The 72089-nt window shown below is 39.9% G+C and overlaps 1 protein-coding gene and 1 long non-coding RNA gene across 6 annotated transcripts; one reads left to right on the top strand and one right to left on the bottom strand.

The window, feature by feature from the left end:
• Positions 1 to 25627: 25627 nt before the first annotated feature.
• PIK3CG (phosphatidylinositol-4,5-bisphosphate 3-kinase catalytic subunit gamma) lies at positions 25628 to 61797 on the bottom strand. 5 transcript variants are annotated; one of them, XM_012746385.3, is made up of 11 exons: positions 61728 to 61797; positions 57518 to 59524; positions 54508 to 54573; positions 54173 to 54398; positions 52056 to 52159; positions 48400 to 48546; positions 46722 to 46812; positions 45760 to 45890; positions 44640 to 44751; positions 43242 to 43399; positions 25628 to 29736 (listed from the first exon to the last, which is right to left on the bottom strand). In XM_012746385.3, the coding sequence occupies exons 2-11, from the start codon at positions 59510 to 59512 to the stop codon at positions 29458 to 29460; spliced, it is 3309 nt and encodes a 1102-aa protein (XP_012601839.2). In that variant the 5' UTR covers positions 59513 to 59524; positions 61728 to 61797; the 3' UTR covers positions 25628 to 29457. The 5 variants fall into 5 exon arrangements, 4 of the variants coding, with proteins under 4 accessions (XP_012601839.2, XP_012601829.2, XP_012601820.2 ...); XM_012746375.3 differs by having other exon boundaries at positions 61281 to 61776; XM_012746366.3 differs by having other exon boundaries at positions 61652 to 61776.
• Positions 42232 to 46584, top strand: LOC142872925 (uncharacterized). Its single transcript, XR_012921018.1, has 2 exons — positions 42232 to 42388; positions 44938 to 46584. It is a non-coding gene; the product is annotated as an uncharacterized LOC142872925 (long non-coding RNA).
• Positions 61798 to 72089: the final 10292 nt, after the last annotated feature.

The raw sequence follows: 72089 nt of genomic DNA, 5'->3' as shown, positions 1-72089 counted from the left end.
CATAGGGCATTGTAAATTGTGAAATGCAATAAAAACATCCGTTCTATTATTATGGAGTGGTCTCCAGTCTCCATTTTCTTTTGATTGTTCTTAGACCTCTTCCCTGTGGATTGGAACCCATCTCTGTCCCTGGGATTTAGGGACTCAACAACAGAGTCCCCAGATCCCTGGAGCAGAGAGTCAGGAGCAAACCTGCAGGTGAGTAAACCTTGGAATACAATGCTGCCAAACTGGATGGTGAGCACAGAGTAAAAGGTTTTTTCCAAGAGAGGGGAAAAAAAAGAAAGAAAACAAAGTGAGCCCTGCATGACTGAATCCATTGGATCCTGGGCTCCTATTTGGGCTTGCAAAGGTGGTACACAGGAGGCTAGGAACAGCTGAAGCCAGTGAGGGGACAGGTCAGTGCACCGGAGCCCCTGGGAGGCCAGGGTCCAGGGAGAGCCTTCCCAGGGTGGGGCCCTGTGAACGGTGGATGCCCAGGGGCTGCAACTTGAGTGGGTGGAGAGGAAATGCATGGTAGGACCAGACCTCCTCTGAGATACCGCTCAACAACCCAGCTGCCTTTGTGCCTCTACGGGAGCTCCCAGAGGGTCCCCAAAAGTTCCCTAAGGGTCTGATGTGCTTGTCTAGACCATCACAGAAAATCCTCACCCCACCCACCGTCCCCACCATCCGTGCTAAGGCCGGCAGGTTTCCCCCCTGCAGGAGGAGGGCGCATCTCTCATCGCGCTCACAGGTACAGGCAGGTGAAGTGTGCAGCAGACCCTGCAGCACGCCCGGGTTTCACGAGTAATGCCATTTATGGGGAAGCAGGGAATGAGGAATCTGAGCAGGAGGAAGTGGGTGGGGAGCGCAGGCGTCTAGAGGATTTGTATTTTGCTGTTGCTGGGCAGGGCTCTGAGAAAAGAGGAAGGAGAGAAACATGCAGCCCTCTGGCGTCATTCCTGCCATCACTGCGGCCACAGCTGGGCCATGGCCCAAGCTCACCAGGAAGAAAGTGGTGTGTGTGCTCCTTTTGCGACCAGAGCCGAGGTCTCGGAGGAGCTCTGATCTAACTCTACAGCGCAGGCATCACTAGAAAGGGGGGGTGGGCTTTGCGGAAATACCTATATTGAATACTAAACATCTGTATGTCCTTTACCTATGTATGCAATACTTTATCTTATAACTCTTTGGATTCTTACAAGCCTGGAAGGCAATTAAGTCAAGCTGCTATTAGCAAGCCCATTTTATAGAGAGGATAACTGGGATTCGCAAAGGTAAAATGAATTATCTAAGAGTCTCGACTTGTAAGGGTAGAGCTGGGAGGTGAACACGTGCGCTGACTTTGGGTTCTTTGGTACTTGCTCGCTTATCACTTTTGCTTCTCTCTCCAGGGCTTCAGGCTTGGCAGTCCCAGTTCTGCAGGGGCAGAGCAGGTTGCCAGGCCTCCAGGCCGGCGCCCCTTCCTCCAGCGCCCCGGCCAGGCTACACGACGCACTTTTGTGTCGCGGCTCCACTGGTGAGAGGCTGCGCTTTTGGCTCATGTGTGAACCTGAGCTCCTGCTTTTGCTCTGTGCATTGTGTATATTTAATCATGTTTGATGGAATTTACTTTAGTCCAAGTTCAGACTGTTAGCCTTTTTCCTCTCATTGTTTCTTTCATTTTTACCCGTACTCGATGCAAGTAATTTGTCTTCCCTTGGACTTCAAATACACAGTCCCCTCTCCTTCCCACCTCCACAGCCACAAAAGATGCTATTCTTTGAAAAATTCTCCCTCTTCCCCTTGGAAAGGACATTTAGTTTCGGGATGGACTTTTGCCTTTGGAAAAGAAGCCAATGTTCTCTTAACTTTTTGGCTCTTTTTCTTCTTTAAGCTGCACATTTGTTTCACTCTTCCTTTCCCTGTCTCAGCTTTTCCAAGTTTCTCTCCTGGACTGACTTAAGACTTTCCCTGCATAGGCTGCCTGAAATTTTCCTGCTGCTCTGAACCTTTCTCCATTTAATTCTTCCAACCAGAAATTATAACCACCTTTTTTTCTTGCTAAAATACTAGGGGCCAGCATTCATGATGCACAGCTCTCTTCTGGGTTAAAGAGGTAGGCAGGGCCTGATTCTGTGATGCTTGCATTTCATGGCAATTCTAGGTTTGCAGAGTGTTCTCATACAGTTGATTGTCACAGCGATAACAATGATGTGGGGCTGGCAGGGTGGGAATTATCGTGCCCATTTTACAGAGGAGGAAATGCAGGATCATAGAGTTTGGCCCATCAAGGGTCACCTGACTTCAAGTTTTGGCCTTCAACTGTGACTGAATTTTTCATAAGAAAACCTCCTGTTTTAGAGTAGAGCATCAAAGTTCAAATATAGGGTCTATATTCATATTGGATATGAGCCTAGGAGAAATCAGCCTGGCTTCTCACACATCTTACATCTTAGCGAATTCACATTGGTTCAAGCGCTGGCCGGTCCTCAGACCCATGGTCAGATATTGGTTGCTGACACACCTTAGCCATGCCCCAAAGTTGCACAGTTCTTGAGATAAATTAATCACATTGCAGTCAAATTTTGCAGTTCTAAGAGCTAGCAGCCTTCTCACATCTCCAATCTCATTTATTATGTGTTGATTTATGTTTCTTCTCAGAGAGCCAACTTACTTCTGTATCTTATGGGACAGCTCACTGTCACTCCATACATCACTCATATGGCCAAAAGAGGTCTGTTCACTCTCAGTTAAGCTTGACTTTTCCTGTCTTTGCTCCAATCATCTTACTATTTTGGTAATTTCGTTGATACTTGTGGACTCTTCATTTCTTGCATCAGAGAAGACAGATGCTATCCCTCACCTTCTGCACCATGTTAATGCACGGTTCTTACTCATTGTTTCCATGAGAAGTCAGACTCAGGAAACTGTTATTTCCATTTTAATTTAATAACGCTTTCTTTTGGGAGCCCTAATCCTGGAGCCAGAAGGAGTCTAACACAGTGGTAGCTTTGCTATCTCAATAAACATCTTCCTAAATCTTGCCTGAAATGCTCACTTCACTGTTTTTATATTGCCTGTAAACTCATCGGTTTCAGATTTCACTTTGGAAAAAGTGAAATAGTTGGATCGATTATTTGTGCATTAATTCGGCGAATGTTTGTTGAGCATTCTCTGTGTTCCAGACACTGTGCTATGTAGCTTTGGGTGCACTGAGGCAAGGAGAGTCTTTGTCCTCTGGGAGCTTGTAGGCTTCTGTGGAGCCAGACAAGTGAACAGCCCACTGCAACAGTGTGAAAGATGCTATGATGGGGCATCGTGCAAAGAGGCACAGGAATTCTTGAGGATTTATGTGACTGTTCTAATCCTCTGGCAGTAGCTGCATCTCCCAAAAACTACACTTCCAAGTGGTTGAAACTCCCACTTCCCCCACGGCTCCAGCTTTCCCTTGGCTCTGACATCATTATTTCCTCCCCTTATATCTTCAGTCCTGGGGTGGTAATGGCTTCCCACCATAGCACCAATCTATGGGTGCTCCATCTTCCTTTGTTGATTCATTTAACCCTCTTCCCACATCTCTGGAAGAGATTCTTTCAATCAAGTCTCTTGATCGGAACCATCTCGGGTGAGTTTTATTTCTGCCAGGAATGCTATTATGAATACAGACACCAGAATATGACTGTGTTTTGCACATGCAGGGAACTAAATATAGTTAAGGTGGAACCAGGTACAGGGTGCAAGTGGAGGGAGGGCAGATGAATGGTCCAGGATGGGGCCTATAGCAGCCAGTTCATGAGTGCTGGAGATGTAGGGTTTTTATTCTGAAAGCTCTGATTAGCTATGGAAGGATTTTAAGCAGGAGAGAGACAGGGTTGGATTTCTATTTTAGAAGGAAAGTTTATTGGCCGCCATGTAGACTGGATTGTCAAGGTGTGTGGAAGGGGTTAAGATAGGGAGACAGATTAGCAGATATGTAGCATGCAGATGACTGGAGCTGAATCAGTTAATGTTAAACCTGACATTTCCTGCCTCTGTAAGCTGTTGGCTCTTACCCTTCCAAAAGTCCAGTTAAGTCAGTTTTTTTTCAACTTTAGGAAACTATCCACTATCTTTCTGATACATGTATTCCTTACAACAAATTAGCCAGAGCTAGTTTTTGCTGTTCGCAACCAAAGAATCCTAACGGATATCAGATTCAAGTAAGAATGAATAGGGTCCACATGAGACAGACGTTCTCCATAGAGACAACTGACTGAACCTGGTGATCAAAGAGCGTGTGTGGCCAAGCAAGACAGGAGTCAAGTATGACTCCTGGACAGGCGCGGTGGCTCACGCCTGTAATCCTAACACTGTGGGAGGCTGAGGCGGGCGGATTGCTTGAGGTCAGGAGTTCGAAACCAGCCTGAGCGAGACCCAGTCTCTACTAAAAATAAAAGAAATTAATTGACCAACTAAAATATATATATACACAAAAAATTAGCCGGGCATGGTGGCACATGCCTGTAGTCCCAGCTACTCGGGACGCTGAGGCAGTAGGATTGCTTGAGCCCAGGAGATTGAGGTTGCTGTGAGCTAGGCTGACACCACGGCCCACCACTGAGAGCTAGGCAGCCCACCACTCTAGGCTTGGCAACAAAGTGAGACTCTGTCTCAAAAAAAAAAAATTAAAAAAAAAATGGTTTTTACATTTGCGAGCCTGGGTGGGTGATGCCCCGTTTACTAAGATGAAGGATACTGGAGGAGGATCACATCTCCTACTCCCACTGTGGGGGAAGGATGAGTAACTTGGTTTTGACAAGCTGAGTTTGAAGTGCTTATGGAAGTGTCCAATAGACATTCAGTTAAGTGGTTAAGAGTTTAGGAAAAAGATGTTGCTGGAGATTGAGACTCGGGAGGCATCAGCTTATTAGTGCATTAAAGTTGTGGGAGTAGATGAGGTCACTCAGGAAGAGTGTGTAATGTGAAGACAGAAGAGGGAGGAGCTGGGATAAGGAAAAGCAGTCCACATAGATGAGGAATTGGAGGCGGTAGAGTAGGTGGGAGGCAAGGGATTGATGCGGTTGAGCATGGAGTCCAGGGTAGAAAAAGTAAAGAGAACACAAAATGGGTTTGGGAGGCTGGGGAGAGTGGGAGGGATTCAGAACTGGAGGCACCAGTCTGGTTGAATGGTGGCTATAGGGTGATGACCTGGAAGAATAGGATGTGGGGGGCGGCGGTGGTGGAGGGGAGTATTGCAGTGTCAGGTGTCAGAGATGGAGTAATTCTGGGTGGTAACTAAACTCACGGTGTGCTCATGAGAGGTCAAGGTACTGTGAGGGTCAAGTGGCTTCTGCATGGAGACTCAAGTCTTCCAGAGGGAAACGGTGACCTCAGCTGTGTGTTTGTGTTAAATGTGTAGTGAGGTCAGAGGTGGGTATCTCAAGGCAGTATCTGTGGTTTGAAAGTGGAAACAGGAGAATTCTACAACCTTCCCTGCAATACACACAATCGGAGCGTGAAAACGCAGAACAGCTTTTGTCCCAGAGGACTGCAGAAAAGTGGTGTCTCAGGGACAGCAGAGCTTCCCTCTATGCAAGGAGAATAGAGGGTAGGGAACTTGGAATAGGTTGAGAATAATAAAGAAATTTGTTTACCATCAAATGGTGAATCCCAATGACAATAAGATTTAGGAAGGTGTATAGTGGATTTAAGGAGCAGGATAGGGAAGGAGATTGATGATGATCGTGTCCAAGGATGACAGAGGGATTGCTGGAATTCTGATGCAGGTTGGGCTCCTGCAGGTGCCCAGGTTTGGTTGTTACCCCTGAATGGTGGCCTTTGCTTTTCTTTGTCCTTCCATGGGGCAAAAGTGAAGACAACTAGGCTGCAACAAACTCTAGGATATTTGTTTCCTCCCATTGAGTAATTTTCACTGTAATCTAAAGACGCAACTCCTTTTTTTGATAGGAATATCCTCCAATAGTATAGAATTAATGTTAATCTAAAATTTTAATACCATCAACACTTTAAAAATTAATCACTTCTTCATTTTTTGCCTTTGCCATACTTTATAGCCGAGGTCAGATATCAGTGTACTTCTGTGAAAATGGTTTTCTGAAAAGTTTTTGTCAATTATAATCTATTTGTCCATCTATCTATTTATAAGATGTATTTTTTTTTTCTAAAAAAACCACATATAGTGGTTTCAAAAGAAGAATGAAGAATTATGTCAGTGTGAATATAGACCCTATTTGGTCTAAGTTGGAAAACCAGCAAAGAACATTCTTTCTTGCTAAAGGATTAGGAAAGACTTAAAATAGTTATCAAAATTGTGAAGTCAGGAACATTTTTGTGCAATATACAAAAGATTCATTAGCCTACTCACGATGATTTTGACATCGTCTTCTCTTTTTGTCATTCAGACCTACTCCTATATCATCGGGTGAAGAGAAGTAAAACAGCTCTTTGGAGAAAAACTCAATTCTCTGACAACAGGTAAGAGGCTACCCTCCAGAGAAATAGAGCTGAGAGTTCTTTCCTGAGCTAATGACTAAACCCCAAGGCCACTTCTAGTTTGTTAATTCTGACCCCTGGGGGTTGGTTTCTGTAAATGCATCTACTTAAACACGCTAAGGCAGGACACACATGACTAATAAACTTTGGCCTTTAAAAAGAACCTTCATTGAACTGGAGCAAGAATGTGGAGCCATTTATTCCCAAATTGAAGAGAAAAATTGGCATTAAAAGGCACCTAAATTTAAAGGTGAGCTCATTACAAAAAATAACAAAACAAAGGATTTCATAATTTACTGGCAACTATAATTACTATAATTACCCAGAAAAGAATGCATTATTTACAAAATCTTAAAAATTTCATTATTTGCCAATTTTCTTCATAAAGACAAAAATTGACTGGTAAATCACAGTGACTCCTTCGTTAAAGATTTGTGAAACATCAAATGTGTGCCAGGTACATGCAAATGTATTGTTACATGGCCCGTTTAACAGGTGGGAGAAGGGCAGGGCCATTAACTCTGGAGTAACTGTATAGATAATAGATGGAATTAGTAGAGGCAGAAATCGTAACTTATAATTTATTTTAAAAAGGCGAGGTAAGTGCGGGAATGAAAAAAGATCCAGAATGTGGGACTAAGGCTGCAACGAATTCAGTGTTTTTCTCATTTTTCCTAATACCCGATAGTGGAGAACATGCCCTCAAGAAGCTAAATCTGTAGGTTTGCAAAAGACTGAGAGTTGAATTGCTGCCAATGCCACGTCCCCAGAACAAAATGAAAACCCTGATTAGTTAAAATTACTGAAGCTCTTCAATATCAATGCAAAATGTACAAAATGCAGATCATGTGAAAGAGAGCTTTTGCCCAAGAGCATCTTTTACAACTCTTCAAAGAATACTTTTCTCATGATTGCAAATATTCAGTCATTGGTTGATAGAGCAATTCTGGCTATAGCATAGAACTGTTCCTAAGTTACGGCATTTAATGAATAGGGTCTCATTTGAGTGACTAGAGTAGGCGTAGGGACACTTTCTAGTCTCAATATAGCTCTGGAAAGTAGAAGCCTTTGAGTAGTTCTACTAGGAAATTTTCCATTTTCTGGTTTGACCCCAGGAATTAAATTGTTATAAGAGGTGAGTTGGAGATTCTATTATTTTATTTTTCCAAATAGTTCACAATTATTCTAAAAGTGGTTATTAATAATTTAATAAAATATCTTTCCTTCACTAATCTGAAATGCCATCTTTGTCATGAACTATATTTCCATGTATGCTTGGGTCAATCTCAGGAACAATTTGTGATCTGCTTTTTTCTGCATGAATATCCATATCGTTTTACTTAAAGTGACTTTATTTTTTATTTTCATATCTGGCAGGGTTAGTCATGCCTTATTTCTTTCATATTTCAGCTTATTACACATGTATTCTCATGGAAGGTTTTTGAACAAGAGACAACTCAAAATAACAATAATGACGATGATGCACCATGGCTGATATATTTGGTGCATCTTCCAATTAAATCACATAGACAGTGTTTTCCCTGTTTCCTTTAATGTCTGGTCTTGGAAAAGAATCACATATCTACTTTGGGGTTCTGAATATGAGCAAATATACTTCCACATGACTCCTCGAGGGCAGAATCAACTTGTTTTAGGAGACACAGGTGAATTCATATGAGATCAAATATTTTTGCCATAATCAGTGCAGCTAAAAAATATTTAAAAGGTTCACTAGGTTTGCTGGACAATCTTACCAGCAAGCATTACTTAGTGGGTCTATAAAAAACTAAACTTTCAGGTTTATTAAGGAGTGGTATGATATTAGGGTAAGCCATTCAGGCATTAGAGGAAAATGAGAAAATGTAGCGGATATGACATTGCTGAACACTGATGGCATTCACAGCCAGGGGATTAAGTCTTTACAACCACCTTCTGTAGGAAAATGTTTTCTGTAACTGCCACAGAGAAACCTCATTGTCTACCTTAAGAGAACCCTCTGTTATTTCTGTGGTGTGGAAAGGGAGTTGGAGTTTTGCGTTTATCTGTGAATGTCTCAAATATTTATGTATGTCATTGGTGGATTTCAAGGTATTGGTATTACATGTGTTTTTGAGAGAACTATATAAAGAAAAACTCAACTTCTGAGGGAATCTAAAAACACCTGGATCTCTTAAGATCATAAAGAATGAAATAATTTTCCATCATTACTTTTTCACTCTTCCTCTGCTTTTCTGGCTTTTCACTGTTCTTTCTTTTAAAGGACGCAAATCACCAGTGAAAATAGGTTTACATGCTAGAGCATGAGAAGGCTTGAATGTTGTTTTTACTGGGTCAGCAAACTGGAGGAAATGATATGTAACAATGAATGGAAGACATCGTGTTTGGATGATTGCTTAATATTTGCATTTTATTCAAATTCTTAGGAACTACTGGGAATATTAAACACGGAAACAAAACTTTGGGAAATCATTAACCAAATACCAATGCTGATGGATGGCGCTTGTTATGCTCTTTTATCAAAGTCACTGTGACCTTTATCCCCTCATTAGACTAAGGTCCTTGAGAGTTGTATCTGAGTCATCTTGTTAACCCCCACAGCACTTCATATAATATTAACATCAACAATCATTGTGCCAAAGTGAAGTTTAATTTAAAGATAAAAATTTCACTATCTTAAAAAACCAGGATCCCATCAGCATAGAAATGTGAAAAAAGCACAAATGAAATGAAATCTGGGGAAAAGTATATCTTCATGCGACAAGCTCTTACTGCATTAAAACAATATTTAATTATTCTATTATCCATTACTGAACTTTTCCAGATAGTGGGATGTCTCAGCCAGAACTTTCTAGAAGTGCTGTTGAGACTATCTAAAATAAAGTATAACTTGAGGGCAGGCTACCATCTAAATGTGCTGGTTAGAAGAGAGAAAAACTGATAGAGCTCCAATTAAAAAGTCACATACTAGTTTTTATCCCCCACTCTTCTCTGCCTCCTTTTCATCTTCTTGGAGAGCTGCTCTCTCCCAGGAAAAGTTATGTTTGCAGCCCTCTTCCTCATACCATCCAATCACTGGTTTCAGATTTTTAGAAGGCTGTGGTATTTTAAAGTCTGCTGATACTAAAGTGCAAAAGGCATTAGGCAAATAGAGGCTGACAACCTCAAATGAAATTATTCCAAAGTACCTGTGGAAAGAAGAAAAGGACTGTTAAGTGCTGGCAATATTGTAAAATAGTAATTAAGATCATACCATTTTTGAAAAAGATGCTATTGATATTGAGTAATATTCTCCCTTTTGTATATGAGCTTGTTTACCACACAGTATCCCATGAAATTGATAGGATCAGGTGACTATATTTAAGAAATACCAGTAGAGAGAGATGAAAGCAGGGAGAAATAACCTCATTTGTACAGTATCATTTTTGTCTTAAATTAAGATGTGAGACCTCAATATTTGCAAGAAAGAACCAAGCCTGACATGAGAGTAAGAGAGCAGAGGCATGCTATATTAATACCAGAGTCTTTGTTTTAGAAAAAAAAGAGAAATACTCAGAAAAATAGGAAACAGTAATTACTATAGTAATCTTTTCTCCTCAAGGGTGATTAATCTTGGTCTAAAATCCAACACGGGGTTTTAGGGAAGACTGTGCTGATTCAGGGAGTTGTCAAAATTGGAATGGTTTATTGAAGAGGTGATGGATTGGTTCTCCTTTTCTTAAGGGCCTAAAAACAGAAAAGATTTTCATCTAATGTTATTGCACAGAGGCTGTACCTAAAAGCAAGATAGATAAATAAACTTAAATTCTTGGTGAATCTTCTGATCTTAAGGTTCAATGATAGAAGCATTGATGTTTCCTAGAATTGTCTATGATTTACTTTTTTTTTAATAGAAAATTTGTATTAAGATGTTATTCACACACCATACAATTCACCCATTTAAAGTATACAGTTATAGTATATCCCCAGAGTTGTGTAACCATCACAATCAATTTTAGCACGTATCATCACCTGCCAAGCAAACCCATAACCCTTAACAGGCGTTCTTCATTTCCTCCCAACTGCCCCCAATCTCAGGCCTAGGCAACCACTAATCTACTTTCTGTCTCTCTAGATTAGGGGTGGGAACCTTTTCATGTTGGAGGGCTGCATTAATTTTACTGTAATCAAATAAGGCTGCATTCAGGAAACCTCAATCAGATATACTTAAAAACGTACACTATTTTGTAAAAATCTAACTATTAGGTACTTAATAATTTCAAAAATGAAAACTATTTGTTAATTTTCAAGTTAACTAACCTTTTAAAACTTTGTTGTGTCTGCTTTTTGTTGGAAAGCATTTGAATATTTGGTTGCAGCATGGAGGTCCACAGTTTCAGTTGATCTGCTAGGTGGGTATCAGTCATTTGTAACCTTAAGAGTGTCTTGATTGGGTTAGGTAGGAGAATGTAGATTTGCAGCAATAAGTGGGAAAAGCAAGAAAGCATTTTTGGGGCATATTACGGAAGGCATGGGTATTTTTCCATATTTCAGTTAGATCTTTCTTAGCATCAAACAATGACTTTAAAATATCATCTACTGAGAGCTCAATCGATTCCATCTGTAGTTCTTTAGGTGCCTTGGTGATATCAACTAGGTGGGGCTGAAATGCTAATTTGAGTGTGATGTCATGATTCTCAAAGTCAGCGAACCTTTCATTGTATTCTACAATTAATAGTCTATAACAGTTGCATATTCTTCAAATGATGAATGTATCATGCAATGTATTTACATGTATTATGCAATCAATGACTTTTGCTAACTAGGGAAAATGTTCATCTGAAATTTCTTTTTGAAGAAATGTTTTGAAAAATGATAGCTTTTTTCGAAACGCTTGGATTTTTTTTTGCCACATATCATATATAACCTTAGTTTTACATGATATCACACAGAAATGCTGCATTCCTATAGAAATCTTCTTTCAATAATTCACATTGCTGATTCTGTTCTTCCTAAAATGTAACTGTTCTTGTGGAGATAGAATCTTTTGTGAAATTGATTCCCAAGTATTCTATTCTTTTGGATGTTATTATAAATGGAATTGTTTTATTTATTTATTTTGTTTTCAGATTATTTATTATAAGTATATAAAATGCAATTGATTTTTTGTTATTTGATTTACTTTTGCTCTAAGGTAACACTTAAGCTGGTGACAGAAAACAGCTAGGTACAAGAACTGTTGTTTGTTTTAAATAAATTGTGCTAATGAAGTAGAACATTATATCACAAACAGTGGCTTTGTTTTGTCCTTAGAACTAAAATATCTCATTAAAAAGCAAATGCATAATATAAAGGGATTTAAACATGTCATATCCATCCCATAGATGGCTTTTGATACTTAAGTGCCCCAGAATATGTGAATAGCATCTTTTATTTCTGTATATACTTAATTTTCTCTGGCAACAGTTAATAATTTAACTACTGGCATTCTAATTCTCTTCTTTCATGTCTCAACTCAGATGTTAATTCCCTAGAAGTTCTTTCCTGACAACTATCTGTGTATGGTTGCCCTCTTGTATTTACTTGGTAACACATCACCTGTTTCTTATTGCAACCCATAATTATCTTGTTTATCTCTCTCTCCTACAGAGTATAAATGTATGAGAACAGGGACTTTCCCTATGTTTGTTTCCTACAGAATTCCCAGTGACTGACACATAGTGGTTACTTATAAAAATTTTTGGTGTACAAATGAATAAATGGACTTTCCAACTACAAAAATATAACACAGAAAAATACTAAACATAGCAAAGTAATAAACAAACACTGACATCACACTTGTGTCTGCTTTTGATGTAGAAACATACGTCAAAGTTTACAAGTTTCCCAAAAGATGTTTTGCAATAGTGTCTGGAGAAGCCAATTGTGTTTAAAAAAGAAAGTGAGACTGTCTGGTTATCACAGCCTCAATCCACGTATTACTTGTCTCATTCATTGTGGGTATTTTTGTTTGTTTGTTTTGGGTTTTTTTGAGACAGGGTCTCACTGTGTGGCCCAGGCATCGTCATCATAGCTGACTGCAGCCTCAAACTCCTGGGCTCAACTGGTCCTCCTGCCTCAGCCTCTGAATAGCTGGGACTACAGGCATGTGCCACCATGCTCCGCTAATTTTTTAATTTTATGTAGAGATGGGGTTCTCACTCTTGCTCAGGCTGGTCTTGAACTCCTAAACTCAAGTGAGTTCCTCCTGCCTTGGCCTCCCAGCTGAGGCCTCCTAGCCTCCCAGAGTGCTAGGATTACAGGCCTGATCCACCGCACCCGGCCTCATCCATTGTTACATAATCTGTCAACATTTGAGAAAATTACAGCTAGAGGCCTCCAAAAGAAACCTCAAGTTTCTATAATACAAGGGAGAGATAGATCTTGGCACATTTAGATTTAAATAATAGAATATTGAATGTGGCCATGGATTTGTTTGTTACATGTCTGAGCCAAGGCTAAATTTAATTTAATATCTATATCTAAATTTGGCTGAGAACCATTACTGCCTAAGTTGTTTTTATTTTTACTTCCCTGCCCCATGGCCAGAACTAGTATTTGGGATTCTTTAGGTGGCCATTTTTCATTAAAAAAAAAAAGCTCCAATTAAAAAAATTACTTTATGAGGAGGGATGCACTCCCAAAAGAATTGTAGGGATATGAATATGATAGGTCAGAAAGATTCACTTATTAGCTAAATGCCTCAAATTAGCCTCATATTGGCCTCAAAGCCTGGATTCAAAGTTTGTTTTCTACAAAAAATGATCAGTCACAGTTGCTCTTGAATAGCTGAACTCTTTGGTTATTAGATCTGCAAGTGTCTGCTATCTTTTGTGGCTGTCTCAGGAATGTTAAGGAAAGGATTTTTAAAAATCTGCATCCATTTATACCCTAGTAATTCTAATTGTTCCAATAATATTAATCATTTGATTATTCAGTCCAATTAATTAGGCATTCTGAAATCTTTCATTCTATTTAGTAGTTTCTATATCCAAGTCTGTATAACCTCAAAATATTCTCAAGTCAATTGACATACTTGGTGAAGATACAACATTCCAAGTATTCAAAATATGCCCTACATATTTGCCCTAAGATGAATATAAAATTTTAAGAGAGTTCTGGGAATTTTGAGAAAAAGGGAACACATCTTTTAGTTATGAACCAATACATATTTTATTTGTGATTTGCAGACACAAAAGATTGAATTTAGAGGGGAGGATAACTAACAAAATGATGAGCCTCAGTGAACTTTGCGGAAGAGCCGATGGCAGTTCTTGCTCGCACAAATCGTGTGTTGGTTTGGATAGCTGGATCCATCTTAGTGCTACAAAGAGCAAAGGCCAGGAAGGATAGGAATCATTCATTAGTGATAAACATTTTAAGAACATGCGCTCTTGTGTTTTAGAAAAATTTAGAAAGCCACATTGATTCAGGAAAGTTTTTTTAAATAATATTTTAACCAAATTAATTAGGGAACATGATTAAATTTTTCCTAAAACAGAGTCAGGAAAATATACAGGCAGAAGATCTAAATTTACCCTATCTCTGAAGGGATTATGTGTTATTATGATAATTCTGCATTCCTAAGATTTCACATGATGCCTGCCACATAAATGTTTGATAACCATATTGAAATAAAAGGGACATCACCCTGAAATTAAATTGGGTACTTTCAGCTTTGACTCCAGGGCCTCCCAAGTGTTGAAGATGGTTTCAAGTGGGAGTGGGGATGCTGTTGGAAGCCTTGGTTAGTAAGGGGGTCTGGAGTATGCACTGCTGGGGCTAATGTTTCTTTCCCTTGCTATCCAAGACTTGTCAATGTTACAGTTGCACTGTCTGTCCTGATCTATTGCATAGAGTCATGTGGTCACTTCCATATCTTAGAACAGCTCCTTTTCCTATGTGATTTGCATGATTTTCATCTGCTGTGTTGATGTTGGACATAGGGGAAGAGCTTGATACCTAGATACAGGACTGATGCCTTAAAACTTCAAGAGTTCCCAAGAAAGAATTAACATGAATCTCCCAAGATAAGCATCCTTAAATTAGAGACTAAGGTCACAGGGGCAGGCTGATTTCTTCCTGATAAAAACCTTGCTTATTATGATGGATGGAAAGGAGGAGGCAATAGGAAGAGGATTGTGATAATTTCAGTGCAAAAAGTCCATACTTATTGTTGTGGTCTGATTGTTTATGTCCTCCTAAAATTCATGTGTTGAAACCCTGACCCCCCACGTGATGGTATTTGGAGGTGGGGCATTGGGATGTGATTATGTCCTGAGGATGGAGCCTTCATGAATGGAATTAACACCCTATAAAAGAGGCCCAAGAGAGACTCCTTGTCCCTTCTGCCATGAGAAGACACAGTGCGTCACTTATGAAGGCGTCACTTATGAACCGGGCCCCCACCAGACACTGAATCTGCTGGTACCTTGATCTTGGACTTCCCAGACTCCACAATAGTAGGCAATAATGTTGTTTATAAGCTACCCAGTCTAGGTATTTTGTTATAGCAGCTTGAATGGACCAAGACACATATATAAGCCTGGATGTTCATAATATATCCCTTTAAGCCAGATAAGAATCATTCTCAATCTAGGTCTTCTGACACTTTGGGAATTAAGCAATCAATAATCTCCTAAATTCTGCATACCTGATAGGTCTTTGTCTTCTTTTTCTTTTCTTTCTTTCCTGTTTCTTCCTTCTTTCCTCCCTCCCTCTCTCCCTCCATCCTTCTCTCTTTATTTCTTCCTTTATTTCTTCTTTCTTTTCTTTGCTAAGACTGTAAATTCACAGGTATTGAAAAAGGTCCCTGGAGAGATGCTTGTATTCCTGGCCCTTTTCCAGGTCATTTTAATTCTAATTTGCAATGCTGTCTGAATATGGCTGCATTGAGAATTCAGATTCAAATGATTTTTAATATCAGTGGGCTATCTCCTCTTGTTCCCATCCCCCATCCTGATACACACTATAGGACTTCCTCCACCCCTCTTTGATAACCTAAAACTTGCAAATGCTTTCAAAGATGCCAAAAACTACCTGAGCATATTTTTCTCATTGGACCAGCTGGTAGAGAGAGACTTGACATTAAATAACCCTAAGCAAAATAAGGCCAACCACTGCTCCTGGAGCTGCAGCTGAGGAGCCCTGGCCTTGACCGCTTCGTGGCTGGCCTATGGCAGGGGAGCATCCCGGGTTGCAGCTCCTGCTTCCTGAGAAGGTGCATGTGCAAGCTCTTTAGAAAAGGTTTCCAGGGAAACCATATAACTTCTATTCTCTTTTTCTGAAATTATTAAGCACTGAACGTGCCTGCTAGTGCCTGGGGTTCTCATTTGAAGTCAGAAGCTGCTGAAGAAAAGTGTTTGCATGAAACACACCCACATACCCAGAAGTCATTTTTATGCTTCCTTCACTAAATGTCAGCTGCATACTCAGCTGGGAAGAACTGAATGACCTGGGTTCATTTGTGGGGTGAAAGATAGGGAGGATTAACTCCTGTTGGATGAATTGCTTTTCTTTCTTGCCATTGTGACGGCTACTAATGAATAACAGTGATGCTCAGATTGAGCAGTGGTGTCTTCCCAGTGAGACCCTATGTGCATTAGTCTATGTAGAAAATGCAAACACCACAGAATGTCTTGTTGTACATTTTTTTAATATGCAAAGAAATAGTTGAGCAAGAAAACCACAGAAAACTTGACAGAAATATCTCTACAACTACATATCTGCATTTATGCCCAAAGACTTTGAGACACTCGGCTTGTTTCCCTGCCCCTGCTTCCAATGCAGTAGGAGTAGGTCCCGGCCACCGTGTTTTCACCAGGTGATGCCACGTCCCTGATCATCACTGATTGGCCCTGAGGGGGACTCCTGACCAAAGCCAGAGACAGTGCAGTGTGAATTGGGAAGCAAAGATGCTGGAAGTTTAAAGTAGATCGTCAAACCAGAGGAGAGCTGAGAGGCAGACCTGCTCAGCCACCTGCCCAGGGCAAGGGGGGAAAGCAGGTATGCAGGGACAGAGGGAGATGCAAGCCACACAGAGAAAGATAAGGCGGAGCGAGGGAGGGAGAGAAAAGAGAGACTGGAAGGACTTGTGATGGTTTTCTAGTTCCCGTTTCTTTGGGAGGCCTGGGTAGATTTTCTGGTCCAAGGTTTTGTGAGACAGATTAATATCCTCAAAATAAATTCCACTTTGTTTTTAAGCTAGAGTGGTTTTCTGTTTCTTCCAACCAAAAGGCCCCTCATAAAAATACCCAGCTTTGCTGGAATCAGCTTTTACCTCATTTCTTTCCAAACCCTCCAGGCTTGTGGGTTGCTGGGCTCGCCATCTCTGACCTCAGCCCATGCTGTGGCAGATGTTCCCTCTTAAGGGACTGTGAGGACAATGTCCTTCCGCTCTGGTCATTTGAGGGCTGGGCCTGAGACTTGGGTCGTGATCTTCACACGGGGTGTGGCTGGTGACCTTCACAGGAATGCTGTCCCCAATCATGTGGTGGTTTCTGACGGGAGTCAATGTTGGGGCTTTTTATAGAACTGACATAGTGTGGTGGCCAGACAGGGAAACAGGATTGAGGAGATTCAAGGTTTTCCCTGGGAAGGAGACTCCCAGGTTTGGGGGGACTTTGGGGTTTAGAATCATAAAATGGTAGATGTGAAAGGAATCTTCTACAGAGGCCAGTTCCACCTCTTCTTTGTCCAGGTAAGAAGCAAAAGCCCAGGGAGGCAGGCGTGGCTTGCCCTGTGGTGGAGCCGGGACTCCCTGCCTCCTGGGTTCTTTCCCCAACCCCATTCTGCTTCTAGTACTTTCTCAATAAAAAGAGAGTTAAGATTCCTGGATCCTTCCCTTCTAGGCTATGGTTGCAATCTATGGAATAAAGTTTTTTATATCATATATATGGCTATGGATTATATGGTCCGTGTGATGAAGTTAAAGTCATTTATTTTTAAAGCAAGTGAAGAAAAGTGAGTCCATAGGTAATGTGACTGAATAATTGTTTCCTTTTCCTTTCAGTAGATCTGTATATATGGTGTTTGCCAAACTTCAACCCAAGTTGTCTTAGGCTGTGCTTGTTCTGATATCCAGTAAACCATGATAACACACCAAGGTCACCTGAACTTAGTTAACATGGATCTCTAAGGTAAATCTTAATTTTAACTTTGTACCATATGCCCTTCAATATCATATTCATTACACAGATGATTTCCAAATCTACTTTTTTTTTTTCCGAGACAGAGTCTGGCTTTTTTGCCCAGACTAGAGTGAGTGTGATGGCGTCAGCCTAGCTCACAGCAACCTCAAACTCCTGGGCTCAAGCAATCCTGCTGCCTCAGCCTCCTGAGTAGCTGGGACTACAGGCATGCGCCACCATGCCCGGGATGGGGTCTCGCTTTTGCTCAGGCTGGTTTCGAACTCCTGACCTCAAGCAATCTGCCCGCCTCAGCCTCCCAGAGTGCTAGGATTACAGGCATGAGCCACCACGCCTGGCCCTCCAAATCTACTTTTTAAAGCTTCTCTTGTGTCTTGACCCCTCAAGACTCTGTGTGTGGTCCGCAAGATGGCTTTGTCCATGCCTCACCCCCCACCCCCCACCCCATACTGTCCTGGTTCCTGCTGTTTTGTCTCCTGCCTACTCTATCATAGAGGTTTCCTTGCCTCTGGGAAACACCCCCTTCTCCTCTCTCTTACTCTCTCGTTTTCTCCAACAGATTGCCTCTGGAATTATTTTTTCTATTTTGTAATGGACAGTTTTTTTGCCAACTTTGCACCCATTTCTTTTTCTTTTGAAAGCAGCACTTAGATTTTCCTTTAAATAGCACTCTCCCCCTCGCCCCCAGTGGATGAGTGAATGGGGTTTGGTGTGCTGACCCTACCCTCCATCTGCAGGGATAGGCATTGTATTTCCCCAGCCACAGTGTTTACATCTACATAAAGGGTGACCCAAGTTATCCAATGAGATTCATCCCCAGGCTCTTGATGGAACTATTGTGGAAGAAGCAATCTCTTCTCCCAAGGGAGCCCAAGCTACTAGGACATAGCCTCAAGCTGTTGATTTGTCATCTTTGCCACATCTTTGTAGAGAATCCCCTTGAGGAAGAAATCAAGAAGAGGAAAGTAGAGCTGAGAGATGACATCATTTATTCCTTGGCATCAGCTGAGCCTAAAGCCAGATGTATCTCCGAACTTCCCAGTTAAATGAACCAATATATGCTTTTTTGCTTAAGCCAATTTGAACTATGTTTCAGTCCCTAGCAACCTAAAGCATACTGAATAATGCATGGCTATATCATTATTGTCCTTAAAAGTTTCCTTTGTGTCACATGCAGCATAAACCCAGCCTCCTCTGCTTGGCTTCAAGGCCTCTTCTGATTTTGCTCCCTCTAGCCTTTGCTGTCACTTACTTGCCATTCGGCTGACACTCCTGTCATGGTGCTTTATTGGTATTTCTTGACTCACCTTGCATTTTTGCCCCTTGCTGCCTTTGTCTTGCCACTCCCACCCTCACCCCATCTGGAATGCTCTGACCACCTGTTGAGATTCCTCTTCATACCTCAAGACCTAACTCCAATGTCAACTTCTCTAGGAAGCCTTTCCTGGTCCCTTAGACAGAATGAACTCTTGCCACCTTTGTATTTTTTTCTCTTTATGTATACCTATTATAACACATCACAATCTGTCTTGTGTTCCTAGCCAAGAGGTCTTTGTATCCCTCCCCCATGCCCCATCCTGGAACAGAGCAGGCCTCAGTAGAGGGTGATTTATCTTGGATTTTCTTCCCTTACAGTCAAGTGTGCATGTATCTGCTCCCTCCATCAGACAGTGCCTGACTTATTTTTGTTTCCCCAGGATCATGTAGCATGGCTGAGGGCCACACACATACTAGACACTGCATGAATGTGTGCTGAATTGAGTGGATTAGGTTTCAGAGGCATCCACGATCATTTTCATATAGGTTTCGGTGGTACTGAGTCAGTTTCAACTACAGGTTTCAATGCCCACAGCTGTGACTCTTCACTCCAGCCCTCTGTACCACGTCCTTAGCCATCCTAGCCAGCTCTAGCTGCCTTCAGATGATCCGCCTGTGGTGTTTGCTAAAATCTAAATGAAGGAAAAGGCGAAAACATGGCAAACAATCCTTCAGGCCCTTCCAGGGATTCTGTGAGAGGTGTCTGCATGCTGGTCATAGTTTTTCTCTTTGTAGCTAAAGATGAAGGGCTGTGACAGCTGTTAAGGGAGTGACAGCTCTGAGCCAGGGACTTTACTTCCCTGAAATGTTTCTTGATAGTTTGCATTTGGCTTGATGCGTGCTATTGAACTTGCATCTTTGAATAAACTAGAAAGTAGGAGAGAGGGAATGAGAAGAAAAAGTAGGATCATCACTTTATAAGACATGGCTCTATGGAAGCTCCCCTTCCATCATCATCATCATCACCTGAGTGCCTGCTGGAGCGCTTGATCCAGTCTAAGATCCAGGAAAAACAATCTTACATTTAAAAAGTGGGATTGTCTACATATATGTGTAAAACACACATGAGTAGTTAGTTGTGTCTTTGTATATATTGCACAACTCCGATTCCTGGGTTCTTCCCTTCTAGTCTGAAGGTTTCCTGACAAGGTGAAACTAACAGACTTTATACAAATGGATTATTCTTAGGTTAGTGGCTGCAGCTGCTGTTTACAAGTCCTGGTGATGTTGGTGGCTCTGCTGTTTCTAGATTTGACTGACGTTACCAAGAAACTCCTCTGTGCCAGGCACTGTGCTACATCCTTTCACATGCATTGATTCCTTTGTCTTCTTTAATCTTCTCAAAACCACTCTGAAATGTATTAGTTATCTATTGCCACATAACAAGTCACCCCAAACTTAGTGGCTTAAAACTATGATATTTATTATCTCATAGTTTCCATGGATTGGAAATCCAGGCATGGCTTAGCTGGGTCCTCTGGCTTTGGGTCTCTCACAAGGCTCGGCTTGAAAGGAACATGCCTTGACTCACTGGTGTGGTCACTGGCCGAATTCTAGTCCTCATGAGTTGTTGGCTGGAGACCTCACTGGCTTTCTTACCACCTAGACCTGCCTAGAGCATCTCACAACATGGCAAGTGGCTCTGTCAAGCTGAGCAGGTGAGAAAGAGTGTGCCTTTAGAATGCCTGCAAGATGAAGGTTGCAGGCTTTTATAATCTCATCTTGGAAGTGACATATCACCTTTGCCACATTTCATTTATTAGAAACAAGTTGGCAGGCCCAGTTCCTATGCAAGGGGAGTGGCTCACACAAAGGCATGAACACCAGGAGGCAGAGATTGCTGGGGACCATGTTGGAGGTCTACCTACCACAGAGATGGATACTATCATACCCATTCTACAGATGAGAAAATTGAGGTGCCATTTGAAATAACAGAGATTGATGATGTGTGTATGTATTTCATCATGTATGATGACAATTTGTGTCTCTGAGGAGTATTTGTCAAGCACAGATTGGTACACGTTTTCAGCCCTCTCGTTGATTTGACTTTCCACACTAGCAGGATCTGCCTACAGAGATCTACAGAGCCTTGCCATGTAAAGCATGGCTCGGGGACCAGCAGCCTCACCCGGAAGCTTTTTGGAAATGCAGAGTCTCAGGCTCAACTCCAGCTCTATGGAATCAGAATCTGCATCCCCAGGTGATTCATGTGCACATTCAAGTTTGAGAAATGCTGTTTGAGAAGGTCTCCTCTCTGGGGTTCTCTGCTAACTCCAGTGTTCCTGTGTCTTCTGTCAGCTGGCCCCGGAAGCTGTTTGCCTTTCAGCAGTAGTGGAGAATATTATAATCTATCCCTGCACTATTTCGAAACCAGAGAAAAGAAAGCCTCTGAATGAAGGCTTCTTAGCACCTGCTGTATAAACAGCAACAAGGTAAGCATAATAACAGGATCTCTCACTAATCTAAGATGGAGCAGGAACCATTGGCATGGAGAATCAGAGACAGCAGACAATTAAAAATGAAATTTGGCACTTGGCTCTAAAGTGAACTGCAGCAAATCTGTCCCAAAACTGAGCTTTCCTAAATTATACTTTATTTAGGCAACATAGATGAATCTCAAAAGCATTATGCTATGTGAAAGAAGCCAGGCACGGAAGACTGCATATTGTATGATTTCATGTATGTAAAAATCTAGAAAATGCAAAACTGTAGTGATAGAAAGCAATTCTGTGGTTCTTAAGGATTAGGAGAGGTGGGAGAGAATTAACTGCAGAGGGGCACGAGAGAACTTTCTGGAGTGATGGAATTGTTTTTTATCTTGACCATGGTGGCAGTTACATAGGTTTATATATTTATTAAAACACATCAAATTAGACATTTAAACTTGGTGAACTTGATTCATGTAAATTAATCTTCAATAAAGCTGATTTTAAAAAGTAAATGGGAGTTAGTAGTATTGTCAATTGATTCTAGTTTCTCTGTCTAATTTTCTTTAGGCTCAGAACACAGGAACTAATTTGCATTGATTAGAATAACTTATCAGAGAAGGATGCTATTTAGAAGGTTTCTTGGTATCTGATGTTGACAGGGAATGGAAATTAATTCTCCTTTGAAGTTCTACTGGGAAGACACGATACTTAGAAAATTAAGATTTCCATCATTTAAATCACACCCCAAAGTCACACTCCAAGGATGATGCCATTGAACTTTTGGGTTTGATATTTTGAGATTCTTCAGCCTTCTTTAAAAAGGAACATAGATATAATAGCTATCATTTATTGAGCATTAACTCCTGCCCAGATGGTGTGCTTAATGCTTTACTTTCATTATTTCATTTAATCTGCACAGCAATTCTGTAAGGTAGGGTATGCTGTCCTTCCCAGTTTACAGAGAAGAGAGCTGGAACTTAGAGAGCTTAGACAACTTCCTCAAGTGACAATCAATTAGTACTTGAATTTGGGATGTTCTACTGCCAAAGCCACATAACCCACCCTTTACTGCCTCACCTATTCTAAACTGCTCCTGTAGCATCTTGCTTGGGCTCTAAGTGGATTATCCCCAAGTTGCTGGCTTAAGGTCACCCACGTCCACAGCCACAGATGCTTATTCTGCATTTCCTCCAGGATCTCGTGAGTCTCAGACTTCTTTAAATCTGTACAGGCTAAAGGAGTCAAACCCATCTGCCTGCTGAAAGCCTGAAGAATGTGTCTGTGTCCTGCCACTTTGAGCAATTAGTGCCTGAGCAAGAAGATGCCTCAAAAGTGAGGAATTGTCTTTCCTAGTTTCCAGAACCAAGGATAGGGGAGAGCAGAGCCTGGAAGAGGTCAGCGACTTGGCAGTGGTTTGTGGCCTTGGGATTTCCCCAGGGGATGCCCTCTGTAGTCACAGGGCTGGTTGTTTTGTAGAACAGGTGCTTAGTGGTGAAACAAATGAAAGAGTCGGGGTGGGGTGGCCTGGAGGACCAGTGTAGCTTTGGCCACCATACACATCTGGTGATGGGGGTTCCTGTTCAGCCACAAACTTTGCTCGTGGCTGGAAATGGTGGTGCTAATGGTAGGTGGATCTCTGCTGGACAGCAGGGACCCATTTTAACTCAAGTGTAATCAAAAGATTCTGAGTTCGATTTTCTGAGTATAAAACTTCTCAGATGACCATCAGTCTGCTGTGAGATGCAGAAAAGTGCTGCTAGAGTGCTGTAAATAGACTCTGGGTTCCTTGGTGTGTCCCCATTCCCCATGACATCCTCCAGAGACAGACTGCCAAGTGCAAGTGCATTATGGACCCGGACTCAGAGTGCAGAACCTAGGAGAAAAAATTCTTACCAAAGCAGCAAGCAGTGAGATTTACTCACTCATATGAATGACTGAATGCTTAGAAAATAATCTGACATTCAAGAAAAGTGAAAATGAGGCTGTTTGCACTTCCAAGGGGGACCTAAATGTGAGCTAGAGAGCTCAGCATGGCCAGATAGGCAGCATGAGGTCTACAGAGCTGAGAAGAGCTGTGCTAGGCAAGGCTTCCCTTACTGATTAATAGGCAGCATCCTTAAAGGCCCTCCTTCCCCAAAAGAATTGCCTTTTAGGGGAGAAATCGTGGCCAGCCTTAGCAGTATAATAGATCACAACCCAGTATGGCTAGGTAAAGCAGGAAATTTTTACATGGCCATGTTTATGCCAAGAAGTTCCAACAATAGCTTTGATGCCACTGCTTAATAATTATTGACTTCACATAATTTTTCTTTCCTTCGAGCAACATTTTCTGAACTTTTAATGATGCGTGATGTAAACTTGAAGGATATGATTATCATGCAGACTGCATTTTTTCCAAAATGAAAATACTTAGTATTTTTTGTTATTAAGAAATTCAAATAATAGAAAGTCAAGCTCCCCAAAACTCAAGAGAAAAAATAAATGCAAGATAAAAAAAACATAAAGAACAAAAAACTATTAACAGTGTGGGTGAATACATATCCTTCCATCCTTTTAATGCAAATGCAAACCTACATTTTGACTTGAATATGATCATAAGGTAATACTGTCTTGTAACCACCTTGTTTCACCCCTTAATATCGAACAGATCTACATGGGCATCAATGCATTTTATCTACCTTACCTTTTCAAGGGCTTCATTGTAGTCTATTGTATGGATGTGATTTCATTACCCAATTTCCTTTTGAGGGACTTTTAGGTTGTTTCTAATTCCAGCATTCTTTGGTTATTACAAAGAATACTAGTAACTCTTTTTGACCTGTCTTTGAACACCCGTGCAACAATTTTTAAAGGATAAATTATTGGATGTGGTGGTCTTGCTAGGTCACAGAAGACATACCTTCCTAATTTTTGATAAATTTGTCAAAATTCTATGCATGAATTTACCAACTTGCACTGCTTTCAACAGTGTGACAAAGTGCCCTTTCCCTCGAATCAGTACCAACTCTGGGCATTACAAATCTTTGCTAAACTGATAGAGAAAAGGAATTTAGGTTATTTTAATTTGCATTTGTTCAATCAATAGTCACTTGGAGTCTGGTGTCATATGCTTACTGCCTACATATGTTTCTTTTGTGAATTAAATATTTTCTGATGAGATATTTACCTCTCACTTATTGAATTATTAGAGTTTTTATATATTAAGAATATTAGCACTTTATCACATATTTTGCATGCTATTTTGATAGCAGTAGAAAAATATCAAACACATATTCTTACATAAACTCTGTGATCATAGGCCCCCCCCCACTCCCCCAAGAAAACCTTCACAAAATTTTAGTTACTGACACAGTATTAGTTCCCTAGGGGTGCCATAACAAAGTGCCCCTAACGGGGTGGCTTAAAAGTATAGAAATGTGTTCTTTTCACAGTTCTGAAGGCTAGAAGTCTGAAATCAGATTGTTGGTAGGGCCATGCTCCCTTGAAGACTTCTAGGGGAGGAGCCTTTCTTGCCTCCTCCAGCTGCTGGTAGCCCCAGGTGTTCCTGGTCTGTAGATGCTACAGATCAATCTCTACCTCCATCACATGGCACTTGCCCTGTATGTCACTTCTCTTCTGTCTTATAAGGACACCAGTCATATTGGATTAGGGCCCACCCTAATGACCTCATCTTAACTTGGTTATACTTACAGAACCTACTTCCAAATAAAGTTAAATTCACAGGTACCAGGGTTAATACTTCAATCTATCTTTTGGGGGAGCACAATTCAACCCCCAACAGACACACACCCATCATGAAGTGTCTGATATCACCAGCATATTAGAAACACTGTAAGGACCTGGGCTAGGCCAGTCTTATTCCATATTCTAATTCCCAGTACTTAGCACAGTGTCTTACAGGCATTGGGCCCTCAATAATGATTTCTTAAAAGAAAGAATTTGACTTTTAGGAATATTAGGAATATTTGGCCTTTCAGATATTAAAAGATGTGTATAGTGAACACAAGAAGTCAGATTTTCTTTTATTTAAATTGACATTGAAAAATTTATAATTTAAAATGCATGCAAGTGGGGAGAACTGGACTACCCAGGAGAGGGACTGCCTCAGCCTCTTGAATGGGGACTTCAGCCAAGGGTGTGTGTTGGGTTCCCCAGGCACCTGTCCTAAAACAAGTCTTTGAGAATTTGCAGACAAGCACTCAGGTTCGAACCAAACTTATGTACCAGAATTATCAGGTTGGATGAAAAGAAAATAAGCCAATAGAACACTTAAAAATCCAAATTTAATATGTTTTCTTCATATTATTAAATATGATTGTCAATTTATCATATTCATATCATATCATATCATGCCATATTCATAATCATGGAAAGCAGAGCCTAGCACATCAAATGTCAGAGTTTACTACAGAAACTTATTTTATAAGTGACTTCTTTGGACTTATTTAGTTTTATTTTTTTTATTTTTTAGAGACAGAGTCTCACTCTGTTGCCTGGGCTAGAGTGCCATGGCATCAGCCTAGCTCACAGCAACCTCAAACTCCTGGGCTCAAGCAATACTACTGCCTCAGCTTCCCATGTAGCTGGGACTACAGGCATGTGCCACCATGCCTGACCAATTTTTTCTATATATTTTTAGTTGTCCAGCTAATTTCTTTCTATTGTTTTAGTAGAGAGGGGTCTCACTCTTGCTCAGGCTGGTATCAAACTCCTGAGCTCAAATGATCTGCCAGCCCTGGCCTCCCAGAGTGCTAGAACTACAGTCGTGAGTCACCACACCTGGTGTGAACTTTTGGACTTATTTTAAAAAATAACTAATTTCCATTAATATAGGACTAATAGCCTCCAAATTATGCTGCAGAATTCCTATAACTAAACTTTTTTTTTAAAAAAAAATTTCACCTCCTAAAAAAAGATATGTTTACTACCATTAATTTTTTAAGTCAAGAATTTTCTCTAGGAGTTGATATATTTTATCTGTAATGTCTCCACTTTCCCTACATTCACCAATGTATCACTAAAGCTAGTCAAATGCAGTCATGTGAGGCTAGGCCTAAAACACCTTTATTGCTTTTACTTTTAGTGGCCATAGTTCCAATCCAAGAGCAACAGGCTGCTGTTCTAGGTCCTCATGTACACACATACAGCGAAGGTATTTCAATTTGAATAGATGCAACACGTTGATCCAGGCATTCTTTACCTGCACTCATGCAGACATGGTAGACCATATGTACAAAATTGAGCACCAAAGCCATTATTCAGATATACACAACACCAGTTTCATGTAACAAGTGCAGCTCCACAAAGCTCAGAAAGGCTTGGTTTAATACTCTGCTGTTGCCTTCTTGAGTTTCTTAATAATTTTTGAACTATGGGCCTCATATTTTCATTTTGCACTGGGCTCTGCCAATTATGTAGCCAGTCCTAGATATGCATAAAAGTTGCTTTGACCTGATTCTCTTGACTTGTGATCTGTGTTTTCATTTGGCATTGAAGATAGAGTTGTGGGTAGTTGCCCAGCAGCAGGATGACCCTAGTTCTAGAACATTTTCAAAAGTATATGTAATTAACAGGGGACAATAAAGGAAGGAAGCACACAAAGGTGATTTTTGTTTATATGTAAGTCTATAGAGTTGAAATTATACCCTCATTGGAATATGGAAGAATCAAGCCCAGTTGGAAGATATATATATATATATCAGCATCATGAAAGAACTAGTTCATTTGAAGTGCAAATATGTATGCATGTGCCAACACGCTAAATATAAATACATTCCTCTGTAATTTTTTTTTTTTTTATCATCAAGACAATTATTTTAGCAATTCAAACAAAAAGCAAAGTAGAATCTGTTCAAGGTCTGAGCTTGGCTATTATTTATCAGAATAGGGAAAGCAAACCTCTTCTGAATTGGAAAGTTTTTCCTGCTTTTCTTTAAAAGAATGATAGGGAATAGTTGGTCTAGAAGTGCCATACAAAGTCTATCCTCTATTTATAGACAGGAATATACATTTCATTACAGAGCATGGTCCTCTGTTCAGGGGAACAGAGTATGATTTTATTTTATTTATTTTTTATTTTTTTTAGAGACAGGGTCACACTCCATTGCCCAGGCTAGACTGCAGTGGCATCATAGCTCACTGTAACCTTGACCTTCTTGGCTTAAGCAACCCTCCTACATCAGCTCCTCAGGTAACTAGTGCCACTACTGTACCCCTGGCTAACTTTTAAATTTTTTGTAGAGATGGGTCCTTGCTATGTTGCCCCGGCTGGTCTGGAACTCCTGGCCCCAGGCAATCCTCCCACCTCAGCCTCCCAAACTGCTGGGATTATAGACATGAGCTGCTACACCCAGCCTAGACTGAGATTTTAAAAGGACAAGTTGTCAAGGAAGAGGAGTTCTTTCTAGTTATCTCTAGTGAGCCAGGAGAAAGGCTCACTGGGAGGAAGCACCTTTGAGGCCATTCAGGGCTTCTAACCCTGGCTGCACATTAGAAAAATACTGATGTCTGATCTTCATCTCATGAATTAAATTACAACCTAGGAGTGGGGCTCAGGCAAGGGTACTTTTAAAAGGGGTTCCTGGTGATTCTTATTTGCAGCCAGGGTTAAAAACCACTGGGCTTTTGCATGCACAAAAAGAAAGGATTGGGCTATCTCAAAGTCATACAGGACTTTGGAAATTTAAAAATTAGATATGTATTTATAGCTGATTATACTTAAACATAGACACTGTTAACATAGTTATTCCTATGTAATGTATTAACTATAGGTAATTACAAAATATTTTATAAATAATTTAATGTTTGCTCTATAAGGGTAAACAACACTTGCAATAAATAGCAAGATATTTAAGAGATGAAGATTTTTTTTATAAGGAAGACATTTCAATTATTTTTAGGAAATCTGAAAGATGTGTCAAAGTTTGAAAGTCGTTTAAACTGAGAAATAGATAGGGCAAGTAGTGTTGTTCTTAACTTGGAAAACTTTTAAGATATCAAATATCTTCTTCCATTAAAAAAGAAAGAAAAAGAATACTCAGACCAAAATTTAAAATTAAGGCATTTGGAAACTAATTCATATTTTATTAGACTGCTTCCTTTAATAATATATATTTTAAAAAACTCCACTAAACATCTTTACAAATAAGTCCCTAAAATTGTAGTAATTTTTGAGTAGAAATTATTTTTCAACTAATTTTTGAGTTCTAGGGTAAGGGTGTCCTTGAAGATTTCACAAGTGTGTAAAGAGCTGTGGGAGGGTGGCAATTGAGGAAGAAGAGAAGTAGGGAAAAAGGGAGAGAGGAAATGTCCAGGCATGAAAGAGTCCCTTTACTTACTGCCTGCTTCTATGCTGGAGAAGGCTACACCAATTGTGCTAGATAATTCACTCTCGTGGGCAGAGTTGAGACAAAAGGTCTCATCTCTATTTTTTATATCCATGACTCTGGAACCAGACCAGCAGAGGAGGGCCAAGGCACAGAGGTTCAGATTTGCCCTTATGTGTTTGTGTGTCTCAGTTGCACATAGTAAAAGAAGCTAATTGCAAAAGACACTAAAAAGAGTAAGTAGCTTGCTTTCCTTGCTTTTAGCACGCCACTAACATCTGCAGACACTGAAGGGGTGTTTGGAAACATCATTTAAGAAATGAGATAAAGGTTATGATGATTACATATTTTTCTGTGAAAAGCTTGAAGAACATAAGGATAACCAATTTGAGAGTAAACCCAGGTGAAAGCAGATGTCACCAATCATTCTAAAGAATTTCCAGAAGCACTCAAGAATAAGGTAGTCAAAATATGAGGCACGATAAGGAAGTCATTGGTCTGTTTAAACTTAGAATACTCTCCAACATCCCTGAGACAAATGAGAAAAAAACAAACCTGCAAATAAACCTAGCACTGAATGGTACTTAAGCAAATAATCAGCAATGCCAACCTTTTTTCTTCAGTGAAGAGTTCAGCCAGGAAAAGATCTGTATTTCTGAAGTGCCAGCTTTCACCATGTCCTACGGCATTTACAACCCAAGTTCGATGACTGGCATGCTAATTTAAAGCTTTAGAACACCAACTTGTTTTTAATTCTAGCCCAAAGCACTAGGCTGAATGTTTCTCTCCTTGTTTGATGCCAAGAACAAGATGTAGGAACCAATTAAACTGCACAGTCCATCCTTTATCTCTGCAAACTTCAATCTGATCAAGAAAATACTTTTTAGCATCCTCCTCACTTTTCCCCACTGTGAGGGCGTCGCGGATATATTCGATATCTTCTTTGCTTGTTAATTGGGGCATTCCCGTCATCAGCATCATGGAGAACAGGATGATCAGTAGGTTCGTGTGATGACGAAGGGCTAAATAGGCCTTAACACAGACGTCCTGGAGGAAGGAGACGAAAATGCTGTTACTGTTGGTGCAGTAACTAAGTAGGCTGAAGACCACTGGGCTGTATTGGGGCTTGCATACCATTACCTCTCTGTGAGAAGAAACCATCACAAACAAGGTAGGTCCCTGTCTCAGATGAAAAACTTCATGAGAACATAAACTGTTTTTTATAATCTCTTAACACTTTAGTGTAGTTGCATGTATCTGGAGATTGCTCAAGCAAATCTAATTGGTACAGGTAAGCTTCATCTTATTTATTACTCTACCTTTTAAACTTAATTTCTTTCCCAAGAGACAGAGGGGTGAACATTTCTGTAATCTCTGAAGCGGAATGAGTTAGTTTTTGAACACCATGCTGGAATTAATAAACTTTACATAAGTGTTAATAATGTTTGCCAAGAGCTAATGAAATCCAAAGAAATGATGGAAATATGGTGTCTGAGATTTAGTTTTCATCTTTACTTTACACTTTGTTCTATTCTAAGAAAACAGATGAATTAGCTTTTCACTGTTTGATGCTCAAAATTGTTGAATGAACTTTGCAATTTTAATACAAATTCTGAATACTGAGTGAGGGAGGGGAGTTTTAAAAATGCTATGGTTGATGTATTCCCAAAAAGCTTTGCAGCAGGCGATACAGGTGGGTTATGTTCACTTACTAAGCAACATGTATAACTGGCCCAGAGAGGCAAGGTTCCCAGTTTTACAACATGGGAATAACTGAACCATAACACTATCACTTGATAAAGACAGCATAGTAAAGAAAATTAATGTGACTGATTACAGATATGAATATTTCAATAAAACGTTGAACAAAATGTTAAAAAAACCCACATCATAGCCAGATAGGGTTTATTCCCAAACTGTAAGATTAGTGTATCGGAAATTACTGTATTAACATCCATTTTTGACTTTTAAAAAAGTAACATGCAACTTAATGTCATTAAAATGTAACAATGTGAAGAATTATCTGACATTATCAAAATAGTTCTAAATAATAAAATACTTGAAAAAAATGAAGTATAAAATCAGAAAAGTGAAGGTAAAATTATTAGTATTAACAAATGACCTAATTGTCTTCTTGGAACACTGAAGGGAAGAAAAACTTTAATATTACTGTACATAGTTTTTAACTTTTCATAAAAAGAAATAAATACAATGCTGTAAATAGGAGCCATAGTTGGAAAGTATAATGAAAAAACAGATGCCATGATTAATGATACCTAGGTTAAACACAAAACATGCAGAATATCTTTTTAAAAACTGTAAAATGTTAGTGAATCACATAAAAGAAAACTTGAGTACATAGAGCAACGTATGTTCCTCAGTGATAAGTCTTATTAGAATGATGTAAATTATTCTCAGATTAATCTAAAAACATAATGAAATTTCAGTAAAAATTCTTACTGGACATTAAAACTCAGATATGGTTTAAGTTCATCTGGAATATAATAGTTAGGGCTGGAGAGGACATTTTGAAAAAGTATAGTAATGAAAACCAGTGCTTGCAAAACCAGATATTAAAACATTTTATAAGACTACAATATTAAAAATGGTGTGAAAAAAATCTATTCTTTTCCAAAAAAGACAAATTTTGTGAAACAGAATGGAAAGTTCGGAGACACATCTATCTAAATACATAATAAATATGATATATAATAAAGATGACTTCTCAAATTGGTGGGGAAAAGATTTATTATTTGATAAATGGGGCCAGAAAAACTGGCTCATCATTTGGGGGGAAAATTTAAATTTTTACTCCATGTGATATATTAATACTAAAATACATTCCAGATGAATTAAAGATTTAAAATAAAAAGAGCAAATATTTAAATAATCATGGAGTGTGACAGGACTATGAAGATGTTTCCAACGTGGAACCTATAAGGAAAAGACAGAGAGATTACAGAAACTTGAAATTTTGGGGGAAAAAAAGTATAAACAATATTAAAAAAGGCCGATGACAAAAGTAAACATACTTGCAATATGACAGGTCACTCCTCCATGCCTAGCTCCCTAATTGGTCTTACAAATCAGTAAGAAAAACAGAGAGAGTTAGCTAGAAATCAAGCCAAGGACATAAACAAAAATTCACACTATACAACATAAAAACAGATAATAAAGCTATAAAAAATATGCAACCTCATTAGTATTCAAATAAATATAACTTAAAATCAGATGGAAACACTCACCTACAAACTGGAATTTTCTTTTAGTCTTTTAGGGAATCTAATACTCAATGTTCCCCTTTCATAGGCTGATGGTAGATGGGAACAGGTATAACGTTACCAGTAGACAACTGGATAAACATGCATCAAAAGCTTTAAAGTCCTTGTAAGTGTTATATAATTTAATTGTGGTGGTGGTTACATGACTGATGCATTTGTCAAAATTCACAGAAATGTACACCTAAAAAGGGTGAATTTTTCTGTATTTGAAATATGCCTCAATAAACTTGAGTTTAAAAATATCTATATCCTTTTACCCAACAATTTCCATGCTTGAAATTTACCTTTGAAAAAATCAGAAAAATTTTCACCCTGATTTATCTACTAGGGTGTTCATTAGAACACTGGTTAAAATTGCAGAAACTTGAAAGCAACCTAAATGCTCTCTAATAAGGGATTGATAAAAAAGGTTTGTGAAAAGTACCTACAATTACATGTTCTGCAGCTACTAGAATAATATTGTGGAAGAATATTTAACAAGCACGTAAAAGTGTTTGTGTTAAGAAGCAGGTTTAAAAAAACCACATCCCATTTTGGTAAATTAACACAGAATATGTATATAGAAAGAAGAATATAAGTTTACAGGTCAAAATGTTTAATAGTGAATTTTCTGTTGCTTTTATATGATCTTGTCTGTGCCATTCATATGTGGCAAAGTAACCGCATGGAGGTCAGGCCTCCGTGTGTCAAGGCTGGACTGTGCATTTATGCATTGCTCTGGCCAAGTTACAAAGACCCATGGACTATTCTGGCATCTTCCAAGTGAGACAATACATGAAAAACGCGTGGCATGGAGGCAGGCACAAAGCAAGGGCTCAATCAAATGTCAGTATTCTCCCTTCCCTACTATTCACCCTGCACCTCCTCTCTGCTCACCATGAAGCAGGTGACTCCATCAGCCCTAAAGTCGGGTTGGGCTGCTACCGCCTGCGCCCAGCCATCACTTGCGCCCTGGAAGTGGCCCCAGTGCATTAGTGCTCTTGCATTCTTAATAACTCCACTTATGTCCAGAAATAATTTTTTTTTTCTCTTCCATAGGACCCACTGAGGTCTTTCTCATTTCTTGGTAATTACACAGCCTAAGTGCAGACGTCACCCCAGGCAAGAGTCTTATTAATTTGCTAACTCACACAATTTTCACAAGGGCATAGATGGGGAAGCCTTTTGCTTTTGAATTGGATTACATTCTGATTTTTAATTATTTTCTATCCCTCTATACACCAGGAGCTCCAGGCAACCCCCCTGCTGTGCAAGCCCACTGCATGGTCAAACTCTTTAATAAAATTTTCAAGGAGGGATATTAACCTTAGGCCAAGTTATTTACAACACCAATCCACTGGTGCTCAGTAAATATTTGCTAAGCATGTACGTGAGGAGTCATGGATCCCTGCAGCACCCAAAGAGAAGCGTGAACGGAAAGGAACTGTCCTACTTTTCTTGAAGGCCATCTAACCCACAGATAGGATTTCTGATGGCTCCAATTTATTCCGTTAGTTATAATTTTCACCCATGAGGGTTTCTTCTATGAGAAAGAAATTTCTTCCCCAAATTTAACTGCATGCCCCATGCTTGTCAGACACAATGTCCACATTCTGACTGGCTGCACGGACTTAGAGACCTGGTGCAGATGTGATTATCCTTTGCTGAAAGGCAGGGTGGAGCAGTGGTGGACAGCTCAGATTCACACACAGCTGTGTGAATTCAAATCTTGGCTTCATTACTGACAAGCTGTATGGCATTAGAGAAGTCTCTTAACCTTTTTGGACCTCAGTTTCCCTATATGTAGAATGAGAATAACAATAACAATACCCATTTCGTCTGGTTGTGGTGAGATTTAAGTGCTATGTAAGAGGATGGCTATTACTACTAATAAATACCACGACGAGTTGCGTTATGGAACACACACTGCTCAACGGTCCCTTTCCATCTAGACTATTGCTCCACAGTGTCTCCTTAGGCAGCAAAGGCCTGGCGGGTGAGGTAGGCTGGAGCACTAGATAAGCCTCACTCCAGCCAGCGTCAAGCAGGGCGGGGCTGTTTGGTGCTGGCCAGCGAGGTGGGTGGGGTGGAAGCACTGGGCACACCGGCCATATCTGCAGGTGCTTCTCTTCCCTTGGGGGGCACAGCTGAGCACTTGCTCCACCCACATAAGCCCCAGAAGTTTCATTTCTGCCCTCTGCACTCAGCCAGGGCGTGTGTGAGAGAGTCCATGACCATGCGGCTGCCCAGAGGCCTGTGGTTTGAGGGACTATGAGGATGTGGCTTGGGGAGCTCAGGGGAAAACACAGAACACAGAAGTTACTGGCTGTCACAACAGAATTTTCCGTTCTGCCAGGGCAGCCTGTCATTGACCCCAAACATCCTTATTCTCTCCTTCTCAGTGGCCTGTTGATGGCTTTGTAGTATTGAGTGGAGAAGAAGAGTAAAGGAAGAATCTGATTTTGGGGACTGGGTTTAATGTACTTGTTAATGAGTGTGACTGTGGTGAACATTACATTATTATTAATGTCATTAGCTAGAACACTCTCAATTAGTAGCTAATAAATAGATTGAGCCTACGTAATACATCTGCTCTTAATTTCATTGTTGATTCAAATGCCTTAATTATAGCATCTAGCACTAAAAGAAAGAATTGTTTTTACAAAGTTACCACCCCCATAAGTCTTGGGAACAAAGGAATTCATTACCATTTTAGGCCCCAAACTTTGCCTTGATTGGCTAACTGGCCCAACTATCAGTTCGCCAAATTGAAGACAAACTACTTCTATGCACAATCTACTAAGTTTTTAAACACTGATGAGCTGTGGCTGCTTTAAACTGTTTAAGGTCATATGCAATACTTTTTCTTAAAATCAAATTCCTCTATCCTCATCTAGAAATGAAGTAGAACCTCTCCTGACTTTTCCTAAATACTGATGTTGCTTCTGTCTGCTAGCCAAAGGAGACAGTGGAGAAAAAAAATTTCAGTCTAAGGCAAAGGATATTATTTTGATTTCTATAAAAATCAATGCATTGGCTAGTCAATGTCTTTAGAAGTTATTTGGCAAAATGGAGAAAGCCACTGATTAATACACCTAATAATGCAGGAAGAAGCACTTCTGGTAATTCTGAAAGAAGAGTGTGTCTGGTACTTGGCTATACTTTTTTTTTTTTTTTTTTAGTGGACTCACAGAGGCTATGCTTTTTTTTTTTTTAGTTTGAATTAGGATTCTTATCTTTAAGGACATGGAAATGGTTCTCAGACTAGCTCTGTTTACCAGGGGAAGGGCTGTGCTGCCATCTTTTCAAATATCTAGCTGGAAGCTCATTAGAAACCTAAAGGCTACAATTAAACGGTTCTACTTTAGTCAATATTCTGAACAGCTTCTATGTAGGGGTGTGTATGTGTGTGTATTTATCTTCTAGCCTTGTTTCAAAAAGGATTTAAGGATTTAAGGTGAAGTATTTGGATACACAAAAGTCAAAATAACATTAGTTAGAAGTAGAAGGAAAAGGAAAGGAAATAACAAAGGAATGATCCACAATGGGTTGGGGAAAAAAACTAATTTAAAATTATAGATCAGAAATCCTACATACAGTCATGTGCCAAATATGATGGCATGGACTGGTCCCATAAGAATATAATACTATATTTTTACTGTATCCCTTCTCTTTTAGGTATGTTTAGATACACAAATACCATTGTGTTCCGATTGCCTGCAGTATTCAGTACAGCAAAATGCAGTACAGGTTTGAAATCTAAGAGAAACAGGCTATACCATATAGCTTAGATGTGTAGTAGGGTATAGAATCTAGGTTTGTGTAAGTACACTCATCATGTTCACACAATGATGAAATTGCCTAATGACACATTTCTCAGAAAATATCCCCATCTTTAATTGATGCATAACTGTACTTGCTATGGGTAGTCTTTAAATATACCTCTAGCCAAAAGGAAACTCTAATCCATTACTCCATCCAATGTTCATAAATTTTTAAAAACTTATTTGTTTAGGAGAAGCACAGCTTTTCTAGAAACTACAATCAATAGAAATTTCACAAGAGGATCTTTACAGAGAGTACACTTTGTAACATGGTGAACAATGTCTTTGATAATATTCTTATGGTAGACAAAACAATTATCTAAAAGAAACTAAACATTAAGAGAATAATGCCAGTTTAAATGTTATTCTTGAAAAGTAACAGGGGCCCAATATGTTAGGTACTGAGTGATATTGCATGCTGAAGGATTAACACATAAATCCAATCCATGGCCATCTCTCTAGTCTTGGATTCATCTCTTTTCATATCTTTTCCAGAATAGTGATTAAATTCAACACACTTAACCAAATCCTAACACTTTGACAACCCTACACATGTCTGCATCTGAGGGAAACATCATAGCAAGATATTGGTATGATACAATTGGCTCACGAGGGACCCTTCTCTGAGAGAGTCTTCCAATGGATAATGTGGAGAGAGAGGGAAGTACTCAAAGTCTTCAAACTGGAATAGAGAAGGCTGAGCCCGACCTAGTTAGTGGGCCAGGGTGCAAATCCCAAAGGGGAATCTTTTCTCAGCTCAGTACATTATGGGTAATGTGACAGATGAACTTGTCATCTCCCACTTGACCTATAATAGGCCTTAATTACAGTAATTTGTGATTAATCAAAGGAACTCCAAATAACTGCTTTGCTTTGCTCTCTACCCCCCAATCCAGCCCATGCACTGCTTCAAGTTGGACCCAAATTTCCTTTCTTTTTTTTTTTTTTTTTTTGGATAAAGCTGTGCTTTATTACATGCATAATTACAAATCTGTGCTAAGTGAAAATGTATAAAGCAATGGCAACCTGGGTTTAAGCCACACAGAGAAAGGGCTGGATGATCCCATTAACCCTCCTGCCATTGTCAGTTCCATTGCCTTTAACATGATTGTTTCCATTTCTTACAATTTGCATAGCACTTACTTGTCAAAGTACTTTCTATTCATTGTCTCAGTTTATCCTCACAACAACCCTGTGAGGTAGGTAGGGCAATTAACACTATCCCCATTTGCAGATGGGAACACTGAGGCACAGAGCGGTTAAGATCTCAAGGCTAGTTAGTAGAAGCATAGGGAATATAAACCAGGTCTCCGAACTCCCAGTCCACATCTTCCTTTTTTAGACTATGTTGTTCCCCACCACCATGGAGCAGAATGAAGCAAGCAGTGAGCCACAGCTCTGGTTCAGGCTGTGCTTAGGAAGAGGCAAGAATTAAAGCTAAGGAAGCACAGCTAAAGGGCTGGCAACACTCAGATGTGCTCTGCACAGCTCAGCACCAAGCTTCCTGTAGAAACTCGGGCTCTATTAGCTTTGGTTGTACCTGCAAATTTCCTTTCTTGATTCAAATTCTACTGCACATGCCCACATACACCTATGTTTCATCCATACCAGGCAACCGTACTTCTTGTTCCTAAATGTTGATTGTATGTACTTTTCTAACTAAATGCCCTTGGTCATGCTGTTCTTTTCCCCTGGATGTTCCTTCCCCTCTCTGCATCTGCCTGGCAAAATGAAATTGAATTCAGCCCTTAAGACCTGGTAAAAAACACTTCCTTCTCTGAATAGCCCTTTTCTATCCTCCAGGGCAGGATTAACCGCTCCCTCTGCAAACCACTGTTGACACTCATAGCACAAAGTATTCCTTAGCACAAAGTTGTGTAAATATCTCTCTTGCTGAGCTCTGGCCCTCTGAATCTCCTGTGACCAGCACTGGGTCCGGATCTCCGTAGATAATCTGCATATGTATGATGCAATCTGCATATGTATGATATATGAATGCTTAACAGACAGGAGACAGGTTCAGTCTCAGGCACACTGCCTGAGACTGCCACAAAATCAGGACGAATCAGGGAACAATTGTTTTTTAAAGGGATTAAACTGGAAAGATATCTTGCCTTGCCAAGGGCAGCATTTGACTCTTCTCTGTGCCTGGCACAGCGCCTGAAATGTGGTAGGTATGTAGTGAGTGTGTGTTGAATTAGTGTCCTATTTTGTATATGGTGAGCAGGGCCTGGTGACTACAGCAGGATGGAGTGGGAGGCTGAGGAAGTCCAGCCTGGCAGGTTACAGGTATAAGGAACACAAGGGCTACCACACAAAGGAAGGGGAGCTAGAGAATAATAACGGGGAATAACGCTGAGGTGGCCACAGCCCTCACATGAGTGTCAGATGGCTGGGTTTTTGTGGTCCCTGTGGCTGGGCATCCAGAGAACACTTGAGTCTCCAGCAAGGCAGGAGCAGGGCCCCACGTCCCAGAGGTGGGTTGACAAGCAGGGCCTCTGGTGGAGCAACGGGGGCAGAGGCAGTCAAAATGACCTGGGACCCAAGAGTGGAGCTAGACTACAGCAGGGATGCACTTTGGTTGAATAAAGGTTCTTTAAAACTTCCTCAGTCAGGATTCTGCATAGAGGCTGAGCACAGGGCTGAGCCTACAGCTGGCGGCCCGGGTACACCCTGGCGTGGGGATGAAGCTGCGGGGCTGGAAACAAGGCAGGGCCTCAGAAAACTGGCAAGAAAACATCCACAGTCATCCTAGATCGAAATAAACACAACGAATGGGCTCCAGACTTTTCTCCTAGAAGTGCTTCTTAAGAGTGACACCTAGGGGCAAGTGCCTTTCAAGGAAGCTCCTCAGATGACCTGCTTTGCATAGATGTGTTTGTGACCATGTCAGCCGGCTCCCCTGATGACCTCAGATTCATCTGACACATGTTTGCTTAGTGCCTACGGTGTGTAAAGAACATCTTCAAAATGTTTATTTATAAAAGCACAAGTTGTTCATGCTCTTTGAAAACTGTCTTGTAGTGAACCTATAACTATGCATATATACTCCATATCCTATTCTTTTGGCATAGGTTACTGTTCTGATTGGGGGAAAAAATATGTGATATTTATGCTGGTAAGAAAAATCCCCACAAAAAATGTGAATAGGCACCATATGACACTCACATATTTGTATTATTTAATAAAACACTAGATTTCACAATTAGGTGAAATTAGTTCCTCATCCAATGCATAGATGTTTAACCTGCCTCTGGAGGGCTTATTAACTTCCATGTGACAGTGGTTTGTTAATCTGCACCTGAGTTACTAGATCATAACTCACGGAATATAGCGCATGCCAGGGAAGAAAGACGGCCTAGAGGTTACCCAGTCTGCTCAGGAGGTGCCCCTCCACACTTCATGGCTCAGAGCTGACACGTGTCGAAAGGGAGAGACAAACAGCAAACCAGTGAAAGTAATTGTCTGTTGTGACAGATGCAATGAAGGAGACAGGCAGGGGGCTGTGGTAAAGAATGACAGGAGGGGACCTAGTTTAGAAGACTGCTCTGAGGAATGACATTTAAGCCGAGACAGGAAGGGCAGTGAAGGGCACTCGGGAAGAAGGCCTGAGAGGTGGGCAGCTGGGCTGGGAAGATGTGGAGGACGGCCATGGCGTATGGGGGCAGCCCGTAGGGTGAGGCTGCAGCAGGCGGGGCCTCCTGGCACAAGGCCTTGCAGGCCAAGCTTAGACATTTAGATTTTATCCAAAGTGACAAACTACCACCACATGGACATTAACGAGCCTTACTCGGTTTGAAGGGATTAACATTACATCTATTTCTTAACTTTTAAGCAAATTCTGATTAATTTACAATCTTCTAAAAGACCAAATACTTAATGGAATGAAGGAAAAACATTAAAATGTTGACAGTGTTATCTTTGGAAAGCAAGGTAATGGTTGTTTGATATTGTCTGATATGCTTTAATATTTTGCTGGCTCTTGATTTTAATAAATGGCATTTACTATTTTTAAAATTAGAAAAACAACACATTCTCATACAAAAATAAATGGGAAGCCAAATTTCATTTGCCAATAGCATAAATATATTTGTGTGTTATATATGTTCTGTAACTATTCACTGAAATTTAAAATAAAGTGTTCTAAAATAAATTACCAGTGGGTAAAAATGCTGTTTTTCTTTTTTATCTCTCCAGTAGGGGAGAGATTTTTCTAAGGAGAATTATTTATCTTATTGTTATTTTTCTACTTGACACAGAATAATTGAACATATTTATGGGGTATGTAGTGATGTTTTCATACATATACTGTATAGTGATCAGATCAGGGCAATTAGCATAGCCATCCTCTCAAACATTTATCATTTCTTTGTGTTGGGAACACTGAATATCTAAGGAGAATTTATTTATCAAAATCGTCATCATTGAAATATATCTGTTTAGCACCCCCTGTGTAGGATGCTGCTCCAAAGGCTAACAGATATTTCTGGGTTCAAATGGTGGGCCTCTGTCTAATTATAGCCTGCTCCTGAACTCTCCCTTTATTCCACAAGTAATTTATGAATATGGTCCTCGGCTAGACTAGCTACCTTGGAAAAGAGAGAGGTGGGATGGAGGAGAGCTTCTTCTTTCAGTTCCCCTTCCTTTCTTTCTCAGGCCACAAGCTAGGTATGTTTTTAATTCTTTCTGGAGAAGGTTCACTTCACCCTTAACAAAAAGTAGGTCAACTTTTCTCTACCCTTCCTAGCAGGTTATTCAAATATGAAGTGCGTATTAATTAAACTTATCAATTCAAAATTAGCAATTCACTGGAAATGAGGGCGCCTTTAATCCAAAATGCAAATGTATACAACGCTTCCAAGCTTTCCTAAAAATGGCAGCTTTATTATACAAGATTCTGAGACACTATTTAGAGAGTTTAGAGATGTGGTCCCTGATCTTGATGAACTTCAAAAAGGAAACATAGAACTAAAAAACAGAAAATCTTTCAGGAAGGCTTAGCAGTATTTAAAAGAAAACAAAAACAAAAACACTATCAAACAGTCACAGTCAAAAGATGATGAAACTTACTGTCCATCTTTGTCAAGCTGGAAACTTTGGAAATGCTGCATATCCATAATTTATACTGTGGTGTGCAGGCTTTTTCCTGTTCTGGGTGAGAAGGGTGGGAAACACGGGCAGAGGGTGCACACAGAGGGCACAGGGAAGGAGAGAACCGGTGGAGTTGGGACGGTAACCAGAACACGCTGCTTTGTCATGTTTTATACATTGCCCAAGAACCCATTTCAAAAATGGTTTCTAACTTAAAAGTTTTCATAGTTTGAAGACCCACTGTGATGGATTTAACAATGGCAGGTGCCATTTATTGAAGTCTCTGTCGTGGTCTGGGGCTGGGGTAGGCATTCTGCATATTTCATTTAAATGATCCCTAGAAAAACCACAGGAGGTAGGTCTTACCATTTCCACTTTACAGATGAAGAATCTGAGGTTCTGAAAGGATGAGTAATTTTCATCTTGTGTGTAGCTATTAAGTAGCGGGGCCAGCATTCGAACTCAGGTTTGTCTGTTACAAAGCCTATCCTTTCAACCACCATGCTATGTTGTATCTGTGCTTAAGGCTTCACGTGCATACATTCACGGGCACTTAAAATATATGCCAGTGCTCCAAAACATAGCATACACCAGTACAGCACATTTACAAAAGTGTGTTTTTAGTGATGCACACTGCCTAGATGTCGCGTTAGTGAAAGAGGTCACAAAGGATGGAGAAATGCACTCAGACTGGGAGGACAGACTGTGCAAAAGCTCACTGCAAAGATCTGTTGCTTTGGGTGGAAGCTGCCTGTAGGGGGAGGCAACCTCTCTTTGGCCTCCCCACACTGCAAATCTTTTCATGAGAGAATACTTTGAAACTTAACAACAACAACAACATAGAAAGCTAAAGGGGTGACATTAGCACTATGGGAATGTCACCAGCAACAGGACAGATGGGCAGTTGTTCCAGGAAAATCACTGGCAAAAAGGAAGAGAAATACAGAAAGGAGAGCCTGTCAGTGAAGCCAAACTCCTTGTGTTTGTCTGATTGTTTGTCATAGTTTATGGTTACTGTGTTTGTCCAAAGCTAGTCCTACTTCCAGGAACGGAGAACTGAGTGGTTCCCCCTGCTTTAAATGGTGAAATTCTTCCAGGCTTTTTTTTTTTTCTGGGCCAGGGAATCATTTTTCTCTTCTAGGAAGTTGTCAAAATATGTGATTTTTAACTTTAAAGAAAAACAGGACTGAAATGTGTCAAGTCCCTGGAAACAGTCTGAAACCCAATTGAGTTTATGCAGAAAACACACACTAAAAATCCCAAGATCATCTGGACACAGAGATCTCCGTTTCTCTGACACCACTGGAGCAGTGGGAGGGTCAGTCTTCTAATCACCAACTTGAGAAGCAGCCAGGAGAACAAACAAAAGGGACACATTTCAAAACAATGCGTCCTAGTTCCTGTTCCACTGAACTTTGAGGCCCATGTCATCTAAGGGCAACACTGGACTCAAGGAGAGACTTAGGAAGAAGACTTGTTCCCGAGACGTGGAGGGCAGAGCCTACGTAGGATGTGCTAAAGGAGGTGGGTATTTAAAGGGCACCCAAGGCAAATGTACATATAAAATAATGACTGTTATAAAAATAATGTCTCTGTTTTGTGTTTATATTGCTATAAAAGAGGCATATTACAGTAGTAGTTACAACTCCTCTGAATTGTGTTTATTAAGAGTTATTAACTTTGCAAGCATAAAATTTTCTTGTTGGGTGTTTGAAATATTTGATAGGCAAAACTGGATAAAGCCCAGAAAGGAATGGAAAAGCAAGTAGAAAGTGAACACTCCCAGGGAGATGGGTAGACTCATGTCGGAGCTTGTTTACAGGATTAAGCAGGAGAAACCAGAGCTCTTGATAGAACCCATGGTCAAGTGGACAAGATTTGAAATGGGGGAGGAGACTACGCTTTACAAAAATGAGACAAGCACAGGTGGCATGACATGAATTCCCTATGTTTATGTGATAAATGGACACTCGTAGCAAAAATCAAGAGAAGCTCATAGTTGTTTCAGAGTCCTGAAAAATATGTGTAAAATGTGAGTCTTCTAGCTGATGTTTTGAATAAATAAACATCCAATGGCTACACTGCTCACCAGGTGCCCTTCCTTAAAGCTCTCTCTTTAGTGGGAGTGCCATCCTGGTATTCCCTATTTGTCAGTCCCACTGTTTATGGAATACTTTTACGTGCTGTTTGGTATTAGGTGGGAGGATTACTGGGAAGCATCATTTTCCACCTGGGGAAGGAATTGGGTTGCCCATGCCAGAAGGGGTGGGAGGGAGGCCAGACAGGCCTCCAAGCGGAGCAGGAGGTGAGGGCTGCAGTGTGCTGCAGGCACCATCCACTGGCGTCGTGAGAGGTGATGGAGAGGGAGATGGCTTACCTGAAATTTCTGAAAGTAGGGGCTTGTCTTCTTTCCAGAGGTTCCCATCACAAACAGGAAGTCTGGGGTTAGCACGAATGGTACTCTCTCTTTATTAAAGCCCAGGAAACTTTTATAATTCCCAAGAATGTGTCCAAAGTCAATATGGAATAGGTTTCCTTAAGAGAAGAAAATGTCTGATATCATTAAACTGGTATAAGCACTTGTAATAAACTTTCTTATTTCTGGAAATATTTTTGAAGTTGCCTAAAAATGAGCTACCTTGGGTGAGAGAGCATTTTTTTTTACATTGTTTTGTCAGCTTGTGGTATTTTTCGTCTTAGCAGGTGTATGAAAGTAATAGCCACAAAGCATTCTTTGAACCAAGTATGTTTTTGATGTCCGTCTGGCGTTCTTTACATGACAGCCAAATGCCATGAAAAATTCACATCTCAAAATTATTCTTAGAAACATAAATCAAAACTCTCTGGCCAATATGTCATCATTATGCCTATTACTCTCTTAGACTCTTTAAGTAACTTAGGACAGACTGATGTTTCACTCTGCTTGGGGGAGAGGCATTTACCTTTTTCGTCTGAGTAGCACAATGGAAATAAATCATGAGTCTCCTTTGGGTCAATTTCCACCACTACCAGCATCACCACCACAATTGCTATCATCTCTTCTCATTTGTTTAGCTCTGCATCATTTCTATATATAGTCCATATGTGCATTCTTCTCCTTTAGTTCTCCCAGGGAGTGAGCAGTTGGCCCCCCTCTGGTGCTTTGTCTAGACTTTACTCTTATAATGGTCCAAATTCATGGAGAAAAATCTCATGGTATGGTGGCCATTACTAACCACTGTCAGAGAGAATAGCAAACCTCTGAAGCTGGTGGGTTAGGGAAGCAAAACAGTTCAGATTCAAAGATACCTATGAGTTCCTTCTGCTGCTTCTCTGCAACATCTGACACTGGTGTCACTCCCAGCTTTGCCAGCTTCTGGGATATGACCCTCTCCTAGTTTCCCAGCTGTCTCTCTAACTCTGCCTTCTTCACTCTCATTTTCTGCCTCTCCTTTTCTCACTCACACCTCGGCCCTCAACGCAGGTGGTCTCTCTAAGGTGATGGCAGCATCAGGGTCCCTATAGAATAATGACTTCTAAATATGTGGTCCAGCCTTAAACTGCACTTTGAAATGACTCTGCTGTGGAGGAGGAGGAATGGGGAATTAGTGTTTAATGGGTACAGAGTTTCAGTTGGGGAAGATCAAAAAATTGTGGATGGTGGTGAGAACTGTACAACAATGTGAATGTACTCAATGCCACTGGACTGTACACTTAAAAATGGTTAAAATGGTAAATTTTATGTTATGTATATTTTGCCACAATAAGAAAATCATTCTGCAGTAAGTAAACTCACCTGTCTCTGTGATCATAATATTGTCATTGTGTCTGTCGCCAATTCCCAGAACAAAGGTTGCCACACAGTAGCCTGCACAGGAATAAACAAATCTCTCCACTGCTGCCTGAAACTAATTAAAATGCATCTGAATATTACTTGTCTTCTAACTACAAAAAGCAGCATGAATCTATAAATGACTTGCAAAAAAACATTGTTCTGGAAACCATTTTCAGAAAGCAAGTTAGTTGTGTCTGATTTCATTAGCGATACGTATCTATTAAGTGCCAACTTTCTCATCGCTCTGCTTATGTTTTAGGTGAAGATTCAGTGGATCACAATGGCATGCGGGCAAAACAAGAGTCGAAGGGCAACAGTAATTTAATGAAACGGTTCGCTTCCTCCTCACGCACCACTTGCCAACAACTACACAGAACCCATAGTACTTTCTCCTTCATTTGCGAACATATGTTTTGCTTGTGACTGCTTAGAGTATGCATGGGTTCACAAATCCACATGTATAACAGATTAATAAGTGCTACTAATTATATTTCCTCTCCAAAAGGCTGCTCACCATGCAAATGAGAAGTGCTAATCCTGTGCAGCAGAACTTGAAACGACAGCCAAACAGCCTAACCACACAGCTTGTGAGGGATTCAGCATATGCACTGCAGAGGAATGGTGGAACTGACATTTTCAGCATCCATGATTTACCATTTAGATTAGAGTGCAGTAGTAAATTACAAATTACGTTATTGGGTATGTTGTATTTCCCAGGTAGGAAAGAATTTATATGTGGCAGCGAAATCTTTTTTCAGCTGAACAACAAAACTAGATAGCCATAAGAATTGCTGACATTATTTTACAGAACCAAATTTTAAGCAAAGCCTGCCTGATAATCAAAAGAGAAGCAAATGTTCCCAAAGTCCTGAACTGAGCACCTCTGTTTTACACAGATCTGCTATGTCACCACCATGGGAAAGCACTTAAAACCCCTTCATTTTGTGACTAAAGGACTTTACCAATATGGCAGGAGGCAAGACGTTGGTAGGTCCTTTGAAAACCTGCAACCGCTATTGCTACCTAAACAACTTGACAACTCGTGAGGGGTCTTTAAAGTGGGGGAAAAGCATGAGCTCACCTTTTCTTCAATAGGGGATTTTTCTTTGAGCCAGTGATTCAGAACTTCATCTTTAAACGCACCCGTGTTGCCCACCGTGCTTTGCTGAATTTTGGCAATCGTCGTGGCATCTTTCACAATCTCGATCATTCCTATGTGAAGATGCACAGTTTGATGGAGATTGAGGCCTAGTGCCTGACCCGGAGGAGGAATAGCTATGTCTTTGTTGAATGGAAGGCAGAGGTATTGTTTTTTATTTTTTTATTTTTAAAAACCAGCCCACTATTTTCAAGGTCCTGGCTGTTGGTTTTCTTAGGAGGAAGAGAAAGAAAAGGAGGAAGGTAGGCAAGTTGTGTCGGATATGCTTTCAACACCCTCAAGTGAGAAGAAGAAAGGGCTGGTTTTGAACATTAATAAATAAAAGCATTTATGTGCTGAGCATATCCTTCTTCACAGGGCATTTGTGCCTTTTCCTTTTTTAAATTACAGGGTCAAATGTAAACGGTTTTGTAGTTCTCAAATCTCTCAAATCAGAAACTTGAATAAACATATGTTTGATTGAAACTAATGTTGAATTTCTATAAAAGTACCTAAGAGTAGAGTGTGTAATAGCTTTGATAATGTGAATTCTGGAATATTAAAATAAGTGACAGATCTTTCTATCTATTTTTAAATGTTATTTGTGAGAGAAAAGTTTAATGTGCAATGAAATGAATTAAAGTCTAGAGGTGGAGAAGAAAAGAGGAGGGAACGAAACCAAAATCATTTCCATGTATGGTCACAAAGATTTGAATCATGTGTTCATGTATTTTCAACATATCCATATTAAATTGAGAGTCACATTCACCAGCATGGAAATGTTTTCTTCCTTTTTATATAGATTATAATTGTGATTTTTTAGTTACTAAGTGCCTACACTGAAGGAATTATAATCTTTTAAAACCAGCTGAGTAGTATATTCATCTTTTGAGGTAACCACATACCTATTTTGTCACCAGTTGAAATGCAACCATATGGCAGGAGGCACAGATCCAAAGATTCAGTCTCCCAAATGGACTCCATGATTCGTAGAATCTGAGGATCAAAACACAGAAATGTTTCTATTATGAGTATATATATTTATTTAATATATTTGTGTTCTCCCTTAAAAAATAGTAATCTTATCTGGTAACACAAAATATAGAAGTAAATGTAAAATAGATAAGTTACAAATGTACTTTTGCTGATCAACCTGGCACTCTAAAGTTTCCCTTCTTTGCAAGGGAAACTTTCATTTCAGTCCCTGAAATGTACCTTGAGGAAGAGGATAAATAAATTGCTCTTGGGGGAGGGTTTAGCTATTGTTCATCATCTCTCTGTTTAAAATGTTCAGCTTTAGTTATGCATATGCTACCATAATAACACTAACATCCTTACACATATTTACCACTCTAGGGCTACAATCAGAGCAGCAATAACAAAAATGGTAGTAATGATAGCTAACATTTAATAAGTGCTATTTTATGTATGATCCTTGGATTAGCCTATAATGTGGGTAGGATTATTATTCCCATTCTGCAGGTGAAGGAACAAAGGCTTAAAGAGCTTAAATAACTTGTCCTTAGCTGTCAAACTGTGTGCTTATAATAAATAAATATAGCAAAATACATAAAGGGACAGGGAAAACTTTGAGAGGAACAAGGGAGGGATTTTTGTATTTTTAAAGTACCCATCTTCAAATAATTCAAAAGATTCTACACAATTGATTTGAAATTTAATAAGCCTATAAAAGGTTTGAAGGATTTATTTTTTTCTTTTCTAAAATGTTTCCTGGAAAATACACATACCCTTTATGAAATGAAAGTAAAGCAAGGGTATTATTGTTTTCACAATAGAAATAAGTAAAAACAGAAACTTAGAATGGAAACATGACCAGTTTTTAAATAGGCTACCATTAAATCAATATGGTTTGTCTTTTTAAAATAAATCATATTAAGTATTAGAAATTGTTACTTCTACAATGTTGAAAAACTAGAATTTGGAGAATATTACTTTACAGATTTGTGAAACTAAAGTCTATCCAGAAATACCAGAAAATATGAAAACAATTAGCACTGATACCTTCACTGATTAGCACAGTAGCAATTAGCACTGATACTATTCACCTTCCGCCCTAATGGTATGTTCACTCTCCTCGCTTTCCTGCATGATTTCTCTAGTTACCTCCCTGATAATCTTCTCTTTCCTTCCCATCAAATCATTCACTTGAGTTTGTGTATGTGTATCAGAGGACACACATCTAAGCAGAATGCCTAATGGATGTGTAGATATGTCTATGAACAGGAATAAAGTGGGTGCTTGTGTATATGTGGTTATATTCTATGTTTTCAAGCTTGGGATGGGGTATATAAAAAGAAGTTAGGTGAGGGAAGTACATCTGGCTATTTGGGAAGGTTGGATATGCATCTTGGAAGAAATGGACAGAACTATGATGCTCATTACATTGCATGTCTAATGGTCCACAGCCATGTTCCCTCTATTATGAGAAAACTTTATTATGTAATCTTGGATCACTGTTTGTCATCTGAGAGAACAGAATAGAATCAGTAGAAGGCCTGCTTTAGATCTACTACAGAAGTATTTTTTCAGATAAGTGAAAACTACTCCTTAGTATTAGCATACCTGTAAAATGAGCATGTCTTGACGCAGATCGTCACCATGTTTAAAGATAATTCCAATTGTTTCATTTGATAGGGCTGTAGGATCAGCACATTTAAACTCAAGCCACAGGGGCTTTTTCTTGGAGGCCATCACTTTACATTTTTCAATCTGTAATAAAGCAGTCACATGTTTCCTACATGCAATGAATAATGAATATACATGGTGAAGACACTTGGCAATTCTCTTGCAAAGCATCACTATAAACAACCAGGACAAAATCATAGTTGGAAAACCATTTTCAATATTTGGGTAAAAATACAGAAGGTGTTCTCATCAAATCTAGAAATGCTATGTGTGAGCAAATTCACAACACTTAAACCAGTGGTTCTCAAACTATGTTCCAAGGAACTGTAAGAGTCATCGGCAGTACCTAAGAGGTATAGCAGATCCTACACTCTCCATGCCCCACTTCTACAGAATTCTGGTGCTCCTATATCCCCTTTAATAGAGAGCAACTTTGGCATTATCTGTTTATATATTTGGCTTCCTCCTAAGATTTAATTTGAAAAAAGAGTTCTAATGTACAATGTCTAAAGCACTATTATTGCAGAATCAGATGCAATAGACTACATCTAACAAGATAAAAATTTACAGAAATAAGTGGAAAATCTGGCACTTAAGTCTAACAACCCCTCAAGAAAACCCCTTACACATTCAATTAAGTCAAGGTAGGGGAAATGTGGCTTAGTAATTACCCAGTTAAAATAAAAAAATGTAGATTTAGCCAAAGATGAGTTCACCATGGATCAAAACTATGATGTGGTCTTAAAAAAATGCGCAATTTGAAGCTGTATTAATATATCATAATTCCTACCAATCTGTAAACGATGGACAGTGGATAGTGGGTGTTTTTGCTATAAGGCTAGTTTGCTGATAATTGTAGACAATCAATCACACAAGGAGGAAATTTCCCTTCTTTCCATGAGGCTTTACTCATTGTGACAGGAGTTGCTTTTCTGCCATTAACAACTAGAAAACTAGGCAAAATATATGAAACAACTCTTTTCAGACATTGGACAACAGGCAATGTAGGTATGTGACCCCTGAGGAAAGGAAGGTAAAAGAGGTGAGCCCTATAATTACCCCAGATTACTGCCTGGGGGCTATTTCTAGGCCACAGCAAAGAGAAAGGGAATCTAGACTGAGCCCCTAGTCTAACAGTCTAAAATACTATAACTGAAGTCTCAGAAAGAGAGGAGAGAAAAGAAGGAACAAAAACAATATTGGTTGAAAAATGTCCAAATTTAATAGACTATACATTCACAAATCCAAGAAGCTCAATAAACCCTAGCAGACTAAGCATAAGGGAAACCATATTAAGGCATATCATAATCAAATTGCTGAAAATCAGTGATAAAAGAAAATCTTAAAAATAGCCTGGGGAAAAAATGACATATATATAGAGAATCAAAGATAAGAATGACAATTGTATCATCAGAAAATATGCAAGCCAGAAGAAAATGCTACTTAGAAAAAAATCCCCAGTCAATCTAGAATTCTATATTCAGGGAAAACATTTTTCAAAAGTGAAGGCAGAATAAAGAGTTTTTTGGGTAAACAAAAGCTGAAAGAACTTATTGCCAGCAGACTTGCAGTACAGAAAATGTTAAAGGCTGAAGGGAAATGATGCCAGATGGAGATCTGGATGTATATAAAGCAATGAAGAGTACCCAGTAATGGTAAATACTGCAGATAAATAGTAAAAAAAAAAAATAATCTTTGAAGCCTGTTAAATCTTTTTTTAACTGTCTAAAGTAAAAATAATAATGTATTGTGGGGTTTATAACATATGTAGAAATGAAATGTGCAAAAATGAAATGTACAAAAATAGTACAAAAGATGGGGGAGTTAATGGAAGTATATTGTTGTCTGTGTAAGTACACATACATGAAGTAGCATATTATTTCAACATAATCAAGAGTGTGTGGTATTGATATAAGGACAGACATTTAGATCAATGGAATAGAATAGAGAACCTAGGTATTCACTCACACATACATGGTCAGTGGATATTTGGAAAAGGTGCCAAGGTAATTAAACAGGAAATGAATAGTGTTTTCAACAAATGGTGCCAGAAAATCTAGACAGTCATATAAAAAATGAATTCTGATCTTTATCTCAGACTATACACACAAATTAACTGAAACTGGATCAGAGACTTAAATGTAAGAGTTAAAACCATAACATTTCTAGGAAAAACTATTTGTCACATTGAGTTAGTCCAGGAGTTCTTAACCTTGGCACTGTTGACATTTTGGGCTGGATAATTTATATTATGGAGGACCCATCCTGTACCTTGTAGGATATCTAGCAGCTTTCCTGGCCTCTACCCACTAGATGCCAGTAACATTCTCCAAGTTATAATAATGAAAAATGTCTCCAGACATTGCCAAACGTTCCTTGGAGGGCAGGGAGACCACCCCAGGTTGAAGCGCTGGATTAGAAAAAGATTTCTTAGATAAGACACTAAAAGAACAAACCAAGAAAGAAAAAATTTTAAATTGGACTTAATCAAAATTAAAACCTTCTGCTCTTTGAAACACACTTCTGAAAAAATAAAAAGGAAACCCACACACTGGGAAAAAATATTTATAACATGTATGCCTGATAAAGAATTCGTATCTAGTTTATATAAATAACTCTCATAAATAAAAATAAGAAGGGAATCTTGCACCCATTTAAAAACAGGTGCAAGATTTGAATAGAAAACTTTCAGAAGAAGAAAATAAGCACACAGAAAGCTGTTCAACATCATTAGGGAAATGCAAATAAGAACAACAGTAAGATATTACTTCACATTCATTTGAATGGCTAAGATTAAAAAGACTGATAATAATAAGTGTTGGCTAGGATATAGAATGACTGGAACTCACATACATTGCTGTTGGGAATTTAAATGGTACAGCCCCTTTGGAAAAACAGTTCATCAGTATCTTGTACACACACTTATGATCTGACTCAACTATATCTCTGTTAAATATTTACTCAAAAAAAGAATGAAAAACAAATTGTGGTATATCCATCCCAGGGAATGCTATTCAGTCATAAAAAGGAATAAATTACTGATACATACAATAACATGATAGAATCTTAAAAGCACTATGCAAGGTAAAAGAACCCAGATATAAAACTATATACTATATGATTCCACTTAAGAAAATTCTTGAAAAGGCTAAATTATATGCTAGAAAGTAGATCTATTGCTCAGGGTGGGGAAGAGAAAAAGGACTAAGGTGAAATAAGAAAACTTTTTCTATACCTTTCTATGGAAATGTTCCATATTTTGACTGTTCTCTATTTAAATGTTCTCTATTTTGACTGTGGTGGTGGTTATATGATTGTATACATTTGGCAAAACTCACTGACTCAATAAAATGGACAAATTTTATTGTTTGTAAAGGAAACCTCAATCAGCTGATTTAAAACAATATAAAAGGGAAATTACCTGGCTTCCAGTAGCCAATGATTAGACAAGGGCTTGACAGAAGCCCGTCCACAGACTCTCCAGCTTCCCTGTCTCTACATAAACATTAGCTTTTAAGGACTGGGCCCTAGAAAGCATGCTAGACATCTTCAAGAGAAAAAAGACCACACGGAGACATCCAAACGATACCTACCACCAGTGCTCCTGCTTTCAATCCAGGATCATATGGGACTCTAAAACTTTTGGGGAGATTAGAATTCTGCAGGTTTTCAAGCTTTTGCTTCAGTTGTGAAATAACTGTAATTGCCAAAAGTACATAAGAATGATATGAATCCAAGAAATTATCAATATTATCTATAACACTTCCTGAGAGCATACTTATTCCCAGCATTCTATATATTTGTTTGGGTGTGGTGTAGGAGAAAAGAGGGTAGGGCCCTGCCTTTGAGGAACTACCCATTTGAAGTGGTGAGATAAGTCGGGCTTGCCATGAGCAACACAACCACATACACACACTACAACAGGGGGCAGAAATATGTGAATACATGTGGAATGACACACAGATGCCAATACGACCAGGTAAAGAAGGACATTTTAAGGGTAATGCTAAGGAATTAATACCATAGTTTTCCTTCCAGCATTTGAAACTTTAAACTGCCATCCGATTTGAGGAACAGACATTTGAAGACAATAACAAATGAAATTTGGTTAGGGTTTTGCACACTCTTTTTGAAAGAGCAAGTTAGGTTGTGTAGCGAAGATGTGACAGCCTCAAAATTCTAAGGGCAAAATACATAAATTAAAAATTACTCTCTTGGCCGGGCGCTGTGGCTCACGCCTGTAATCCTAGCTCTTGGGAGGCCGAGGCGGGCGGATTGCTCAAGGTCAGGAGTTCAAAACCAGCCTGAGCGAGACCCCGTCTCTACTATAAATAGAAAGAAATTAATTGGCCAACTGATATATATATAAAAAAAAAATTAGCCGGGCATGGTGGCGCATGCCTGTAGTCCCAGCTACTTGGGAGGCTGAGACAGAAGGATCGCTTGAGCCCAGGAGTTTGAGGTTGCTGTGAGCTAGGCTGACGCCACGGCACTCACTCTAGCCTGGGCAACAAAGCAAGACTCTGTCTCAAAAAAAAAAAAAAAAAAAAAAAAAAAAAAAATTACTCTCTGGATAACAAATAGAATGGAGGTCAGTACAAATGCTTCCCTTTCTTAAAATAAAAAGAAAAGTAAGATTACTATTACCATTATCATTTTTTAGGAGATAGCACTATTGACATATTGAAAAAGAATCAAAGGGAAAAAGTAGAAATTTAAAATATTCAGAAGTTTAAAATACTGGATGAGTAAGTATATCAGTAAGTATCTATATAATGAGCCATAGTGCTAGGTCCAGGTATATAAAAATGAAAAAGAGATTATCTCCTAGCTTCAAGGTTCATGCAGTTTATCAGACCAGAGAGATATGTTAATAACTTTAATTTAATGTAATATTAGTCAAAACCTATCGGAATACAAAAAGGGAGTGATTAATATTCCTAGGGCAAGGACAAGCTTTCTTAGGGTAGGGGTAAGAGGATACTGGAAAAGGCTTCAGAGAGGGGGTAGTGTGTGTGTATAAAGGTGAGATATACACATATCTTTCTCTCTCTCTCTCTCTCTCTCTCTCTCCAGTCATCTCTCAATGTCCATGGGGGATTGGTTCTTATTCTGTATTGTTTAGGGAATAATGACAAGGAAAGTCTATACATGTTCAGTACAGATGCAATTTTTTTTAATATTTTCAAGCTGTGGTTGGTTGAATTCACAGATGTGGAACCCATGGATATGGAGGACCAACTGTGTGTGTATATACATACACATATACATATTGTTCTGAAATATATATATATGAAGAAATGTAAAAAATTTAAAATAGCCTCTCAATAATTCATTGCTTGAAAAGACTGAAAACTTGGAAACCATACACACATATTCAAAGATGCAGAAAAAAAGGTAAAGATTTGGAAATAATCTTGTGTGTGTGTGTGTGTACTACCATTCTTAAAGAATACATCTTACATCTGCATAATACTTTTTAATTTTTCAAAGAGTTTAACATCTATTGTCATAACTTCATCATTAAGCATACACATATAGTTAAAAAATTATTAATTTGTAAAAGGAAAACTTTAAATTTGCTTACTCCATGCAGACAAAATGCTAAAGAATGTGTTCTTGGCTGCCTTTATGAAGAGGCAACTTGGCTTCCAGAAAGAAGAATTATAGGGCATTTGGAAAGAGAACCAAGAAAAGAAAGCCACTGTACCTTGGGAACTGACATCATACTTTTCGGCAGACAGTGACTTAATATCAATGGTGACTTTCTGTAACATCTCGATTACTTGGACTTGTTGGGTAAAGTCGTGCAGCATGGCTGTGCCACAGCCCCTCAGATAGGCTTCTAGGATCACCGCGAACCTCTGCTGATAGTGTCTGGACTGGGCTATCTCACTTCTCAAGAACCAGAACAAGAAGTGACCAATTCTCTTGTTCTGAGGGTGAGTACAAGAAGGTTAAAATTATTATGACTAATGCTCTAAGTCTACCAGTCAATGCCTATCAGTTAAAATTTCACGCTATTATCAAAGTGGAAGTACTTACTCTTAAACCACGCTTTAGCAGGAATCTGGCAAGGGCACTGTCGTGGTATGGTTCAAATTTCACAGCCTAAAGGAGGAACACATTAGCATTTGTAAGACTGCTTTCTTGGTAGGTGAATCGGGAAAAGGAAACCAGAGAAACTGGTGCTCTGCTTAGAGGGTCTTTATGGCTAGAGTGATGAGGCTCTCACCAGTTAAGCTCCTCTCTTTTCGAAGACACTTGGCACCAGAATAAACCACTTTCTTAAGATCATAGAGCAGCTCATAACAGAACTGGGATTAGAGGCCAGAACTGACTCACAGTCATGTGCTGGTGATAGCTGGGAAGGTGAAGAGGCAAGGGCAATTGCTCCAATTAAAGGTGTACTGGTTTTACTGGAAGGGTGGAAAGGGAAGATGGAGATGGTTTACAAGAAATCTACAAAGTAGAAGGAAAGTGACGTTATGAGAAAGAAAATGGACAGTGGAGAGAGGTGTACAGTACATGTTAGAGAAAAGTATTTGTTAGATGTGAAGATCCTAAAAGCCTAATAGCTTCCCTTTTGGCTTCTCTCTGGCAAGTCACAGGTTCTCACTGCAAGTAAACAAGTTGCCTAGATAAATCTACACAGAGCAATCACTACCACCCTGCCACGCTATCTATATATAGAACTTTCTGTCCCCAAATCCCTGATTTTATATGCTTCCTTGGGTAGAATTTGATCTTCATTTTTAGTGGTTAGTAGTTTTCATACCACTCGGCTAATGTACAGAATATTGACTTAAGTGACAGCTCTATTACTAAGGAAAAAGAACCAATAAAATGTAAAAAATTATTAAATCTTGATTGCATGAATATTTGTTATATTAGTCTCTGTACTTTTCTGCAAGTTTGAAATAGTTAATAATTTTTAAAGTCGCAAGACTAATAAATATTGTTTGGATTATTATAATGCATATATAAAGTTAGAAGATAGATGTCATACATAAACATGAAGAGAGGCTTAAAATTAAATACCTAGGAGTATTCCCTTTATCAATAGAAATGTTCTATCCTTTTTTTCCAAGCAATAGAAGGAATTCCCATCCTAATATACATTTTAGGGTCTGAGGGCTTCTTGGTAGAATTTACAATTCTTACTTTGGTTTCCAGTTTGAAAATGATCAATATTGACTTCATAATGCTTCTATTAGAACCATGTTCTCAAAAGTGCTTTTCATAGGTGTGGTCAAATGGGTGTCCTTGTAGCTGCATCTAAGGCCTTACTTAATTCTGAGAATGCGGTTATTTAGCCACCAGTACTCAATTTAGAAATGTTTTACGTTTTTAACCCTAATATGAGTCTTTCTGACCTTCTTCATGTTTCACTTCTCTAAAGACAATGCAGATCTCAACTAAGACACCATTTTGATCTGGAATGAGTCATTTAACCATGAGCTGAAGATGTCTTAAATAGTTTTACAAATGACTACTCTTCTATAAATTTAAGACCACAAATTCAATGTTAATATTATTTATTGACCTCTTTCACTTAAAACATTTCTAAGAAGAACACTGTTCATTTGCCAATTCTGCAAAATTTTTTTGTGAAAATGACAATGAAGAATAATTCATGGTAGCCTTGCAATTTGGAACAGAGCTCATGCAAATTTATTTTATGTTTTTGCTATGGAGAACTAGAAAACTGAAGATCTTTTAATTATTCTAAAATTCTTTAGTGTTATGCCAGTAGCCAGTATCTGAACTAGTGAGTAGAAAAAATATTGGATATATTTAATAGATGAAAGCAAAGGTCAAATAATGTATTTAACGTATCTGACTAATGGGAAGGTGAAGATTCAGAGTTAAAGTTGGTAATATCCAAAATGCTTATCACAAAACTCCAGGGACTTCCTATAAATATAGAGAGTAATTACACTGTTTAGCGTGTAAATTTAGCCTGGTTAATCCTAAATATCTCAGATCAAATATCACCTACTTAGAACTGTCCCTGAGTCCCTCAGTGAAAATTAAGTGTCCCCTGCATTCCTGTCTGTTTTCTCATAGCACTCTGCAGTTTTCCCCAAAGCATTTGTCACAATTTGGTATTAAACATCTGTTTGTGTGTGTACTCATTTAATGCCAGTCTTCTCAGTACATGTTGTTGAATTAATGAATGAACAGGTCTGTGCTCTAAAACAGCATTTCTATTCCAATTCCTTTACTTCCATTTCCTTGTCAAGCAGTACAATGTAATTTGAGAACTGCTAAAGAATAGGCAAACTGTTCCTTCTTTCTTTCACTCCCTTGCTACACCTTAGGCAAATCACTTAGCTTCTCAGGACTCCAGGGAACATCATGAGAACCAGTGTGGACACACTGTTCCATACCTCACTAAAGAGAGGAACTTTCAAGATTCAACTCAGATATGAGATGTTATTCTATGGATTGTAATATACACAGGCAGAGATTGAGACCATTTCTGTCTAGCCCACACCATCTAGACACTGGACTGATCTGGATATCAGGGGAATAGTGAGAGCAGAGCATGGAGTCAGACTTTCCAGGTTTGCATTCTGGTCTGCTTCTTTCAAAATGTGTGACCCTCAGCACATTACTTAGCCTCTTGTGCCTCAGTTGCCTTATGTATAAAATGCAAATGTTAATTTGACCTCCATTATAACTGTTGGGAGAGTTAATTGAGATAATACACAAAAAGGATGTAAATCGCCTGAAGCCTTGGCACAAGGAAGATTTCAGTAAGTTGAATCTATCATTAAAATAATAAATGAGAACAAAGTATTCCCAAGGGCCAATTCTCCTAAAAAGTGAAGTACTAATGTTTTTAAAATGCTTGCCTGCAAACCCTCGAAGATAGTAAAAAAGTAAATGGAACAGTTTACTCCTTTTTGAGGTGGCTTCATCAGATCTGCTTTGACTGATGACAAAGCCCTGAACAAAGGGCATTAGAGGACAACTGAATGCTGTACCTGTGCGCATGCAAATAAATTCCTTTTGAGGAGGGTTCTGTTGATAATACCAACATCCCTACCTGGACCAGCTGTAGAAGGTAATGTAGAACATCATCGTCCTCCAAGCTCTCCAGTTTCTGAACTGCAATGGCTCTTACATTTTCATCTGAAAAGTTGCAGTCCAGGAGTTGCATCGTTAACCCAACATCCAAAGCACTTTGATCCCAGACCTCCCTTCTGGCTAACAATTGGTATGTTTTAGCCACAATTTCTTGCTGTCCCCATTTCACTGAGCTAAACAGCTTAGGATATGCTTTGGGATGCTTAAGGCTTTCATATCTAAAATGCCAGAGCAATTCTTTGTCTTCCGCTGTGAGAGGGTTAAGTGGATCGGTGGCTATGATGGCCTCTAATTGCTTGCGAAGTTGGTTGGGCATTTCTGCTCGAACCCGGTCCCCTTCCGGGTCAGGGCTGGGCTGATGCTTAGGCAGGGCTATTGGGTGACAGTAATTGTCCAGAAGAATGGATATGGACATGGAGTTCTCCTTGTCTGGGTTGGTTGCGGATGTGAGCTTGTCAGCGCTGAAGCTCCCTTGGTCCTCTCCCTTCCCGGATATCTGCCACATGTGGAGAACGTATTCTCCACGGCGCAGGAGGAACCGGTGGTCTATCAGCAGCAGATTCACATAATAGAGAAGCTGAGCTTTGCCTTTGGACTCAGGACCGGAAGTGTCTGCAGAGACCCTGCCGGACAGTATTGGAGCTTTGCCGCAGTAGATCTGGAGGTTCAGCAGAGCCCCTTTGGGCAAGTCTTTGATTTTGATACTGAACTCAAGCCACACATTCCAGAGCACCTCTTCTGTGAAGGGTTTGGGGCTGGTTCTCCTCTGGCAAAGGACTTGCTGCCCATGCTGGATGTTTGCCTCTACAAAAACCGTGAGGTCAGTATTGCGGGGCAGGACCGGGATATCAATGCCTCTGATCTTGACCCTAAACTTCCGATCACAGTCCCACAGGGACACGGTGAATACACTCTCATGGTCCTTGCCGTGGATGGTCAGCTGCTCATGGTAGCCGGTGACTCCCGTGCAGTCATCCACCAGCGGCCACTCTTCTTTCCTTACGCCGTCCAGGGCCGGGTCCGGAGGTGTGTCAAGCACCAGGTGAATCTCCTCTCCATTCTTGAGGCAGTGCCTCACCCACTGGAAGTTTTTGATGGGCGTTTCACCCACCAGGTACTCATCCCGGCCACAGACGCGCAGCACAAAATCCTGTTCGTTCTGGCTTTCGGGGATGTCCATCAGAGACTTCTTCTTGGCCATCTTGGTGAAGAAGCTCTGGAGGATGGTGCCGGGGGTGTCCTCGGCCGAGACCTTGATGGTCTGGCTGGTGGTGCTGCGGTGGATGATGATGAAGATGCAGTTGTTGGCAATCTTCTTGGACAGGTACTCAGGGAGGGGCTTGGACGTCACCCACGGGTGCATGGCGTAGAGCTTGGGGTCACGGCCCGCCACCTCGGCCATGCGCGGGGTGACCAGGCGGCGGCGCGTGAACTCCAGCTCGTCGTCATGCACGTTGCTGACGTCGGTGACGTCATAGCCTATGAGGGCGGTTAGCTGCCTCTGGAAGACCTGAGTCTCCTCAGAGGGCGCGCGCCGCTGCACCAAGTGGATCTGGCCCGGGCTTCGGTGCAGCACCTGCCAGTAACGCAGGCAGTCCAGAGTCTGCACCACCTGGTACTTGTCGTAGATCTCGTACCACTGGCCCTTCTTCTGGTAGAGCAGGAGGAAGTGGTCCGGGCCGAGGCGGTGGTAGAAGTCCGCCGCCGCGCTCGTCTCCAGCGCGCGCAGCCACACTTGGGCCTTCATCTGCTCCACGTTGCCGTGGCCCGCCACGTGCAGCAGCGCCGTCTCGGGGCTCTTGCTGTGGCGCTGGCTGGTGGGCAGCACGAACTCGATGGGGATGAGCTCCATGGGGGACAGGCTGGCCGCCGCGCTACGCGGCTTCATCCTCCGGCGCCTGCGGACGTTGTCCTCTCTCAGAACCACGGGCTGTTCATAGTTCTCCAGCTCCATGCCCTACGCGACCTGCGAGTGGAGGAACAGAGGGCTTTGTCACAAGAAAGGCACTTCATGTTTTCCTGTGAGACAGCAGAAGAGAAGATGCGTAAGAGTGACGTGCGAGTGAAGACCCAGAGGGACCACGTACTTCAAGCTGGAGGCACTACAGCCTTCAGAGCATGGGCTTTGGAGTCGGGCCCTTGAATCCTGGCCCCACCCCTTACTCTCTGGGCGACTTGGGCGAATTAATCTCTGAGCCTGTTTCTCCTCTCTCAGATGGGTAATACCTCAGAGGGTGGAGGTGAGAGTTAAATAAAGTTAATACTTGTTCAATAGCAGTGATAGGTATGTGGGGGGTTCATTGATACTCTTTCTACCTTTATATAGTTTGAAAAATTTAATATAAAAGAGATATGGAAAACATACATCTAGCACAGTGCCTGACATATTAGTAATTGTTCTTAAGTATACTGAAACACATAGATGAGTAAAATAATACAGTTAAGGATCAAGTCTTAGTTTACAAGGTGCAACGTAAATACCTCACTCTGTAAACAGGCCTTAAATTTACTTCCTCTTTGTTCCTCACACTTCTTGGAACTAGACACCTTACCCAAGCTCTCTTCATGTTCCCTATTTTCAAACTGTCTGGACTCAGGATCCACTCCCTACTCCATTTCCTGCCTTTTTTACTTTTCTTTTTTTTTTTTCTTTCTATTTAAGAAAGCTAGACATTTCATTCATAAAACTAAAAAATATCAGAATTGGCAAGGTTGCAATCAAAACTAACTACAGATACATAAAATTTTGAATCATGAAATGTGTAAACGTTCTAGCTGTCATTGCTATATTAGGTCGGTGTCTAAGAGGAGTCATCCAAGCCTATACTCTCCTAATATGAACATTCAGGGAATTTTAATTTTGTACCAATTCGTTTGATCTGCCTCTGCTTTAGACAGTGGAGGAGCCACAGGATAGAAGGCAAGATTTCTAGATTCCAGTGACCTGCTGTTTAGACCCCAATCAATTATTTAACTTCTTTTTTGCTCTAATATTTTCATTTCTATAACATGAATTCACAGATTTATTCTCATTGATTTACCCACCCTTTCTACAAATGTTTAAGTATCTACCCTTCACAGAGCATTTAAGTATAAATGTGACATACTGCAGTAAGAAACCCTTCTAATGATTGAAATGCTGAAAGTGTGAAAATTGAAAGATGAATAATAAAGTATTTGATTTTAGTATTTAGTATCAATACATTATAATACATTATATTCTAAATAAGGATCAACTATTTTGAAACAAAAATTAATGTTCCAGAAAATATAATTTACACTCTTAAATGACTAATGTTAGTGAGACTCACAACTACTTATTTCCTTAAGAAATAATGGAGCATTCAATGTATACCCAAAAGGAGAGTTTGATTAAAAGAAAGGCAAGTTTCATTAGATCCAAACTTATATTTAAATCTTAGCTTTACTTACTTTTAAAGTCAATATTCCCTCTTAAAATACTATGAAGTTATACTTAGTAAGTAAATGAAACCAGCTGTCCCAAAGAACTGTCTCTTGAAGCTTAAAACATTCATTTTGGTCTTTTGCTACTTTATATAATGACTGACAAAAATGAGAACTGTAAGGTATGTTAATATTGATAGTAACTTGAAATATGTCCAAATTTAGGCAACATGCAAATATACAACAGTAACATCTGCCTCAGTGATACCAAACAATCTTAAAGGATGCTGAAAAAAACAGACTGACTAAATACTCACTGGTTTCCTGCATGGTTGAGGCTATGAAGCTTTCTCCTTTTATGAGAAGACGATGGAAACACTGTAAGTACAGTAATCTCTAAGCATGCACTTGTAAGAATGTGAAGCCTGGATGGCTCAGGCTCCCATGCCCTCCCTCTTCCTCCCAAACAAAAACAAAAGAGAACCGATGCACCTGCAAAACTCTTGCTGGAACCTTGTGGATATCCACAGTGTAGCTTGGACTAGACAATGAAACACAGACATTCAGCGGTAGTATCATCTCAAGAACCGACAACAACAGTTCCAGATAAAAATATTCTAGCTGAGAAGGAAGTGCCACTATTCCGAGTCAGACCCAACAAAGGGCAAAAAATAGAAGGAAGCAATACCTGATAAAGCAGCGGAGGCGATGATGCTGAAGGATCATTTGTTTAATTTTTGAAAACAAAACAAATTCAGACCTACCCAGTATGCTTCTAAACTCTTCCGCTTTTTGGGGGCTCCCTTCATATCCAGATGCAGAGGAAGTGTTGCAGTTACCAGGAAGGAAGTTTTAACCAAGTTGATTATACGTGTGATTGCTCATTTTAAAAGTGTCAGAAATGCATTTCCTGTTATAGCACACAGAGAGCAAGAACATGAGAGTGAGCCGTGTTTACCATATATTTTGTTTTAGTCTTTGAACTAATTTTTCAAAAATTATGGGAGACTGAGACAAATTAAAACTACATAGATCCAAACCAAAAATACACATCATGAGACACAAACAAATGCAATATTTTTGTAGCTAGTTCTAAAGTTTAAGAAAAGGCCTAACAGCCACAGTATTAGACATCTGATGAGGGAGATTTTTTTTTTAAAGCCCAATTAAACCTATTCCCCTCATGGGAATTCAAATGAACCCTTGTTCATATACTGTAACTGACGGATAGGGGAAGAGAAACCTAGTAATACTGAGGACTGAGTTATCAAGCTGAATATTTTCAGAGACACGGTTTGGGAGCTCACTTCCTTAGCTCGGTGAGAGATTTCTCTATTTTTTCAGAGCATTTGGGGCCCAAAATATCACTGGCTCAAACTGAAAGTACTGCAGCATGTGCATGAGTATGTGTGTAAATGTGACATACTGTGGTAAGAAACTCTTAAAATAATGGTTGAAATGCTAAGAGTATTAAAATTGAAAGATGAATAATAAGGTATTTAGATTTTAATATTTAGTATCGCCAAATTATACTACAGTATATTTCAAAGAAGAAATCAACTATTGAAACAAAAATTAGTGTTTCAGAAAATATCATGAATGTTGAGGGTGGAGGCTTACTGTGAACAATGATTCATTGCCTGCAGACAAACTAGGAGGTTGCCTGGTTTCAAGGGGAAATTAGGGAGTTGAAAACTGTCACGGCATCTAACAGACAAAGTCACTGGGAGATGGTACCTCACTGCCATGGGAGCAGAGAATACTGTAGAAGAGCCATCCTAAATAGTTTTTTAGAGCAGCTGTTTATTTTCCAGGTGACCTCAATTTCTTCTAGCACCTCCACGCACTCAGATCCTGAACCAGTGCCCCCTCCCCTCCATCTCAGAGTTCCACATACCAGAGTTCATCCTATGAGCTGGGCACTCCTGCTCTGCACCTAAGCTGGAGTGACAACAGGTGAGATGGAGTTGGCCTCACAAGTCTCTTGCAGGTATGTAAGAGTTCCTCTTGATTACTCTGATATCAAGATAAATAATTGCTTGATATGATCTCTCTCCTTTCACATGGGCCTTTGGGTCTTAGCTTTTTAATAGCACTCTAATAGTTGACATCAGCAGGCAAATCATGTAATCCAAAGGCTGCCTCCCAAATATTTAGAGGAGGCTTATCAGCTTCTCAAAGTATATTCCTATATAGGAATACTCCTTTTAGGTTGGCAGCTTTAGAAGCCTCAAGGTTGGCCTTCTTGGTTGGTCCTGAGGGAAGACCACCACACTGTAGCTACCAAGTCATGATGTAGGAGCTTGCCAACCTGTGTTTTACCCAGAGCATGTGGGAGGGTACATGTAGGTATGAGAGGTGGGAGGAAGAAGGCTTGAGGGTGGGAGGGCTGACCTGAGAGGAACCATGAGCCAGGCCAGCTCCATTTCCAAGACCATTCAACAGATTTCTTCCCTGTCCTGGCTCAGTCACTTCCAGGGGGCCAAGTCCCAGTCTGGCAGTAGACACACATACACATTATGCTAGAAATACTAGACTCAGGCTCTGGTGTCTCCTTGTGTCTGAAGGAACTATTCAGCTAATTCGATTATGCAAAGGTTGTCTGTTCCATAACTAAACTTGCAAATACTTCGGCCTTTATTCGTGGGTTGAGATGAAAAGTACCCTGCTCTTCTCCAAATCTTAAATAGCCACTAAAATTTGACTATATATAGTAAATGTTCCCAGGGAGAAGTAATGGCAAATGTTTCCTTCCTCTGTTTGGATACTTCCTCAATGCAGAGGCATTTTTTACTAGTAAGAATATTTTATACCCAGAATGTTTAGTTTAGAAAACCCCTAGACCTCATCATTATCCTGTTTTACTAATATGCTTCTTATTTTTCCCTTCTGTGAATTTGTAGACATACAATAAATTTTGTTTGAAAAAAACCCATAATCAAAGAGTCTGACCCTCTATATCACATCCAACAAGATAGAACAGATTAGAAAATAAGAACACAGTAGGAAGTATCAAAGATAATAAACAAATTAAGAATTAGTTGTTTGTTATTAGAAAGGCTCTTTGCAATGGCCTTCGGAGAGGTTATTTATGGTTTAGTTGGAAAAAGAAAACATGCAGATGAGAAAACATGTACAATGTGATAGTCTATACAGTCCAAGTGGATTATTTAACTTTATGTAATCCAACAGTTTACTGCAGGAGATCATTTTGGGTGGGATTTAAAAAAAATTATTTTAAATATTTAGAGAATATTTTAAATAATCACAGGAGCAGGTCTCCCACCCAAAAGGTATTTGGGGACGTTGAACAGAGCAGTTCACTGAAATGGAGAGTTTGTGAAAGACAGCAGTGTGAGATATGATGAAGCGCATGGCAAGATAAGCTCATGCTTCCCACACTTACTTCATGTACTGGCACATGTGAATAGTTATGACATGTGTATGGCACACTGGGTTAAACTGAGGGGGTTCCTCAAAGCTTGAGACAATGCCGACAGCCCCAAAGCCCATAGTGCACACTGGTTGCAAAGATCTGTTATTGTTTATTGTTCCTGGCTGGAGTAACTAACTGACTCAGACATGAGGGTGTCTTTCAGCTTGCAAAAGCACTACACGATCCCTCATTTTCTCAGCTCAGCCTCAGATGGCTTATGCACTGTGAACAAAAATGCATTTTAATCTAATCTAACAGTTTAATTTACCTTCATACCTTGCTTTGGGCACAAAGGCAAATGTTTATTGAAGCTGTGCCCAATATTTTTGGTATGTATTTGGTAAGATTAAAAACAAGCATCCTGGTATCATAGAAGCACTAATGTTCACGAGACCTAGGTTGATTCCTGCTCATTCTTTAGGCCTAATATATGCCAATTCATCTCTCTTGGCTTCCTAATTTACCCAAAGGATAACAACCACCCTACTTAATCTCATAGGAAGTTGTTAAAAACCTTCAATTTTCAATGGAATGAAAACTTATCTAACTATACTATGTAAGATATTGGGTTAGATGCTACAAAGGACACACAATTCCAAGTATCCCATACCAAAACAACATAGAGAAAAAAAAGGCCATGTCATCTCTGTGTTTGTTTTTCATAGAGAAGAAAACTTTCCCAGAAGCCTCCTGAGATCACTATGTCTTTAGCCAGAATTGTAACAAGTGCCCATCTATACCCCAGCCCATCAGTAGGAAGGGGGATGGAATTATATGAATGATTTAAGCTAATCAGGACTTACCCCTGAGTTCCTGGCTGCCCAGAGAATAGCAGACACCAGAACAAAATGTCATGGCTTTGATAGTAAGTACAAAAGGGTACTGGGGAGGTCCATAGGAGACTCTGCCACAGCTTTGGTGCCATTAGGGAGGTAGACTATTATCATCCCATATGCTTAGAGGGCAGCCATTCCATGTTCTCAGAAAAGAAGCTATAGGAAATCAGACACAGTCAACAGAACCCCCAAGATCTATAGCCAGATCCAGGTGCCTGTGCCTGTGGGACATTCTACTTCACTCACCATTGTTTTTTTTTTTTTTTAAGAGACAGGGTCTTGCTTTGTCACCCAGGCTGGAGTGGAGTGGAGTGGAGTGGAGTGGTATGATCATAGTTCACTGCAAACTTGACCATTTGGACTCAAGTGATCCTCTTCCCTCAGCCTCCTGAGTAGCTGGGACTACGGGCCTGTACCACCATGCCCTGCTAATTTTTCTTTTTAAAAATTATTTTATAGAAACAGAATCTTGCTATGTTGCCCAGGCTGGTCTTTTACTTTTTTTCAATATTTAAAAAAATTTGAAAGTATTAAGGGGGTACAAATATTTTTTATAACATGGATTGCTTTTGTAATGCTTGAGTCACAGCTATAAGTGTGCCCATCACCCAAATAGCGTTTATTGTACCGGTTAGGTAGGTTTTTGCCTCTATGTCCAGGCTGGTCTTGAACTCCTGACCTTAAGTGACCCTCCCTCCTCAGCCTCCCAAAGTGCTGGGATTAGAGGCATGGGCCACTATGCCTGGCCTCACCATTCTTATCAGAAATTGACCACTGAGTACACTTTTCTCAATTTCCTTGCTCAGTTAAATGTTGCCAATACAGATTAGTAAGCACTTCACACATTTCTTGAAAAAGATTTTTCTGTAAATTAATTTTTAAAAATCCAGATTCCTTTGCATGATACATTAGACCCTTTACAATCAATCATTTATGATCTATCCTTAACTCTCTGCCTCATCTTCCAAATCTCATCCACGATTGAATTAAACTGATCTTTACTCTTGCTCCCTGTGCTTTTCCACATGTCTGGGACTCTGTACGCTGTTCCCTGTGACCTCTCCCCTCTCCGTATTCTCTTCTCGCCTCTCCCTCCCTGTTCTTCAACCCCTCAGCCATTTGACCAACTCCTGCTTCATCAATCCCCAGGGTGAGGAACCTCCTCGGGAGGGCTTTCTTGGTTTGGGGTTAGGGCAGCTTTTCCCTATTAGTAACCTTCCACAATAAGACCACCACCACCAAGAACAAACTCTTTTATAGCAGTTTCTGAGCCTTACATTGTTCTAAGAACTGTCATACATTCATTCATTTAATCCTTACATTCCAAGAAGAAGGACACAACTATCACCCCCATTTACAGATGATGAAAGCAAGACATAGAGAAGTTAAGTGGCTTGCCCCAGGTCCTACAGCTGCTAAGAGTCAGTGTCATAATGCTTCTCCCAGGGGAGGACAGCTGTTTACTCAGCTGCCTCCTCTACCAGACTGAGTTCTTTGCATAGCTGCTCTGTATTCAGCCACTGTATTCTCCAGGGTTTTACACGGTGCTTGGCACATACAAAACTAGGGTCTCAATAAATATTTGTGCCCAGAGTATTTCTTTTTGAGAATCATAGGATTCTTCTGCATTTATAGGAAACAACAGGAATATTAAGTGATATTCCCAAAGCTTCCCAGACCAACAAAACCCAGACAGCCCCTTCCTTCCATTTAACCACCTGTGCGATCTGCCTCCTCCTCAAACCTCAGAACAGGAAACTTGGGAGAAAAATGGTCTGTAGGTTTCTTTAGAAAGGAACCTAGGTTTACTAACATTATAAAGAATCACAATGCTTTAGAAACATCCTCTTTATAGCTCTTCTGTTTGACCCAATTTGTTAGTTTTCTTTGTTACCTTCCTAGTAGTGACTGAAATCTAAGACCAAAGGCTGCCTGGACCAAGTCGGTGTGAGCAAGAAATCCTTCTATATAATGGATATCCACACCCATCCCCGGGGCCCTGCCATCACAATTACCTGCGTCGGCCCTGTGTCTGCCTACTCACCTGTCTCATTGCCTACCTACCAGCCTACCTGTCTCTAGGTACCTCTTACATACCGTTATCCTGACAGAGACAAAGGTGTTGTAGTAAGGGAGTCAAGTTTCCAGACCAACTCTATTTCTTTTCTTCTTGGGATGTTTTCTGTTCAAGTGCACAGCAGAGAGTCCTGAGAGAGAGGAAGACTTAGTAGACTGGCTTGGATGGAGCCTGCTCTCAAAGCGGTAGTCCTGAGGCTGGAAGGGACATTATATTATAATAGAAGCTGCTTCTCAGTCCTTTCTATAGAACTTTGTTCCTTCCAAAGCCCTGGCTTCTCAGCCTCCAGTCTGGCAGGAGTCACCTCCAGTTGGAAGGAAGCCAAGCGGATGCCCCTCAGCTCCAGGTTCAAAGAAAGGGCACAGCAGGCGTGCTGGGCTGGGAAGGGCCTAGCTGGGAAGGGGCGGTGGGTGGGCAGAGGCAAGAGCTTCCCTGTCCCCTGGGAGGGGAGGAGGGGGCCGCTGCGAGGCCACAGCCCTGCACGGCCTTCCTTTTCTTCTTCCTCTTTTATTTCCCCCCAACCAAGCAAGTATCAATTTCATGCCAACGGCTTCTGCTACATTCTGCCGCCCCCACCTCAGTTACCGCCCCTGCCAGAGGATACGCTGGACTGGGCGGTCTCTTTACCTGCCTTCCTCTGTACCTAGGAGAGGAATCCTTTTCGCCCCCACACCTCGGCCTGCATTTTCTGGAATTACTCATTGTGTGGGTCTGTTTAATCACTTGAGAGTTCTCTGCAGGTCGGGAAATACCCTGCTGGGGTGTGTCTCTGTGAGGGCTTGAGGTCCCCAGGGATGTGCCCTCCTGCCCTCCAGTATAAGGTAGCGTTTCTGATTTTCTTTTAAAGTAGTTGCTGGTAGTCTTCATTCTCAGTGTCGTTTTTCTTCTCCCTGCCTTCCCTCTTGCATCTCTTTCTTTTCTTTTAAAAGTGTTCTGACTTGAATGGGAGGGGCTTCTGGGTTGCTGGTAATGATTCTTGGTGGGGAGCTGGCTTCACATGTGATCTGTTTGTGACAATTCATCAAATTGTACGCTAGATGGTCACTTTTCTGTATGTGTGTTACACGTCAAAAAATAGCTTTACTGATGGGTATTTTTACTTAAAAATGGCTAAAATTTAAGCTACTTCCCATGCTTTATTAAATAATTAAAAGTGGTTTTTTGCCCCCCTCTACATTCTTGGCAGATACTTTTCCACCTGAATCTGAACGGTTCTGACTCTTTTGTCTGCCTTTCACAAGCTCTGGCCTCCACCCAGTGGCTTCATCTTTATGTTAGCTGGAGAGCTTGGGGTGGTAGGCAGAATGTCATAAAGGAAATGTGATCCCATTTGGACTCATTTGGAGGGAAAAGGGTCTCCAGTCCAAGCTGATGTTGTGGAATTCCATTGAATTATTCACTGATGTATGTAATGAATGCATTTGTTCCTACATTCTTTTAACCTTTGTTATTGACTATCTTTTATGTAATAGCACATGAAGTCCCTGTCTGCAAGGAACTTGCAACTTAGCAGGGCAGAGATGTCCACCTGTCATCATCACGAAACATGCAAGGGCATAGCGGAGAGTCCTAGAGAGCATAATATAGGCCCTCAGAGCTGTTGGGGGAACAAGTTATAGGAGTCACAGCAGGATGCTGCCTTTCCAAGCTGAACCTTCCAGAGAGAAGAGCACAATAGGAGTGGCAGGGAGAACAGGCAGAATTCTGCCTAGGCAGAGGTGAGGGGAAAGAGCATTCTGGCAGAGGGAATAGTGTAAGGCAGCCAGAATTCAGAAGAGTGAAATGCACTTAAGTAGTCCCCACTGGGGGTGGAGTGGGGGCTGGGAGGGACAGCTATGGTCAGATCATGGTGTTCCTGATAGCTAGGGCAAGTAGCATTGGCCTTTACCTGTAGGTGTTGGTAAATAGTTATGACGAACGAAATTGGAGAGCTTGGGGGTAGAGTAGGGGAGAGGTTTCAATACATTTCTAAAGCCCCTCTTCTTTCTTTTTTAAATAAGAGCATCATTAAGGTATACTTAACATACCATTCCCCCTCCCTACTAGTTTTAATCTGTCACATAGTTCTTAGAGACAAATTCAATACTCCTGATATATTTGTTAGGGTATGCTAACTGTTAATAACTACAGCAAAATTTCTGTGGGTTATTTCTTTCTCTTCCCATAGTTCCATGCAGGTTCCATGGGGAGGCACTGTTCTAAGCATTCATTCAGGAACTGGTTCCTTTCAACTAGGTCCTAGGTTCTGCTTTCTTCTTGGGCCTTAAGTCCTCCATTGTATCTGAGAATGGCTGGCATGTCTTGTGCCCATTTTTCATTGGCCAGAACTTTGTCACATGACCCACCTAACCACAGGGTGGCTGGGAAATGTAGCCTACCCTTATGCCCAAAGGGAAAAGAAAATAGGTTGGCAAACCCATAGCATTGTGTTTGCTACAATGTGTCATAGATAATAGAACTTTAATGAACACAATAAAATATAAGTGCTATCATGCATCTGATTTCATGTATTAGGAATTATTTCTTTCATGAGACACTTAGAATATGGCCCTCCAGACTTAGGCAGTCACTGATGTTATGATTATATCTTGTCTCTGTATTGAGTGGTAGCAATAAGTAAAGGTTTTTACACAACTAGAAACCTGCAGTCCTACTCTTGTTGCCTTTTCCAAACTCCTCTTCAACAATGCAATTTTTCCTTCACTTGCCAGAAACTTCTGTTCTAATCAGGCAGTGCAGAAATCCAGATAACAAACATAAGACAATGGAGAGAGATTATTAGATAACAAGGTGTTACATTGGTTGACCTTATCATTGTTAAGGCCAACTCCTAAATTTTTAAAAATTCACACTTTCAGAGTGTTTTGTCAATTTATTCTTATACTCCATCACTATTAAAGTTTATTTACCATAGTAAAAGTTTATTTCATAAACTTTTTAAAAATTACTTCCTTTTTATAAAAGGTTTATACTTATTGCCAGCAGGGTGGGGGATTGGCGGAAGGTCTGCATCATATAGTCATTTGGAGAACAAGATGACAAGAACTCTGTCATTTTCAACATGTGGATTTTGAGGTATCCTTAGACATCAATACCCAGCCAGAAGATGAGAGTGGAGGATGGTGTAGGGTGTTTTTATTGGGCAGGACCAAAAGTGGTAAATGTCACTTCCATCTACATTTCATTGACCAGACTCAGCTGTGTGACCACACCTATTGCAAGAGTAGGGGGTCTGAGAAATATAGCCCCTGTTGCAACTCAGCAATGACTTTACTCATCAGTGGTGGGAGAGAGTCATCAGTTTTTGGTGAACAGCTAGTCATCTCTGCCATGCTGAGCTACTAACTTCTCTTTTCTTTAAACTTACATACAGCACCCTGACTGCCAAAAGTAGCTATACTAGAGAGGTTGGCTTAAGAAAAATAATGGGAATACAAAATATCATCTCTGAATACTATAAAAATATCTATGTACATAAACTTGAAAATATGGAGGAAATGGACAAATTCTTAGAAACCCACAGTCTCCCTAGGCTCAATCAGGAAGAAATAGAATTCCTGAACAGACCAATACCACCAAACTTGAAGCAGCAATAAAAAAATCTTCTAACAACAAAAAAGTCCCAGGCCAGATGGTTTTACACCCAAATTTTACCAGACCTACAAAGAAAAACTGGTGTCTATCCTGCAGAAATTATTCCATAACATCTAGAAGGAAAGAATCCTTCCCAACACATTTTACAAAGCCAATATCATCTTTATACCAAAGCCAAGAAAGGACTCAACAAAAAAAGAAAACTACAGACCAATATCGTTTATGAATATAGATGGAAAAATTCTCAATAAAATTCTAGCAAACTTAATTCAGCTGCACATCACAAAAATAATCTACCACGACCAAGTGGGCTTCATCCCAGGATGCAAGAATTGTTCAACATATGCAAATCTATAAATGTATTTCAGTACATAAATAGAAGTAAAAGCAAAGACCATATGATCTTCTCAATAGACACAGAAAAGCATTTGACAAAATTCAGCAGACTTTCATGATAACAATACTTAACAAAAATAGGCATAGATAGGACTTACCTCAAAATGATAAAAGCCATATATGACAAACCCACAGCCAACATCATACTGAACAGGGAAAAATTGAAAGCATTCCTGCTTAGAACTGGAACTAGACAAGGTTGCTCACTATCACCACTTCTATTCAACATAGTCCTGGAAGTCCTAGCCAGAGCAATCAGACAAGAAAGGATATCAAGGGTATTCAAATGGATGCCGAAGATTTCAAACTATTGTTCTTTGCTGATGATATGATCTTTTATCTAGAAAAAGATTCTGCCAGGAGACTCCTGGAATTGATAAATAAATACAGCAAAGTCTCAGGCTACAAAATCGATGTATACAAAACAGTAGCATTCATATATGTCAACAACAGTCAAGCTGAGAATCAAATCAAAGACTCAATACCATTCACAATACCAACAAAGAAAATAAAATACCTAGAACTATACTTAACTAAGGAGGCAAAAGACCTCTATAGTGAGAACTACGAAAAACTGAGGAAGAAAATAGCAGAGGACATAAAAAGATTGAAAAATATAACATGCTCATGGATTGGCAGAATCAATATTGTTAAAATGTCTATACTACCCAAAGTGGTCTACAGATTCAATGGAGTCCCTATTAAAATACCTACGTCATTTTTTGCAGATCTAGAAAAAACCATTCTATACTTCATATGGAACCAGAAAAGACTGCCAAGAAACTCC

This window comes from Microcebus murinus, chromosome 9 (assembly GCF_040939455.1).
Source record: "Microcebus murinus isolate Inina chromosome 9, M.murinus_Inina_mat1.0, whole genome shotgun sequence".
Lineage (NCBI taxonomy): Eukaryota > Metazoa > Chordata > Mammalia > Primates > Cheirogaleidae > Microcebus > Microcebus murinus.
The sequence above is the reverse complement of the archived record's forward strand: the minus strand, read 5'-3'. Positions and strand labels throughout refer to the sequence as shown.

What these genes read in the sequence shown, in the direction of transcription:
- PIK3CG (XM_012746385.3), bottom strand. Translation starts at nt 59,512, where the DNA reads ATGGAGCTGGAGAACTATGAACAGCCCGTGGTTCTGAGAGAGGACAAC. An exon ending in ACCTTCTACAGCTGGTCCAG is followed by an intron (nt 54,574 to 57,517) that starts GTAGGGATGTTG and finishes TTCCTCCTTTAG; the next exon opens with GCTGTGAAATTTGAACCATA. An exon ending in GTATGATGTCAGTTCCCAAG is followed by an intron (nt 52,160 to 54,172) that starts GTACAGTGGCTT and finishes TGGCAATTACAG; the next exon opens with TTATTTCACAACTGAAGCAA.